Source organism: Juglans regia, chromosome 13, assembly GCF_001411555.2.
Source record: "Juglans regia cultivar Chandler chromosome 13, Walnut 2.0, whole genome shotgun sequence".
NCBI classification, from domain to species: Eukaryota; Viridiplantae; Streptophyta; class Magnoliopsida; order Fagales; family Juglandaceae; genus Juglans; species Juglans regia.
The window spans coordinates 27511056-27583144 of NC_049913.1; the positions used below are offsets into that span (position 1 = coordinate 27511056).

The window sequence follows — 72089 nt, forward strand, 5'->3', positions numbered from 1 at the left end:
GAGGTCACTATTATATCCCCTGACAAGGCCAGAGGTCACTATTATATCCCGTGACAGGGCCACATATCAGAGCAAAACAAAATCAGAATCACCATATCAGAGTCAGAACAGAATCAGAAAGTCATGCCAAAGGTTTTTCAGATGCCACATCATATCAAAACAGAGTACTGATATTCAAATCATTTCACATTTTTCAAAACAGATTCAGAACATCTTCACGTCACATGCGAAATTTATCAAATTTTCATATTCACTCATTTTTCTCAGTTCAATAACAAAATGTCAAAAATAAACTCATGTCTACACCAATCATGATAGAAAATACTTTCTTCTTAAAAAGAATCTCATGAGTAATGTAGAACAAATATCTGAGGTTGTTTTCAGGTTTCTTTTCATAACAAAACATGCACATTTTCCAAAAATGACCTCAGTTCATTTTATTTTATGCAAAGTCTAGCATAGGAATCCCGCTTACCTGGACTTCTTAGCCTATTCAGAAATTCTCCACAACAGTACTGAACAATTGTCACTCGTCACCTATAAAAATTCATGTAACTCCCATAAATTTTCAATCAACCACTTATTTCGATATTTAAACCTAAAATACTAAAAGAACCTATTTTAAATCCACAAAACCTAAAATTCTCATAATTCCTAAAATATCATCATTTTCTAAAACCATCAATATCCACTTATTTCCTCTCACTATTATACTCTAAGTCATTTCTAAATTTCATAATAATATTATACTAAATACAACTATGCCACAAAAATACATCTCTAGTTTAAAAAATTCTCTTAACATAATTATAACAAAACTGATTAAAAGTTAGGTAGTAAAAATTTCATTTAATAAAAATAGACTAATTAGTTTCTCTTAAAAGATCTCTAAATAAAATTTTGCACTTACTATGTACTTCTTAAAATTTATATATCATCACTAATAAGATCTCAAATCTTTCCCTATTTCCTTCATAAATCTCGTATTTTAAAACAAAGCCTACTAATATATATAAACCAAAACATGATAAACCTATAATCAGTCTGATATAAGGGTATTTTAGGGCTTAAACAAAACACATAAGGACCATTTTGGAAAATGACAGGTTCATATATCACAGTTTAAATTCGTATGGAGCCATACTCACCGAGCGATGGAGGGCACGAAGGCGGCGAGCTGGGCGGTTGCTTACGAAGGTGGGGGCGGCAGTAGCACATTGGTTAGAAAGAGAGACCATCTAATGAGAGAGAGAGAGAGAGGAACCTTACATAGAAAAGAGAGAGAGAAGGAGAGAGAGAGAGAGAGAGAGAGAGAGAGAGAGAGAGAGAGAGAGAGAGAGAGAGAGAGAATGAAGCTCATCGTGAGCCTGAGGTGGCGCGCGGCAGACAAAAAGGGCTAGGTGGAGGTCGACAGTGGTGAGCTCGATGGCTTGGCAGTGATGTTGCTTGAGGCTGAGGCAACCGGCTTGGAGGAGTTGCGGGATGTGAAATGCTCTGTTTTTAGTGGTGAAAAACAGAGGTTCACCGTGTGACTACTGGTGACTTGGTGGCTTCCTTACACGGTGGTTACAAGGCTGGATCCGGTGGCTGGCCAGCGGTTGTGAGTTGGTTGTGAAGGAGCTTTATAGTGGGGGTGGTTCACAATGATTTGACCTACGGTTTCTGCAAGGGTGCACTCTCCACGGTTGGGTTGTGGAAAGGAGGAGATGTGTCCGGTTTGTTGTTAATTGGGTGGACGCTGGTGGCAACGGCTAAGGCCATGAAGGAGCTGGTGGCGCACGATAAGGCTTTGAGCCTTGATGATGGTCGTTAACGATGGAGGGAATGGGCGTCGGTTTTACGTGCGTGGAGATGGAGGTTGGCGTCGAACTAGGAGGGGCTGGGTGGTTCTTGTGGTTGGTGGCAGCAATGGCACAGGGTAGTTTTCCAAGTATAAGATGAAAACGTATATCTATATGGGTGATAAGAAAAACCCTAAAGATTGAAAAGAGAAAGACTTGCATGAGTAGTGACGTGCGTGGGGGAAAAAATAAAAAATAAAAAAAAATTAATAATAATTAAAGTTCAACAATAAAATTATTCATTAAAGCAAAGAGTAATTTAAAAGTAAACACTAATTAATATAAAAAAAAGCACATCAAAGTAAATTTCACAACTTAAGAATTATAAAATAAATCCAACGAAAAAATCCAATAAATTTTAAAACAAGAAAAACAATATTTAAATTAATTAAAATATTCCTTCACTAAAACAAATACACAAAAAAAATACGGGGTATTACATCATTTTTTCTTTACGTTTTTTCCCTTTCATTTTTGTATAACGTCTACATTCAATGCCAAATATTTAGAGGTTGTACATCAGTTCTTCCATCACATATCATATTGATAGCAGAAACCTCAACTATGTTGAGCTATGCGCCAACCATGCCATCGGTCATACTAGCGACAACCATATAGTCGACATATTGAGCATAGGTTTCTTACGAGAATGAACCTGTAACCAAGGAAATGTTACAATTTGGAAAAACATAAAACTACTAATTGATAGCACAAAAGTACTATTGAGGGGAGACAAAAATGGCAACCTTGCAACACCACAAAGAGAGTATCCAACATGTAAAGAAGATGCAGGTTAGTAACCAATACCTCCAAAATTTCAATACGATTGATAAGGCCAGGCTTGGGGATATATATTTTCTGATCAAACCGCCCAAGTCTCACAAGTGCTAGATCTAAAATATCTGGTCTATTCATGGAAGCAATGGTGATCACTTCCCTCTTCCTTCAAATGCATCCAAGCAGACATGGAGCTGGAACACTCACATCAATTAACAAATAGAAAAAAGTATAACATCTCTAAAATGAAATATGCTCTAACCTACCTGATTAAGAGTAGAAGACAAGTGTCATGAGAGATGACGAAAGGAAGAAGAATTGATATTGGAGAAACACTACAAAAAAAAAGGGCTTTTGTGACTATTTAATTGCGGTGAAAATGTTATTTGTAATCAAAACAGACTCATTTTGACTGTAAATAGTCATTTTGCTGGAATTAAATGGCCACAAATAAGCAGTTTTCTTGTAGTGAAAGGAGTGCCATCAAGAAAATATAACTGTTATCCGTAAACAGTAAATGAAGAGGAGGATTAAATGTCAACATTCGATACCCAATGATCCAAGAATGTTAGTGCAATTGAATAACTAGACCTATTACAAAGAAAGTGATTCACAAGTAGAGAGTGAATGAAAGAGCTGAAAACAACAACACATACATTTTCCTTTACTTCTTGGTATAGTGTTCTTACACGAGAAGCACTAACCCCAACATATATTTCCACAAACTGAGAGGTAGAAATTTAGAAGAAGTTTATGCCTACCTCTCCAGCCACAAAGAAACACACTATACCTAAAATAAGTCATGCAGAAAGTACACAACGGAAAATCCCTTGTATCAAGAACATACTAATTGATAATTAAAGGGTCCTTCAAAGCAAGGAATGACCAAAGATTATCTACTGAGGAAAATATAGTATTTGTATATATATCTTCTGAAATGTGTGCTTACATCACCAAAGTCCTTTCAAATAGGGATGAGGAAAAAAAAGGTCTTGGTAGAATGCTTTCCTAGGTTTCAGATTCAAAACCTTGGGAGTAAACAAAAAATCTAGGGGCCTCGTCCAATCAATAAAAAGCTAATAATTTATGTAAAATGTATAGTGTGGGAATGTTACATAGGTCTGAGATTTAACTGAGTAGAAGGCAAGTTGGACTTGGTAATAGGCATAGCCCAAGAATGCATTCCCCTGTTACCCATCAATCTTTCTTTTTTTTTTTTTTTAAACAAATGTTCTTTTAATGTGAAGGTTAAAAGGGCTCAGAATTGGACTTACAAAGCATCTATACCTATTTATCTACTTTCAAGTTCTTGGATGAAAGTCACTCTATATCGGCGATCCTCACCACTTGGAGCAAAAAAGGAATGGATATTCATCTGATCAAAATATGTCAAATACACAATTTAATATCATTATGCTCGCTCCTATTCCAGTCTTTAGGTATTTACACCAAAGAAAGAGCAATAAAAAGGTGTAAATGCAGCTATAATGCCTTCTGTGACATCCCGGACTTAGCTAAGTGATCTTCATATTTTTACTAACAGGTTTTGTATAGTTGTTGGGCCATGAAAGGTGATAGAGGATGCTTTGAAATTGTGACACCCCCAACCCCCGCTTGGGATTTGATAGAAATTGAAGTGTCAGGACATGTAATACAAGACTACATATCCATCGTACATGACAGTTAAGATGCAATACACCTAATGATAACTAAGAGTATGCAGTATATCGTAGCGAAAAGTCTACTTAGATCAATAAATAATAGGACATATGTCACAGTACGAAGCACATAAATCCCAAAAAAATAAATTTCATAAGAGTCATCAAAAGAGTTGATTGTTCCAAAAAAGACTCCTAAAACATGAGACTAGTACATCAAAGTTATCAAAACAAGTCATTCCCAAAAGAGGTCGCGTCTTCATCTCTCTCTCTCTCTCTTTTTCAAAAGGGATTGGGTTTCACTCGTTTTTGTAAGGCCCGATCCTTGTCCCGATTGTTGCGCCGTTTAAACTCCTCAATATCCTGGAGTATCTTAGTAATTACTTGGTCAATTGTCTCGAGGTGCTCTAAGATGGAAGGCTCGAACTAGCTTATGACCATATTAGGCACAATTCTCTTTGGAGGAGGTGTTGTCCTCTTTTGCTTTGTCATTGGGGTTTAGTAGACCTGTCACAACTTCTACCCTTCCAAGTAGGGGAATGATAGTGGAAATTACAACATTGAGATTTTGAGAAATCTCAATAAGTAAACAAATAACGTGTAACAGATATCGTAAGCATATGTAAGCAAACTTAACAATGTATGCATGGACATTAGACTTTACTTATGCATTTGACTTTTCAAAAAGAAATCATGTACATCATAACTTTCATAATCCTTTTCTTTTCATAAAACATCTTTTCGTCATTTTTATACTTGTTTATTTAACATACTTGTGAGCTCGATTTCTTGTTCATATATCATAGCATAACTTTGAGCTCGAGGCATTTCTTAAATTTTAACATATAAATGGATACCTTACGGCTCCCCTATGTACCATGCGTTCCCCGCTAGTTATCGCATCAACCATTGGCCACTTTGACCAAGATGACTATGTCTTACTTTTAAACATTCATATTACAGCAATCCGCTTTTCGCCTTCACCCTAAGACACCCACTAGCTTTAGGTACAACCCCGCTCCGATATCCTTTTCTTTTAGGAACCATCCGAGATCCGTCGACTGTACTTCGTCGATCCAGGGGTTATCACTCTATTTTAGGCAATCCTGAGTAGATAGGGGAGTTTCACTAGGACATTTTCTCATCCTAGCCTTTGGGATCGTGACAAAACTTTAGAAGAAATATTTTTCTTTTCAAAAGATTTTCACAATCCCAATGCATGTGACATGACTATGAAACTTAGAACTTCCATGAGACACCTGCAATGTCGAATGCTTCATCATAACCATATAATATACAAACATGCATATCCACGTACATCTTGCGTACGGCTTGAAAATATTAGAACATGTGACCATGTACCTTTATATAAACTCTAAGGTATTTGAATAACAAGCATTCAAAACTTTACATGTAGTGGCCGAAACACATAAACCCTAGCACATTCAAGAATCGGTCTTAACTCATTAAAACCTCAATCAAAAAATGATAATACCACATCCATGGTCATGGCCGATACCTTTAAATTTGGAAACATGCATTACATCAACTTTTCATGAACTTAGAATCTTCTAATATATTAAATAAAATTTTATCAAGGAAACATACATGTGTGACTGAAACATGCTAATGATCATATTTTATAAAAAGACAAATATTTCATGGACTTGATCCTATATAAGATTCGGTCAAGTGGCAAATATCCATGGGCATGTCAAACATCATGCAATCTGAACCTTAAAGGTGGCTTCCCATTTCATTTTCGTAACATGAACTAATACCATAAGCTATTCCAACCATATATTGGATAATCAGACAAAGAAAAGATTATATCACATGGAAGAACATTATTATATCAAGCATCAATATACAACCGAACAACAAACAAGTTCACATGGCAAATACATAAAATATCAAAGTACAAATTAGAAATTTACTTAGAAAAAAGTCTAACGTTCAAAAAAATAAGCAAGCTGAAAAATATAGTAACACGGTCATAAGAATCCATTTTTCTTGTAAACCATCATTCGTGCATTAGTGAGTGTTGTGCTCTCAACATATTTCCAAGAAATAATCCTCCAATGTTTGAACCTCTCTCCCTCAAGTCAGAAGCTTGCATAAAACAAAACCCTAGCTCATAGAAACACTAGAGCCATAGCCTTCATCCTCAAAACATCATGCTTACAATCTTAAGCAATGAAGTTGAGTCCATATTCCTTTTAGAAGAAAACAAAACCCTAATCTAGCCGAGTGCACATAGGTGTGCTTATGTGAGAGATTCCACAAAAACCAACATTATAATCTTCTTAGTTGTGGGTGCATGCGTGTGAGCAAGTGTTCATGCTGTACTTAGCCAAGCCTGAAACTTGCTTTCCCTTGGCCGTGTGTGTAGTGTAAGGAAAAAGAGTGTGCAAGCTTCTTACCTCGCTTGCCCTCAAAAACATGTTTCGGTGAGAAAACGAGCAATGTGAAGAGTGTTTGGAAGGTGAGAAAATGGTGAAAAGTAGAGAGAAAGGTGGTGGCCGAATGCTCTCCAAAGAAATCCTCCGAGTGACTAAAAAAAAGATGTTTTTGGCATCCCCCCTTTTTATAGACACAAAAAGCTTCTAGCACAAGCCAAGCTTATTTGCATGGATGCCAAGTGGCATCTCACCCTACGCCCTCTTCCCTTTCCTCATCATTTGATTGTGTTGGGAACACAATAGGACCTTTTGGACAAGTGGCGCCTCCTTCCTCAAAATCGAAACTTCATTCCACTTTTGCCCCTTCACCTCATGTCTTGGTTCAATGTACCTTGTGGCTAAATGGTCTTTATTCAAGCTAAAATCTTCTTCAATCTCTTACATGTGTGCATGTGTGCCAAGTGGTGTCTGAGGTGTGGGTGTGTGCATGTGGCCGAAATCTCCATCTCTTCCCAAGGAGATTTTTCTCTTTCTTCTACCATTGTCTTGGAGAATGCATGATTGGTCATTGTGGGTGGCAATGCACAATTTCCCTTGCCCTAGCCATCCACCTCAAGTAAGTCTTTCACAAAATCCTTCTAGAAGCTCCATAGGCGTGTGGCTCTCCCTTTCCATGTAGATTTCGCCCCTTCCCAAGATAAGACATCCCTTACCTTTTTGCATGCTTGACACATGACAAAAAGCAAGACAACTTTTCCCTTTTCTTCTATGGTTGCCATGCAAGGCCTCTTGGCCTTCCCTAGACTCCACTTTTCCATAACCTCATCATCTACCTTCTAGAATCTTTCTCTCATAGTGACAAGTGTCAAAAAGCCTCTTCTTACAAGCAAGCCTTCTTGCATGCATGACACATGGCAAGAAGGTGGGTGATCCTCTATGGTAGGCATGCCAGGCCAAACCCTAGACTCTCACCTCTCTTCCCTCAATATAGTCCAGGTTCATCAAGTCGTAGATATAAGCTCCATTGGATGACATGTGGAGTTCAAAAATTTGGGTTTGGCGTGAGCCTAGTTCTATTGGGCTTCAAAACCCTAATTTCCTATAGAGGCCGAAACACTCATGGGCTTAGGCCCTTCTCTTAAGGCCTTAAGTACCTAGTCCAAACCAATTAGATCCAAACAAATTTCTAATTGGGTTACTCCACCTCTCTATGGCCCATTTAACAATATATAATAAAATGCATAAAAAGCCTAGCAAAAATCTTGGTCGTCACAGAGATATTTTTATATTCTTGGACTTTGGTGCATTAGGCATGAAAGCGCACAAGAAAGGCCCACAAGGCCCATGTATTTTGGCCTCAGCATAGGTTTAGGGCTTAGAAACCCTAGAGGACCTTAGGGCACATGCCCAACCCATCACTAAGTGCCACTTGTCAACTGCTTGTGTCCTACACTAGGTGTTATGAACCTTGACGTGATATGGGGAAAAGAGGGTGAGAGACTTTAGGACTTGGTAACCTAAGAGCCCCACATGCCTATCAAGGGACTTCTCACCTACCTTCTGCCACTTGTCACGCATGCAGAAGGCCTTATTTGATGAGAAACACCTTTTTGACACTTATCACTAGTCTTTGTTAAAGGAAAACTTACAGGCTACACAAAATCAAATGAAACACTTTTCTTATAAGAAAAGAGAGCAAAGGGAGTTTACAGTTGGTGACTAGGTGTACCTGCACCTGCAACCCTACAGGCAAGCTTCTTTGGCCACCCGACATAACTTGAAGGTCTCACGCCTCTTCTGTGGTCCCTTTCAAGTTAAGCAAAGGGTCAAATCTGTCGCATATCACCTTGCTCTACCCACTATAGTGAAGATCCATCCCACGTTCCATGTTTCTTGTTTAAAGAAGAAGGTGGGAACTCAAATCCAACCCTTCTCGACACTTCCCCTGTTGATGCACACATAGAGGTCCTTCCATAGCCTGAATCCATCGTCGACCGTCGCATCAAGCGCCAAGGATATCAACCTCTCACGTAAGTCCTAGTGAAATGGAGTTGAATCTGAGAAGACCACAACACCTGGGAAAATCTTTGGAGGCTTAGGCACCTTTACCTACACCTTATGGGCAAGGTGCTTTAAGGGGGGGAGCTTGTTAGGAACCTCATTGACGACAAGAGAAGCAGTGAGGAAGACCTAGGTGAATCAGGGATGAGGATTGAAGGAAGAAGATGGAAGTGAAGGGTCCGAAGTGGAACTGAAGCTAAAGTCCTAAGTGGAGTAACTCGTGATGGCGTTGTCAGAAGGTGCTTGGCACATTGCCACTGCCATGCAAAGCTAGGCCATCCCCAACCATCCCTCACCTCCAATTGTAGTCAAGGCTACGTCTACTATGCCCAAGCACCGCAACTTATAAATAGGCTGGATCTCCTCCCTTTGAAACCCATCTTGAGCCACTCACCCTCTCAATGTCGTCCTCCATCACCAAATCCCACAAGCTCTCCCTCTTTGGTTCTCATTTCTCGTGAGTTAGGAAATTTTTCCCTAAGCTCCGCCATGTGTTGCCGCATTTCGCCACTTTTAGTAGCTCCATAGTGGTCTTCCAACCACCCCCACACCCTCTCCCCTCTACTTGGCCTCTTCGATCCACCCAAATCGAGCCTAGACCTCTCTTTTAGCGTTCTGCATCGCTGCCTACCACCACTATCTCCCATGAGATTCCCTTCCTCCACCCTTTGTTTACGTTGGATCAACCACCCTTTAATTTTTCCCAGTTGTAAATCCCCCTTTTTTTGTCCAAATCCACCCCTGTCACCGTGCACCGCCCCTCTAGGCACCACCACAGTAAGATCCTCCACCTCTCATAAAGTCCTTTAATCTCTTGTCTCAAGTTGGTACTTGACTTCTAACATTTTTTTCCCTACATAGTAAACTAACCACCCACACACACTCCCCATGTTTTCTCAATTTTCCCATTGCTGTGATATGTTTGTATTTTTCGTGCATGTATTTTTGCGTGTTAATCTGTGGCTTTACTTGCTAAGATTGCAAAATCTCACTACGATGTCTCCACCTGCTGTTCCTTTTTGCAGAACCGTAGACTTTGATGGAGAGGCCATATATGAACTTGGAGGATCCTCTTCGCTTGAGGATTGAAGACTTGGGGACCTCCCCCTTAGGTAGCATTGATTTGGTATTTTCCTTTTATTTAGTCAAATGATTGTATAAAATTTATGTAGGTGTTTGGGAGTTTTGGTGACTATGGTTTATTTTGCTGGGTGATGTAATTTTAATTTATGTTACTTTTAGTATTTCAGATTGCCCTTTTTATTTTTTGCTGCGTTTTAACTACACACCTACACTTTGCATGCTTACACAAACATGCTTCCACTTTGCGCATGGGGTGTGTGACCCAAGCAGCCAGGACCCCAGCATTGCAACTCCCACCAAATCCATGTGGGGGTCGAGGGCGCCACTAAAACCATATTAATAATCAGTTCAGAAGCATGCAAAATGAGAACGACAAAGGGGGAAAGAAACACAAATGCTATTCTTGTAAACCCTAAATCTTGTAACACCAAACAAGAAACATGGATGCTATTCTCAAAGAAATGCTTATGTTTTTTTATCGTTACATAAACAATAGCATGTGTGAGGAAGAATAAATGTAAAGACCCATTTTTTAACATCGTATGCCTAGTCCAATTGGGAGAGAAAGAGAACAGGTGGGATCAGAGAGGGAGGATAGAGGGTGGTGCATTAGCGTCACGAAGACCAAATGAAATTGTCATGCATGTGTGGTGCAATGGTGATGTTCAATCAGATTTGTTGCCTGAAATGAGGACAGAGAAATGGCTCAGTTCAAAGCCACCTCACCTCGACGGCCACCCCCAGCCTCCCACCGATCTCTTGCCTCCCCGAATTTGGCGTCACCCCTCTCTCTCACGAATTTCTCTATGTCACTGCCATTAGGGGCGCCGTTCTCTACCACCCACACGTCGGCCATCTCACCAGTTCTTCGACGGAGCCCCCTTCTCCTCCAGGCCTAGCCCAGCAACCTCCCTCTCTCCCTTTCTTTGTTCGCAACCCACGGCCACTAGCTCTCCCCAGAGTCTTCGTGCTCCTCCCGAGCCACCACTCCACGCCAAGCAACCACCACAACTACCCCTGATATTGCCTTCGGTTTTCACATATGGGTTCTTTTCATTCCTGTTATCTTTGCTTGATTTCTTGTTTTAGTTTCGTTTGAAGATTGGGTTTTGTGTTTTGTACCTGTAGTGTAGAAATATTTGTGCGGTCCCTAGTTTGTATATCAGTTGTTGATATCATTCATTTTTCAATTATGGCTTTGAACCTAGATTTAGTGCGTTCTAGTGAACTTGATGTCTAATTCGTACAATGAATACAAATCAAGGAGATACTGCTGTTGAACCTAGACTTCTTTTTTTGTTGTGTGTGATTTGGTTTTGCAGGAGATACTGTTGTTGAGACAAATCAAGGCCTTCACCTGGTATACAATGAATATAATCTTACATGCATTGGTTAAATCTGTTTTTTTTTTTTTTTTTTTTTTACTTTCCATGTTTTGCCTTTGGACACCATAGCCACTGAAATAAAAATTTCATTTTCTTTGCTTTAATATCAACTATGATCAAGGATATTTGAAAATTATCATTTTTTTTTTTTGTTGCTTTATTGATTTGTGCCTATTTATCTCTTTTTGGCAGTGGACAAGCTGAAAAGCTTATTTGCATACATGGGTCCCGGGTTTCTTGTTTCTATTGCATATATTGATCCTAGAAATTGTAAGACTTTAATATCTCATTTCCTTAGGTGCCACCATAAATCACGTGCTTACTAACAAATATATCATTCTATATTTTAAGATCGCCACAGTTGAAACAGATCTTCAGGCAGGAGCACAATTCAAGTATGAGGTGCGTATGACATCATCTAATGCAATTATTTCCCATTGAAGTTCAGTAGAACTTGGTACTTTTTAACATTGTGTGCCAATTATTCTAAGGAGCTCAATCATTTTAGGTTTGCCTCCTTATAGATGCCATCCACCAAAAACAATGGGACTTTTTGTCTATATCTTTTTCTGTGCAATATAAATCAGGACATGGAGTTTTTGATGATACATTTAATTAAATGACTTATGCATGGCATGAAGAATAGTCACTCTTATAGCCTAACGTACTTTTGACTATAAGATCACATCATCTACTCTTTTCTAGGGACCCCCCTCTCTCTCTGCATGTGTATGTGCATGCTTGTTTTTTTAAGTGGGTTGGTTTTCTATTCTTTCATTATCATTTGTTTATCATTCTTATTTTCCTACTCAACTATTTTGGATCACATTAGTTGGTTTCCATAATGTGCATAGTGTTCATATTAGTCTCATGCCATATGTTTTTACCCTAGTGTAACCTATCAATATCAGAATAATTCATGGCACAACACCAACATCAATGCATCTACTTATCCTGAAATTTGGTTGGATAGTATTTTTCGTTAGAGATTGACTTTGTGGCAGCAGGCTTCCAATTTGTCAACCCAAAAGAGGAGTCAGCCTATTGTTTTGCATTTGTTTTGTATTATCTGTCAGCTTGTCTCAGTCTTTGATCATCATAGGAAAAAAAAACCGGTTACTCTATTATTAAAAAAGGAAGCTGAAAAAATGAGTTTCACCTTCCTTTTCTCACATCTTTCTTCTATATCTTGTGTATTTGAGTGGATAATAATAAGGAGGGAAAATATAATCTATAAATAGGATTAAACCCACCTGTTAGAGCTCAAAGTACATCAAGAAATTTGTGATGTCTTCTATTTGTGTTGCAGCAGTTCCCCCTTCATTTTTAACTTATATCTTCACTCTACAAGGCTGGAACTTTGGCTTAGTCTTCATTTGTAAGAAGACTAAGTTCAGTTTAGTTTAAAACTCCATCATTTTGGCTTAGTCTTCATTTGTAAGAAGACTTCTATAATATTGGAAAACCATGATATTATGATTTGATCATACCTATCATTCCCTTCATTAAACTTATGATCATTTGTTTATGATCCATTTTATTTTGTTCCAGGTTGGAAAAAGCATGACACATCTACAGATAGTTACAAATTTGTTTTCTTGTTCTTTTTTAAATTTATATGGACTGACTTTCAATCAGGAAAGCAAAACTAATTTGCATGTTCTTTATTTTATCCCTTTGCATTCTGCATTCTCAGTGTAAGGAAATATATTAGATTTTGATGAATTACATGGATATGGTTGTATGCATGCATTCATTCATATTATATGACATGCTTGCAATGGTAACTTATATGAAGTGTACTTTCCCATGAGGAACCAAGAGAAAGAATTTTTCCCCAAAATCTAACCTAGTAACATTGTTATTGAAAAATTAGTTTATAATTTCTAATTAAAGCTTAGGAATTAGCTCACTTTTATCTAGGAGTTTGTTTACTGATATCAAAGCTGAAGACTAAGGCTGTCATTGTTTATTCTGTTTCAAGATTATTGAAAATGAATTATTTAAGCAAGACTGGAGGTCAAGGAAGAAGGTTCAAATATTTCAGTATGTTTTACTCAAGTGGGCATTTGCACTTCTTATAGGCCTAGGTACTGGACTAGTTGGCTTCTTCAATAATATTGTTGAACCTTGGCCTAAATTTCTACTTGTGCCTAAACCTTGGCCTTTAAATTTCTATTTGTTATAGTTGTACGGATCTTTAGTTTTGTTTTCTTTTGAATTTAAGATTTGGCAGAGTATTATACTACCACATATAATGCACTACTTGTTTGACTATTTTTTAATGTTGTCTGAATGAATATCACTACTGAATGGATTTTGCAACTCATATATTTGGTCCACCGTAGTGTATATAGCCCATTGGCAGACTACAATCTGCTTCTACTTCTTGTGCTCATTCATTATGTATGTATGCATGTATGGTGCAAATGGCTTGAGCTTCACTAAGTTCTTAAACTTTTTTAGGATGAAACAATATGTTGTGCCATCTATCATATTTAGGCTATGAAAGCCATCTTATTTCACATGTGAAGTGATGGGGATCATTGTGCAGTTGTGTGATGTGGATGGAGTTTTTCTGCAGTTCTTTTTTTTGTTTTTTCAATTTGTTTCTTCTTGATGATACTATAAAGAAGTTAATCCACATTGATGATACTATAAAAAGATATCATAAGGATAATCATACTTCGATCGATGGTTTGGAATGCTAGTGATATGTTTCACTAGTATTTTTTTTATTAATTTTGGAACAGATTATTTGCGACGACACTAAACGACACTTTTCGCCGCAAATAATTATTTTTTTATAGGAACTCTGAAATTTCATTAATAAAAAGAGTTTACAGACATTTATCAAGCCAAACAACCTGAGAAATAAAGTCTAGACAACACTCATTCCACATTGAGATACTCTCAATGTTCCAAGCATATCGGGCAAGAATATAAGCAACCCGATTACCTTCTCTATAGACACGTTGAAATTTGCACTCTACAGACACTCTGAACAACTTTCTTACTTCACTCAATAATGGAACTAACATTGCATCAAAAACAAGTTCATTGTTGAGCACTTGGACAGCCATCAAGCAATCTGATTTCACAATCAATCTTTGGATCCCCATACTAGCACACAGCTGTAAGGCCCAAAAAATATCCAGCGATTCAATGACTTCAGCAGTATTCACTTCAAACTCTACCTTTCTTGTTGCCAATATCACCTTACCAACATCATTTCTAAGCACCTCCCTCAACCCTGCCTTATGAAGGTCACCAAAACAGCACCATCCACATTTAGTTTCAACCAACCCTTTGGTGGGGGCTTTCAATCATAATACTCTCGAGCTTTCAGCTTAGGCAAATGTTTCAGATCAATATGAGCTCTTATAACAAAAAGAGCATGATCAATGACCTGTTGGACTACAAAATTTTTCTGCTTATGAACCATTTGGTTTCTTCTCCACCAAAATCCCCAAGCAATAGCAAAGAAAGAGGCTAGATCATCCTCCTGTCCCTGCTTTAATTATGCCAAAGCTACTTGCAATACTGGCAAGTTTACTCCTAGCTGTTGAATGAGAGGAATATCTAAAAACCAACTTGAATGAATGTTAGGGCAGTATAGTAAAGCATGGGTTGTGTCTTTAGTTTGTTGTTTGCAAAAATAGCAGGGTCCTTCGATATTGGCATGCTTTTGAAGTAGATTCTGTTGGGAAGGTAGAACCTCCTTGTATGCCCTCCAAGTAAAAACCTTTATCTTATGAGGAACTCTCATTTTCCACAAGGCCTTCCACAAGAATTGTTGTTGCCTATCATTAGAGCACTCCCTCTACAGCCCTCATGGTTCAATAACTTTTTAGCAACGAAACAAAATATTGTTGGAAATACTTATTTCCAGCTATTTTTAGATCGTTGGAACATATCTCTTCATTCGCGGCGATTTATTAAATATTTGCGACGACTATAATTCATCGCAAATATGTTTTCCCAATGATTTAATAGGCAAAGCCAATGGCCATTTGCGGCGTTTTATTTGGCATTTGTGGCGAACAAAAATCGCCAATTTTTGGTATTCACTGGGTTAAAATAGAAGTGAACAAACAAATGCAACAAATGTGCAACGATTTTTAAATCGCTGGAAATACTCAAATGCGGCAATTTAAACACTTTTTGCGGCAAAATTCAAATGCCAAGAAAAAACCGATTTTCTTGTAGTAAGAAGAGAAGTGGGTTTGGTTTGAGGAATATTCATTAAAAAATAAGATGACCCAGCTACAGTATAAGTCAAATTTGAAGAAATACTGTAGATGAATACTTGGATGGTCTTATTATAGCTAATCCAATGCCAGTAGATTTAACCATTAATTCGTCATATAGGACTAAGCATTGTGCTCTAACACCTTTATTTTATCAAAAAATCTTCACAACTTTCTAACACTCCACACTCCACATTATTTTTTATTTTTATTATTTTTTTCTTTTATCAAATATTTATTATATGAATAATGAATAAAAAATTTGAAATAATTTAAAAAGAATAAACTCAAAAAAAATTTGAAAAAAAATATTAAAAATTTAAAAAAATATAGAGTCTAGAGTGTGGTGGAGGTTGTGTAGCAAAGCTCTTATTTTATTAGGTAAACGTCTATTTTCAGTACAACATGAAGTTCTAGCTAGCTGGTACATATGCTTTATTTAATTAGGAGTACTACCTCATGCTTGCATTGTATAGAATAGGAACATAGCTTTGTTTCATTCGTTGATCAAGAGAAATATTGTGACGTCCATAACAAGATGGAAATCTCACACGAAAAGCTCAATTTTTGTAGAATAATTAGAGGAATCGTAGGCGTCGACCCTTTGGTAGAATAAGTCGAGGAACCCAAAATCTTCTATAACAAAGCTTTTTTGTTTTTGAGTAAATGTCAAAGAGACCCTTTATTCTTGATACCCTGTCTTAAATAGACATACAAGAGATTTTGAAGCTCCCACCCCTCTCTAAAAACTCTTTTCTCCAGCCCCTCTCTAAAAACCTCCTTCGCAGATCCGGCTTGAGGGGTGGGAGCTTCGGCTCCCTTCCCCTCCCTCCCTCCTCCTCCTTCATCCCTTCTCTTCTATGTAGTTTTTGTTTTGTGTTTTTTTGTATTTTCAGGCGAAATAAGAGTGAATCGCCGATCTGGGTCTTCCCGCCGCCATAGGCCAGTACGCGCCCCGCCATGGTAATGCCCTATCGCCGATCTGAAAGACCACCGAATGCGGCACCAAACGGAGCGGCGAGTAGCCCGCACGCGCGGCTCGTAGTTTCGGCGTCGTTTGGCGCGTGGCCTTCACGCACCACCCGGGAGCCCTCTACCAACACCACACGCGGCATTTCTGGAGTCTGTGAGTCCGGAATCTCCAAGGTCGACTGGCGGTTCCCTTCCCAGAGTGGCGCGTGTACTGCACGCGCCACAGCAGCCTCTGTGTTCCGTTTTCTTTTGTTGCAGTGTTTTTCTTTATAGTTTTCTTTGTATAATGTAGTTTCTAGGTTAATAAAAATCTTAAAAAAATTAGTACCTTCAGACTTTGGTCCGAATGGAGTATTAGTCCCCCCTCCGCGTCGACGGATTTGTTGGGGTTTGGTATACCCTACCCTGCTTAGACGGGGTATGAGGCTTTGTAATCTCTGTCGTGGACAGAGGTGGTATTTTCTCTAAAGATCTAGGTCTTTAGAGATTTATTATCTGGACTAGACCATGTCAGTCACGAAAGTGTACTGGGAAGATATTAACGATTGTAATTGATTTGTTTTTCAAATCAACTCTGTAAGTCCTCTCTTAATGAAGGTTAACACCTGTTTATTCAAAAAAAAAAATAGACATACAAGAGATTCAATCAATTCAAATACCGTATATATCTTAGAGAATTCTAAGGCTAGTGAAGATTTATTGGTAAATTCAATTACCAATCTTACTCTAATTGTAATAACAAATAATATGAATTATGAAATTATCCTAAATATTATAAAGCTATCCACATAATATGAAGCAGCTTCAACCTGAGGGAAGTATGAAGCAGTTTTCTTGTTTCCTTATTTGCTTGTTGTCCGATATTAGGTACTATTCATTCGGCAGATCAGACATTAATTAGCCATATGAGTAGAAAGTAGTGGCAAACTGAGCTATCTGAACTCAATAACCTCGAGGAAGGATGACAGTGAGGGTAACGGTGATTGCAAATAGAAGGATCAAGAGCCCGGTGAAGTTGAGTATGTATCCTTTAGTGCTGAGTAGTAGGTTAGAGAAGCCAGACAAGCCTGTCAGAGCCGTTGCCACTGCCAAGAGGAAGATGACCATACCAACAAATATGTGCCATGGGAGGAGTGTTCCTCTTCGTGACATTTCTCCACCAGGGAAGCAATAGGCAAAGAAGGCAAGCACCCACTGATGTACATACAGGAATGTAACATGAGATGAGTCCCAACATCGATAATTAAACTAAGTATTAATGCAACGTACAGGTAATAGCATGTGCAAGTCCCGTGTGAACTATTTGAAAAAGTAAGATCGTTCATGAAAAAAATGAGTTTTTCATGTACGTTGATCTATATATATTTTTTTTCAAATGGCATATATACATGGGGTACTTAACCTAGCAATTAAAACATTTTTTATTGGAAGTTATGCATCTTTAATTTGCTACCATGTTTCGATACTCTTAATAGATAATAAATTTTATGAGTTTATGTGCACTACCGTGATCTATTATTCACAAACTACAATATTTTAAAAGCTCGCGGGCGTTGTTTTTAAGCCAGTTTGGATTGAGAGATATCATCTCACTACTATTCACTATTATTTATAAATTTTAACTCACAAATCTCATTATTATTTACAAACCATCTCAATTCATTTTTAAATCTAAACAGAGCGACGTTTTTCTTCTACATATCATCATAATACTTGGTTCAAATCATACACACATAGATATACATATATGCATGCATGCATGCATGCATATATACATATACATATATATATATATACACACACATATATCTTTTGTCGTGATTCTGAGATACTCTAAATTCAAATGAGTAATTTGACTTCAAGTTAAACTAATAAAAAGCCTTAGAAAACTGATAAAATCTGGAAACCCCGCTGCGAAATATTTAAGCATATATTGGAAGTCATATCTTAGGTAAATGTAGTAGTACCTGCAAACCATAGAGTGATATGGTAATAATACCCAGCCATGAATGCAAGGTTTGCATATCCTTAGCTCCTATCTCATTGTGAAATCTGAAAATAAAAACAATCCCCAAAATTCCAGCCGTAAGAGCTAGCAGATGCAATATCAGGTGAACCCCCTTTTGCGTCCTTCTATCACCAGGGACTATCTTGTATGCCATTATAGCTGATGATGAGTCATATAATATTAATTGATTAGCCTTTCAAACTTACCATTAATATCCAAATTAAATATTATTTCAGAATAATATTGCAACTATAAATTAAAAGGCTCTAGTATGCTATCCTGCTCATCATCTTTTAATTATCCAGAATATATACAAGGCGTTTTCATTACCTTCTCCACCAATTATAATAAGGCCAAGCACCATGAGAAAAGGGTGCACCTGTATATAAGAAGAAGAAGAAGAATTTAAACGAAAAAATCCTCAACAAAAATAATCGTAATTTAGATAAGGGAACGCGTCGACTACATGATCTGCGCGCATGCATATTCAGAAGTACTCACATTGAAAATCTTGGTTTTATCTTCGGATTCGAAAGCAAATCCTCCCTCAAAATGTAGGTAAAGAACAAACACTAGTGTGGTTACGGCAATGGCTAACAATTGTGCGAATATCACAAATGGGGTTGCCGAGAGTTGGTAGCTCCGACTTTTAGGTGCCATTGCACTGATCTTTCTTCAGTGTATGCGGGTGCGTTGAACAGAAAGAATTGGTATATTAAAATGGTGTCTTAGAATGAATAAATATACCCAAATTTTCTGGGTTAAAAGCAGTGCGAAATGAACAAAGAGAGACTTTTGTTTGATTGACAGACTAGCCAACTTTGGATTTGCCGGCCAGACGGTTTGGTCATTTCCTATGATGATGTAGGTACGGGAGGAGCTTTTGGGTTTATTTGAAACACTTTCGAAGTTATGGAATCAGGTCTACACAGAGAGCCGAACAAAATTTTTCAAGGTGCCGAACACGAAATGTCGGTTAGCGAGACAGGAGATCAGAAATTGGCAAAACGTACTGTACGTTAAATGCTTGTTTAAATAGACGTCTTGCGGCGTGGGCAAACTTCAAAGTTCAAACTAAGGTGCCATTGGGCAGGTGAAAATTTCAACACTCACGACTCAAATCTGAAAACTTATTATTATTATTATTATAAAAATGATATTTGCAATCGTGAGTGTGCAAACGTTGTACAGTCATTTTAAAAAAAATGAATAACTATAAGACACATAAAAATAAATTAATTTTTTAATAGTAGATCTTACTCTTTTTCAAAACGACTGTACGGCACTTACGTACTCCACAACTATACATAACATTACTCTTATTATTATATGCATTTGGGGGATCGTAGGACGTATACAAGATCTTATTATATTGTAGGAGGCAACTTCTACAATTGGCATTTTGGTAAATTCATGTGTTGGTGAATTTCTTGAATGATGTATTCATTGTTATTATTTTTTATTTATTTATTTTTTCCATACAGTCGGTAAGATATTTATACTTTTATGTTTTAATATGGACTAATGTGATAACTAAATTCTTAATAATATTGAGATCGGGTTGTTTCAAACTCTCATCCTTATAAAAACTTTGTCTTCGAAATTTGATAGGATCTCAAGCAATCCATGTACTTATCTTTCGAATTCTTTTCATGCATCTATTCTAAATTCTTGAGCAATATTTTCTTGAACCTAATATTTCAAGAGTTTCAGTCCTCCGATATTTGTTTCTTAATCTCGCATATTCTTCTCGTCCTTTATACACATCTGTACTATAAAAGAATTACTTATTTGCGACCAGTTAATTCCAACGAAATGACTATTTGTAACTAAAATTGGTTGTGAATAATCTTTTGATTGCAATAAATTGATCACAAAAATCTATTTTTCTTGTAATAATGTATACGTAGTGGCAACCATCATACACTACAGCATTCAATTAAAGCCTAAGAATATAAACCTCAACAAGGGATTCGATTAAAAGCCTAATTATAATTTCACCCAAATAATCCACGTCATATAGTAACTTAAAACCCTCCACATAAAATAATAACTAGACTCTCCACGTAAAATAATAATCTTAAATAAATAACAACATATATTTTCCAAAGTTTAGGGTTGTTAAGAATTTCTTGTTCCTAAAATCTTTAAATCGGCATTCTACAACGAAGTTCATATCTAATCCATTAACAAGTACCTTGATTAGACGTATAGTGATATCAATCAAACTCAAGAAATCTCATGACACTCTCCTATTGGGTTTGCTTGATCATTAAACCTATAATATGCATATCCAATACACGTACGTACTTAGATCAATCATTTTCTCCCCATAAACCTTAAATCTTCGCACCTCTAAACATATTGACTCCACAAGTTCTTCCCATAGACCTATTGACCCTTCAACTCAGAGTACACATAATTTTCATAAAATTCTAGATATCCACACTGCATAAAATTTCCAAGTGCTGTAGGTGCCATATTTTGAAGGCTAACCATCATATGTTTAATAATCAAGTCTTAGAATAGATCTAAGCATCAAACCTAAGATCACATGGTAAAATACGCATCAAAACATATATCTATCCGAAAACTTCAAATATAAGACCCATTTGAACCTTTCCATGTATAAAAATTCATATTTTTAAAACGTACATCATAAATCTTCAAAATAATATCCTAACATGTAAATCAAAATCCAAGGAACATCATATATAAATATTAAAGTCATTGGAGCATGCTTTCACAACAAAAGACTCAAGTTTAGTCAAAACAAAATATGTTTTTAACTTCCAAGTTTTCAACTTTTTAGATCTAACTAAAACTCTCATAAAAAACTTATAACATGCAACAAATCTTCATCAAACTTATATATCAGTATATTAACTATAATCCATAAAAAAACTCAAACCAAGAATTTACAGCGCAATAATATGTCCCATTTCCCAAATGAATAGTAACCAAGAGTGGCAATGGATTTAATCGAGGCACTTAGAAGTCAAATTTTGTGAAACGAATTGAATTACTAGACTCATATGATTATTTAGGATTTTATGATGTAATAATATTTTTCACAATTTTTTGAGTGAATAGTAACCCGTGATTCAAACAATTTTCAAATCGTTGTGTAGAATGTCTAAATCCACTTAGAATCACTAGGATTACCTTCGGATGGACACTTGGCAAAATCCTAGCCATTCTTTGGAATAGAAATAGGACACTTACATGAGGAGATTGATTTGTGATGGAATGAAAGGCAAATCAAGCTATGTGATCATGTCACCTATGCAAATACTATTCCGACTGACGAAAATACTTTTTGATCAACTAAAAGAGGTTTCAACCCTAGTAAAATCTCAAACCATTGGATTTCAATCAAAACCCTAAACCTATGATGATGGTCAAAACCCTAAACTTGGTTTCAAACCTTATAGTGGTTGGTTTTGATTCAGTGTTTAATCACGTGAATTAATCACTTCCGCATGCTATTAATCACTCAATTTTTCACTCATATACCCTTAATCACTCTCTTACATCTTGGTAATTACATTCGGCCAAGAAAATTTTGATTTGGACTCACCCATAACCGAAAACCCAAATGAAGCCCATTCAAAACCCCAAATTGAAGTCCGTCGGTAAGCCCATTTTTGGCTCACAAAAAAAAACACCATTGAGGAAGTTTTCTCCCTCGCCCAATGTCAAGACAAAAGGTGACATACCACTCAAGTCTAGCCCCCAAGAGTCACTTGATGGGAGTCAAAAAGCCTACCTCCATCACTAGCCATCACTCGTCCAGATGCAATAGAGGAAACAATAGTTGTGCAACCCCATTTGTCACCTCCTTTTGGCTACCAACCTCTCATCCAAGGGTCACTCAGCCACCCCGTTAGGCCCCTCCAATGTATTTCACTCCTCCCTCATTTTTCATTTCACACTTTGCATTTTTTTCTCACTTGTTTAGAGAGAGATCGAAAGAGAGCTTCAGGCATATGTTCTGGCAGTTTTTGCCTTGCATTTTCTAGCCCTTTCTAAGTTGATTCTCATGACATTGTCTTCATGTATTTTGTTCATTTTTTTAGTCTATTTTGTTCATTTTTAGGACTTAATCTAAAGGCTCTTGAGTATGAGTTATGTTTTAATGAAGTTTTTGCAATGTGATGCTAGATTTAATGCTTAGATCAAGTTAAAACTTGAATATGAGGTATATGGTTATATTTATTAAAATTTTATTTCATGAAAATATAGGATCTAATATTTTTGTTTCAAGTCAAAAGCATGGTGTACACGATTTTGGTGTTTTAGTGCAAGCCGATTATGTAGGTTGTACTTTTATTATTTTGGTTATTTGATCAAGTATGCTATCGCTTAGCTTTGAATGATGAACATGTTATGAGTGTGATTATATACTTTTGAAGTTCTTAGAGTTGATTTGGAAATCAATTGACCAAGAACATTAAGAGTTGGTCATATTTGACCTAAACTTGATGTTTTGCCATTTTTGTTAAAGTGATGTTTAGTATTTTTATGAAATGTGAATGTTGATGTCTTAGCACGATTTTATAACATAGGATTTGATTTTTGAATGTTGCAAAAATCGGTTTAAACATGTTAGTTTGATGATTAGTCAAATTGCAACAAAAATCAAGTTTTTGCCCATTATATAAATTGGCCATGATGTAGTTCACATAGTGATGTTTGGTTTTAAGTTTTTTTGATTTGATATTTAGATTTAGGATAAAATTTACATTCCTTATATAAATTTTGGTAATATTTAGAATTAGTATGCAAAATTCTTATTTTAAGGTGAAAATTGTTATTTCCCACAAGTATAGTTGTAAATTTGCAATTTAGACATAAGTCAATAATCTTAGTGTTTCTAAGTGTTTAGTGGGATATCCTAATTCTTACAAAATATCTCATTTCAGTTCACGGTTTTTCACGCTACATTTTACGTTATAGGAAATCACTGTAAGTTAACCTCTAATTTACTCTCGATGTATTTATGTATGTACGATGATAAGACTATTATTATCATATTATTATTACTTATGATTATTATAAATTGTTATAATATGTCACGTCATGCCATTTATAGCAAATACATACTTATCTGTTGCATGTCATGTTATACCACATCATTTGTCACTATGGGTGTAAAATTTAACGCAAAAATTGGACCGGACTAGCCAGGACCGACCCGAACTGGTGGAACCAGTCTGGAACCGGTTTTCGTAATTCTAAAACCGGCCAGTACCAGTCCGATTCTGGTTCTATACTTTTTAGAACCGGTTCACTATATTATATATTTTAAATTAATTTTTTTAATATTATATATAATATTATTTATATTATATAACATTTATATATATAATAATATAAATTATAATTATATATAAGATAATGTTATTACAATTATAATATAAAATTTTAATCTTAAACATGAAAATTTATTTGACCATATGCTTTAAACATAAAACATATATATTAATAACATTTTATGACATAATAAATTATCAACATATTCATTTTAATAAATACATAATATATTGGTAATACTAATATACATTAGTATATTAATTACATTTAGCTTTAATTAATTAGTACATATTAGTATATTAATTACATTTTGCTTTAATTAATTAGTACATATTAGTATACTAATATATATTAGTATATTAATTACATTTTATGCCCTAATAATAATACTATTAAAATAAAAAAATCAAACCGAACCGGACCTGAACCAGTAAAATCAGAGGTATTGGTTTAGTAGGGTAACCAGAACATAATCAGTTTTCAAAAATGCAAAACCAGTGCATACCGGTTTGGTCTTAAATTTAATCCAAAATTGAACCAGACCGGACCCGTTACACCCCTATCTGTCACACATTCATTTATTATATGCCATGCCATGTCACTTGTACAGAGAAAATATATTTTCTAGTCATTCGGAGTCTTTTATTTTTTTGACGACCCCAAGTGCTAGGATGGAGAGTTATCATAGTAGAATTTCATTATCCACGCTGTAGTGTTTAAACTGGTATGGAATTTCCTAGGTTGACAAAGTACCGTCAACGGATTTTGATTGGGACCTAAGTAACTGGTTACTAAAGCAAAGTCACACCTAACTTCAAGGGTGCCAACTACATGTTTATCAATTTTAAATCAATTCAGTGATCATGACGTACTCACAGTTGGCGTAGATGCTTGTAATGTGATACGGCACTGACAGGAGCACACGACTCAATAGAACCTATGTAGAATCTCATGTTCACGTTTAATAAACCATATATATGTTAACAAGTTTTCAAGTTCATCTTATGTCCACATGATCACGTTATTTTTTAAGTCAAGCACATGACATACTATTTGTCAAGTTATGTCATGCATATTCATATTCATGTCACAAATTCACAATGCATCCATGTCATTTTACTGTCATGCATGCATATATATATATATATATATATATACACACACATAGTATTGGTAACTTAGTAGCCTACTTGCTGAAATTATTAACAAATCTTATTTCGTAATCTCAACTATCATTCCCCTTAGAATAGACAATATGTTAGGATATCAAGGACCCACGTCCAGCAGACTGGACTAGATTGATTAGTCCACAACAAGATGGCGACGATGAGAATTAATAACTTTGGTTGTACACTTTTTGGATGTGATCTTAAACATCATAGTCGAGTTACGTGAGCGGCTCAGCAATTTAGTGCAGTAGTTTTATTCCAGTTTGTATTTATGAAGCATTTTCTCCAGTACTCTTATTGTTACAAACCTATTGAACAAGTACTGTAACCTTTTGGATATTTATTATTATGTAAATCTATGAAGCATATTTATGTTTTTGGGATATAGTACGTCTACTACATTGTATTGCTAAAAAAAAAAAGCTATCTAATGTGAATATTTTATATTGTTAGATGCATATTAGGTACACTACATATTTAACTATGATGAACGGGAGTATGTGACTTTGTATTGCATATCATGACGCTTCAAGCTCTGTTAAATTTCAAGCAGCAATGCCACATTCAAGCATGATTTAATCTCTCAAAATGTGTTTTTTAAGCAAAGATTGTTTGTTTGTTTGTATGTATATCCATAAAAATGATTGCAATACTAGTGTATCATAAGCTTAAGCTTTTTCAAGAAGTGAAAGGAAAGAGAAGTTCTTGAAAAGATGTGGCAAGATGTGGCTTCAATCTTTCCTGTATATAGATTTAAAGTGTTGGATTTTTTTTTCCTAGGTTAGAATCTATTTGATTGGTAGCTATAGAGGATTAAATTGACTACTTTCCAAAGCAAACAACCACTACAGAGACAAAGGTAACACACAAGAGCCAAGATCAAAATGCTACATGCCATTAACTACATGGAGTGACCTTTGTTTAGTGACTGAAAGCAAGGACAAAAAGCAAGATAGGAAGAAAAGTTTCTCGACGTGATCTAGAACTGGAATTGGGGAAGGTTTCATTTACTGGCAATGCTTCTGCTTTAGTTCCTCGACGCGACTTACAATTTGTTCGATCTAAGAAATGCAAAATGTGATTCTCCGAATGTGTTTTCTTGTTCCTCTCTCTCTCTCTTAGAAAAATGCTAGATACAGTTATAAAATATGCAAGTGTCACGCAGTCCCATTGAAAAAAGTGGATGAATACGAAACCCACATTAAAAGATTATTTTTTAATGGTGGACCTTATTTTTTTTCAAATAGATTGTGCGACGCTTACATATTATGATTGTATTTAGTATTACCATTTTTTTTAATATAAAATAACCACTTACATGTAGTAGAGTTCATAGAGCCTTCACAACCGTGACTGTATATAGCAGAACTAATACATACATACATACATACATACATACATACATACATATATATATATATATCCCTCTAATGTGAAGACAAGTGTTATGTGTTGTTAATGAAGATATGATGTGTGGTTAACATGCAACGTGACAATCACTTAGGTCTTGTTTCGATTAAAAAATCATCTCAATTTATCTCTTCTAATTATTATAATTTTCTAAACTTTCAAACAAAATATAATAATTAATTTAACATTTTCAAATCTTAAAATAAAATAATATTAAAAAATAATATTCTTATAATTTTTTATTCAATTTTTTTACTGTCATCTCAATTAATTATTTAAACCCCCCTTAACGATAATAAAGTATCTTTAACTTTAGAACCATACCATTAAAAGTTTGTTCCATACCGAACATTTAACGAGAGTACTCAACGCTTGCGTTTGGATGTTGAATTGATTTCAAATAATTTAAGTTGAACTATAAATAATAATATTTTGTAGATCTCATTGAGATATATTTAAATGTAAATAAGTTTAGATCTGTGTTTGAATATATAAAATAGGTTGAGATGGATTTAACTTTTGGATCCTATTACAACCACAAACAAAAGCCATCGATGGTGGCCACCAAACACGCTATTTTTTTTTTTAGCTTTTTTTTCATATATTTTGTTTATATCCTTAATTATTTTTTTTCAAATTCACAATATCATTTAACAATACTTATTTAATCATTAAGTTAAAAAAGAAAAAGAAAAAGAATCGGTAGCCACCGTGATAGCTTTTGTTTGTGGGATAAGCATTATCCTTAACTTTTTATATGAGATTCAAAAAGTAATCAATCCTATCATAATTAGTTTGATATTGATATGGTGGTTTAAGATTTCGTTTAGATAATAAAAATATTTCATCTAATGTTATCTTATTTTATCATTATAATTTTTTCAAATTATTATATAAAATATAATAAAAAATTTAATTTTTAAAATTTTAAAATAATAATAATATTAAAAATTAATATTATATTATTTAATTTTTATTTAAAACCATATCATCTTCTCCCCTCTCGTCTCACCGTCTAAATCCATCTCACCATCTAAATCCACCTAAAACTTGTGGGCGTTACTCCCGCCAAAATGTCCAGCTGTTCCTCGTCATAAGTTTTCTCCCGAAACGACAAGGCTCTTCAACTCAGTCTACCCTGCCTACAAAATATGTAACTTCCTTCAGTATACGGTCGCCTTCACTCGATGACTATGGCAGCTGCCTTCAACGCCTTTAAGTCCTCAAATCTCGTCTCGTGGAAACAAGTACTCTCTCTCTCTCTCTCTCATCGCAAATTTTTGTAATTCTTAGTTTTTTTTCTGATCTCTTTGATCGCAGACGGGCAGGCTCCAGCAAACCCTTGCTGGATGCATAGAGCGGGCCGGTAAGACTCTGCATTCTGGCGAGGTTTCCACGATTAAAATTTGGCCGGACCTTGCAGGCCAAGGGAGGTACTTCGATTTCCGATCCAATTCGATTCTTGCGTCCATCGATTTTGCCGAAGAGTCACCTCTCTGCACCACGCTTTGTAAGAATGGGTTCAGAATTCGAACCATTGAGCACTTACTGTCAGCCTTGGAGGCCACCGGGGTTGACAATTGCAGGATTGAGATACAGAATTCGGACCCTGAAGATGGCAACGTGGAGGTTGGTGCTATAATTTTGTAAAGATTTCCTGAATGGATCCGCTAGGCTCAAACTTAAGCTTGCTTTTCGCTAGCTTATGTTTCGTAAGAATTCCGCTCCGGATAAGGATACATGTCCTTTTATTTTTCTTAAAAAAACCTGCCTCTCTCTTATAGATCTTGTAGGTGTTCGTGCAAGTTTTTAATCATCATACTGTGAATTTATGTGTATAGTGCATTTAGGGACTTATTTGATTTTCCATGCCCTATAACTTTGATTTTGAATATTTTTAACATAAACTTCATTAAACATTTGACCAAACTGTTAAATACTCTTTTCAATCTCAATTCATTAGTTATTTCAGGAGGATATTCTTCCATCTATATTCTACTTTCATCTAAATGGACTGCCTTTTTTTCCATCCAATGAGCAGCCTGATTAGCATTTCGTTTAGCATGTTGAATATGGCATCCTCTTTCATTTAGCTGCCTCTTTACATCTTCTATAATCTGTCCATATGTGCTCCAGCATTCCCCTTCATTTTGAGTCGCCTTCATCACAACCATACAATCACCTTCAAATATAACCCGCTGCATTCCCAAGTCTATACAGAATTCTATGGCTTTCCACAGGGCTAATGCTTCTGCAAGTACTGGATCAGTTATATTACTAATAGGACAGCACATGACTGCTATTACCTCCCCTGCCAATCTCTTATTATTGATCCTGCACCCATATTTTCAAATTTTGATCTGCTGAAGCTGATGGGGAATGATAATGCAAGAATAGTAAAGAAAAATAGAGAAACAATCACACAATACAAGATTTGCATGGTTCGACAATGTGCCTATGTCCACGGAGCTGCAGAGGATTTTTATTCAGCGAGAAGATGAAGTACACAATGAAAAGTACAAGTTTCTCACTCCTCTCAAACTCTCCCACTTTCTATCGCCTCACTCTCTCTCTGCTGTTTTTCGTCAGTCAGTCTAAAGCTCAACATCTCCACTGTTCAAAACAGTGATATTTATATGTGGTGCAGTGAAAAACCTAAGGCTGTGGATTTTCCGCTTATTCGCTTGAGCGAGGTGTCCAGCGCGACTCGAGCGACACCTCACTTGAGCGAACTTTATGTCTGGTGTTCGCTCTAGTGCCAAGTCGAGCGAGACTTGAATGAACTCTAGGGTTGAGTTTTGCTCGAGCCTAATGTCGAGCGCCTGTTGAGCAAACTCTCTAACTGAGTTTCACTCGAGCCCACTATCGAGCACCTGTCGAGCTAGCTCTCGGGTTGAGCTTTGCTCAAGCGATATGTCGAGCGAATAACGAGTGAACTCTTGGGTTGCCTCCACTCGAGTATAAAACTAGGCTCCACACTCAACAGAAGCGTCCCAATTTACTTTAAATGTATCCGAATCCAGTCTTTTCAAAACCTCTTCCTTATTTTGATGTGAGTTTGATCCCCCCCTCAATTTCCTTCAATGCGTTACAATTCCTCTAGCCATTTATGTTGTTCTGAACCAGATCTGTCACATTATGGCAGCAACTAATTCCATGTCAGAATCTTCTAAAGTGTTCATCAACTTCTTCATAAGCTCCATGAAGTTCATTTCCTCACTTGGGGTTCTGACAAAACAGCTCTAGCCCATGCTCTCCACAAGATGTGCCACACAATTTCTGATTCACCCTCCAATTATCACGAACTTAACAGCCAAAAATACTTGGGCTTTTCCATCCATATCCAGGCCTAATGGGTCGAACCTACTCCATTTTGAATCTAGGTCCATAATCTCATATCCCTATCTACTCAATACTAGATCCTCAAACAATATGTACGGACTAATGTCCCAATAAAATAATCTTCCTTCTTGCTGTAACAAAATTGGGCCCGTGGTCCCAACTTGTAAAGCCTATATAATTTGGGTCTGGATGTGAGACTCTTACACTTTCTGATGACATTCAGTGAAACAAGGTTATATCAATGCACCAGATTTTAATTATATTTCTTTGGTGGAAGAAGTCGGTACAAAAAAAAAAAGAACAATAAAGTTTTAGAGGTGATTATTTCAAGAGAAGACGTAAATTATAGACGAATTTGTTATGGAGCGGAAGGCATCTACACAAGAAAATCAGGAGTATAAGTTTATAATCTGAACGCTTTATATTTTTCCCTCTCTTCAGAACTTTTAGTATTTTGATGAGGGGCCAACGACTGATAATGCTTGCATTCAACATAGGAAGACTGATAGTTCCCAGAAATGTCCACAAATGTTTATGCAGGTTCCCATTTTTGATGGCTCAGCAAACGAATGGGTAAAGGCAATTAAAGAGGTTGGGTTAAAGGTGGCGACAGATCACTTTGGCAACAGTCGTGAAAAAATGGCCCCTTATGTGATTGAACCAGTGCATGTGTGGAGGAATGATTCCTTTATAGCTGCATTCCCTTCAGAAAAGGTTCACATAACTTATGGGATCAACTTTTCTGAGGTACGCATTTGCTGGACTGTCAATTTCTGCTTTTCCAGTATAGAATTTGAAAATTAAGAATTTTAGTGCCACTTGGTTGTATTTTCTTTTGCCTTTTCTTGAGATTATAGCATATATGAATCTTATTAAGGCTTATGATTTCTAAACTCTTAACTTGTTATCTTCACTGGACGATACCACAAATTAAAAAAAAAAACATTGTGACAGCTATTAATGATCTGTACATTATCCTGCTTAGCTTACCGGCATGTTCAGTGGGAAAACTTTGTAGATTTATTGGGTTGATCCAAATTTTCAGCATTTAACTTGTATCTCGGCGGTTGAATTGGCATTTTTAAGTTTGGGGTAGGACCAACTGTCAACAAATATCGGTGAAGTGACTTTGTCTGTTATTGAAATGGTTGTCTTTTTAATTCATGTTTATACAACTAGAATGTTGCTACGCAGTGAAAGCTTCATACCGTCATATATCATTGAACCAAAATAAAGGGTCTACTTGAAAGCATGGTTACAGGCTTTCCATTTATATAATTTGGAAATTCTCATAATCTATTATCAAGTAAAATACTTTGTTAATGTAGAAATTTTTCTTCTTGTGATTGAGTAATTGTTGTACTGCCTGTTTACTAGGATGTGTTAGTGATTATTTTATCTTGCTTACTGAAGAATGGTGGGAATGTAATTGGGTTGATTCAGAAGACCTCAAACAGATTTATGAATGTCAGTTTTTAGTATTGAATTGTAGTTTTGCACATTATAGAGATGAGATTGAGTTTTCTTAATTACTAGGAGTATATATTAATTCACATTTAAAAAATATTACAGGTGCATGGCATTGGCTGCCAGTGGTTTTCTTCAACCTCACTGGATGAATATTTCTATAGTGAGCAGATAGCTTCATCAAGAACCTTCTGCATTTATGAGGAGGTTTGAATTTAATTTGGCCCCATTATAGTTATTGTTTTCCGATTACTGTCAAAGTTTGATATTTTTCTTTTGAATTCACAAACAAGTGACTTTGTAATTTAAAAAAATGTAACAAGAACTCTTTTTTTTTTCTTTCCTTTTTTTGATATTGAGTTCCCTCTAATGAAAAAATGTACTGAATTTATATTTAGAGAAGCATGGTGGCATAATAAACACCAATTTTATAATTGTATTTAATAATTATATAAGGGATAATTAACTCCTAGGGTTGGCTTGAGTAAGCCTTGGTCTTGGGGTATGCTCTTCTCTAGTTTAAGATTCGAACCCTTGGGTGTAAACGATGCCGATGATTTACCTAATTCATGTAATGTGGGTGCATTAAATGAGTTTAACGTGGTAAATGACATGTTGCATTTGCACAGTCTTTGGGGTTCCTCTCCATCAAAAAATTATATATAAGTAATAATTATTATATTGGTCTATGGGGGGTTTGATCGAATTACAAATAGTCCTTGCAATACACAATTCTAACAATTGATCTGTAGGGGAAGTTTTGCATCAAATCGATCCCCTCATTCACTTTTTGTTATAAGAAAAAATCTATTCATCATCATTTTTCTCATCATCCTATGATGTGACATTAGATGATAGGTTCACAAATGAAACATAATAAATAGTCTCAAATCATCTAATGCCACATCATGGGATGATGAGAGGATGATGAGAAAAGTATTTACCATGTCACTGATAATCAGGTTTGGACACATGTTAAATATGCAGAGTCACCATGAAAAACTAAAAAGCAGCAACCCTGCTGCATAATACAAAAACAAAGAAAAGTTAAAAAACTGAATTAGCCAAAAATACTAAATTTTAAAAAATCAACTAAAACAAAAAAAAGGTTGACGAAATTAACGAAACAAAAGAGGGAATCCGTGAGAGGAATGTCGCCCTCTCAGGGTGTTTGTGGGGTGGTTTGTGGCTGAGAGGAGGATAGGGTGCCAACCCGTAAGGTGGCTTATGGAAGGTGTTTTAGGGCCTGTTCGGATACTCAGATTATCTCAATATATCTGTGAATAATAGTGAAATAGGTTGAGTTAAGATGTTTTATTGGGTTTTGGGAAATGAGAGAAAAAGAAATTGAATAACAAATATTATACAGTTAAAAAATTGTTTGAATATAATTTTTGTTTTGAAATTTGAAAAAGTAGTATTATTTTTTGTGTTTTGTTTGGGAGTTTGAGAAAGTTGTAATGATTAGGTAATGATTAGACGAAAAAGTTGAAGATTTGAAATTGAAAAGTGTTTTGTGTTTTGTGTTTGAGTAATGTTTGGGAAGGAAATATCTGAGAATATTTTAGAACATTTGTGTTGTCAAACGGGCCCTTAATTATTCTTGTGATTATGTGCCAGTGGCGAATGTGTATTTTTTAGTTTTTCTAAGCAATTTGTTTTAGAATCCATTCTCTCCTCAATTCGTATCTCAAAATGCAGTGAGCTCTCATATATTGTTTCTTCAGCGGTCTATGTTTCTGCATTCCTTTTCACTTGTCTGAGTCAGGATCTCTACAAACTGGATTCAAATATGAAAAGTAACATAATCATGATGCTATTTCTATATCTTGTGTTTGGAAGATTCAAATAAGTAAATTATTATTTTTTGATAAGTAAGATATAAATAAGTAAATTATATTACAATGGTTCAAATTCCATTTTGTTGTTTTAAAAGTTAATTCACATATATTAGCTTCAAATATTCATCATAACAAAGTAGTCAACACATTATCACAAATATGTTATACGAGTGCAGAATATCACATCAACAAAGTGCTGCTGGTCTTGAAAATTTGAAATGTTTGCTGGGATCTAGGCACTTTTGTAAGGGCATGTTTAGACAGGCAAATAATTCTAAAAAAATCTCATAATTTCATTCCTAAACATCACTCAAATATAAAATATTTTTCAATTTCAAATTTTCAACATTTTCATCTAGTCATTACCTAATCATTATTCAAACACAAACTAAAAAAACTTTTACAAACTTCAAAACAAAATACAAAAATCAATACAAATTTTACAAACTCCAAAACAAAAATAATATTAAAAAATAATATTTAAACAATTTTTAACTTTATAATATTTTTATTCAACTTTTTCTCTCTCATTTTCCAAAACCCAATAAAACATCTTCACTCAAACCATTTCACTACTATTCACAAAATTCTGACAAGTGTCCAAACATGCCCTTAGTCATACATTGTTCAATTTATGTTGCTAAGGCTAGAGTTTATCTCGGAAAATCCATGCAGGTGGAGCAAATGCGCAATGCTGGACTCATAAAAGGCGGCTCCCTAGAAAATGCCATTGTCTGTAGGTACATGCTTCATTCATATATGCATGATAGCGGCTTTTTTAACTGGACTGGGCACTACCCAACGTGATTTGTTCTTTAACATCACTATGGTGTCTTGAATAAGTGGTTGCGTGATAAAGCCCCTTCAATTACATTTTGAACAAATTGTGAGGAAGACACTGAGTATTTTGTTTTATCATTCTGAATGGTAGCTGGAAAACTTTCTTTAAACTTTCTCCCTTCAAAGCTCCATCCATAGAAAAATATTCCCATTGTTTTTCCTTGGATTCAGTTTTGTGTGAGTTAAGTGGCAAGTAAATGCCCAAAGTGTTTTTCCCCACCTCAAGTTTGTCAAAAGTACGAGCCTTTAAATTTGGGCATGAGGAATTTAACATAGCTGTGCAAACCTTCAAAATTAGTTGGTTTTCCCTCCAATTTCATTGCATAATCTTTGTTGTCTTCTGCAGTTTCGACAAAGGTTGGTTGAACCCCCCGCTGCGTTTCCCTGACGAACCTTGTCGGCATAAGGTATTAGATCTTATCGGTGACCTCTCCCTTTTTGCACAGTTTGGCAGTCAAGGGCTTCCAATGGCACACATAGTGGCTTACAAGGCATGCATCTTTGCTAAATCTTTTCTTGCCTTTTTTATACTTCCTGTGTACTTGGGTTATGTCTATTGTTTTCTATTAATAAAATTTTACTCTTGCCTAACTCTTACCTATCAAAATAATCATTTATAAACTGTTTTGGCTTTTATAATTTGTTGATTATTGATATGTACTATCATGTTTGAATGTGACGTGCAAAACACTTCAACACAATATTGGGAGTTGTGATAGATTCAATTGTGAAGACAAGGACATGACTAGTACCCTGTTCACATTTTTATATCAGTTTTTATCTTTATTATTGTTTCCCCTAGCTATCTTTAATAGGCAACCTAAAATATTTTGATCGAAACTGCTTGGGTTTACTTTCACAAACCCCTTTTTGACCACGATATCCTGTATTGGACGCTCATGGCAGTACAGACCATCATATTTTCTCCCAAAGTATCAACTCATGCTTTTATGCCTCGTATTGTTGTGTCTGAAACTTTTCTGATATGTAAGAAATTTATTGATATAAGAAAAGTGTAAAACCTAGTGCACAGAGCATCAAGAGAAACACTTAGCTATTAAAAGTAGAGAGATCCTGAAAATTGTGGAAACTAAAGCTAGAAAGAGGAGAATGTGCAGCCATCCAGTATACAAAGTTCTGAAAAACACTGATAAAAAAGAAGACAAAGTCCTTAAAAAGAAAGACCTAAGATGTATCTTTTCACAATCTTTGAAGTAACAGTCATTTCTTTCTCTCCAAATGCACCATAATAAGGATATTTTAATCATTTTCCTCAGTGTTTCGCTTTCTTGGCTACTGAATCACCCCCTCCAACCCTCGAGAGCTCTGCCACACCTCAAGGCATAACTCAAACAAGTTTAAAATGATCGAAGATAGAGTTCCGTAGGACACTAGTCACTTCGCAATGGATTAAGAGATGATTGACCGATTCCCCATTACTCTTAGATGTAACACCAATGTAGCACATACACTTTGCTTTTCTCAAATTATACAAGGTGAGGATCTTCTCTAAAGTGGCTGTTAACACAAAGGAAGCCACTCTCAAAGGGGCTTTACTCTCCCATATATTTTACATAAAATAAGAGGAGCTATTATGGGGTAGTTAAAGCATTGTTGAGCGATCAATCACCCCTCTCTTGAAAAGGTACCTATCGTAGCTTGTCTTCACCACCCTATCCCAACCATGACATACAATTGAACGAAAAACAACAAAAAAGTTCTACCTCACAATCATGTGATGTTTTAGTAAAATATACATTCGGCCGGTGACTCGTGAATGAAAGTATTTTGAGAAGTAATAAGTGTCAAATTGGTCTAAATACCCTTTCCATAGGGTTTGCTTTCATTATATATAAAAGAGATTTACATAGTTGTTGCCAGATTTCCAGTGCCTAAATGCTATACAAGGTAAGTATTTCCAACGTTTTTTTATAGCCTTATTATCTGCTATATACAATCTAGAAATAAAGGAAAACATCCCTAAAATATTATAAATAAAATCCCATAATATCCTAAATTATCTCTGTAACATCCCCCTTAAAATTGATGCTGGTAGATCAAGAAGCATCAATTTGTCAACCAAGAACTGATGCTGGTGCCAAAAAAGAGTTTTAGTGAATATGTTTGCAGTTTGATGTTCGGTAGAAATGTGAGAAAGAATAATCACATGTTTGTCAAAGGATTCACGTATGGAATGGCAATCGACTTCGATATGTTTCGTACGCTCATGGAAGATAGGATTAGCGGTGATCTAAATAGCATTGATATTATCAGCATGAAGAGGAATGGAATGAAGCTGAGGAAAACCAAGTTCACCCAATAACCCACGAAGCCATGTGATCTCAGAGCATGCGGAAGACATAGCACGATACTCAGACTCAGTGGAGGACTTGGAAACTTTGTCTTGCTTCTTACTCTTCCAAGAAATAAGTGCATTACCTAAAAACATGCACTAGCCAATAATTGAGTGACGAGTATCTGCACATCCGGCTCAATCAACATCACTATATCCCACCAACTGTAAAGAATATTCCTTAGGAAAGAACAAGCCGTGTGTAAAGGTGCCATTCAGATATTGGATAATGCAACAGATAGCGGCTAAGTGAAGATGTCGGGGGCCTGCATAAATTGATTGATCTGTTGCACAGCAAAAGAAATGTTAGGACGAGTAATCGTCAAGAAGTTCAAACTCCTAACGAGTTGTCAATACAAGAATGGATCTGATAGAAGCTCGCCTTCCTCCTGACGAAGCTTAAGATTTACCTCCAATGGAGTAAGAACAGAGTTACCCGATTGGAGACCAGCCAATGAAATCACTTTTTGCCTGTATTTGTGCTGGTGTAACAACGTACCAATCGGAGTAATCTGCACCTCAAGGCCAAGAAAGTACTGCAGGGGACCAAGATCTTTCATATGAAAAGAGGCCTTGAGATGCTGTTGTAATTACTTAATTAACTCAATATCAGAGCCAGTAATCACAATGTCATCAACATATACCAAAAGCAATATAACTCCTGCAGAAGTCTTGCGAAGAAAAAGAGAGGAATCAAACTGACTCTGAGTAAAATGAAAAGCAAGCATGGTAGAGCGAAATTTATCAAACCATACAGGTGGAGCCTGTTTCAGTCCATACAAGGATCGGCATAGCCGACAAACCTATGAGGAAGGTGTAGCAAAGATGTCGGGAGGTGGAGACATATAAATTTCTTCCTTCAAATCCCCATGTAGAAAAACATTCTTCACATCTATCTGCCAAAGAGACCACCCCTTCGACGAAGCAAGTGCCAAGATAGTCCGCACAGTTGTCATTTTGGCAATAGGTGCAAATGTCTCTTCATAATCAATACTATACTCCAGCCCGTTCCCAAGAGCCATGAGATGGGCCTTATATCTGTCCAGTAAGCCATCAGATCGAAACTTGAGTGAGTACACCCATTTACAACCAATAGGTTTGACACCAGTGTCTGGAATGGGCATTGAAGAAGGGAGAAGACGTCGATGATACACCACACCTAGTTTAAATCACTCAATAGAAGAAAACACATCATCAAAAGCGGGTAGAAGAGTAATAGGAGGATTAGAAATAACCTGAGACTAAAAGAAATATTGATTTTCGAAGAAAATCACACTCCGGGAGATCTGGAATTTGTTTGCATGAAAATCATAATAAATAAATCCTTTTTGAGTAGGACTATATCCCATAAAGGCACACGTGACAGACTGAGTAGCAAGCTTGTGACGCTCAACAAGTGGCAAATGAACAAAACAAACACACCCAAAAGTATGAAATGATTGATATTCAGGAGATATGCCAAATAATCGAAAATAAGGAGAATCATAATTTAGAGTGGCAGTAGGCAAACGATTGATCAAATAGATAGCAATAGATAAAGCTTATACCCAGAACTTAGAAGGTACAGAAGAATCAATCAACAAAGTACGAACATCTTAGATATGACGATTCTTATGCTCAATGACTCCATTTTGTTGAGGGGTTTAAGGACAAGAACGTTGGGAAATGATTCCCTTTTGCTGAAGAAAAGTCTGAAAAGAATGAGACATGTACTCCCCCTGAGTCGGAGCTTAAAGTTTTTATACAAGTACTGAACTATGTCTCGACAAGCGCAACAAATTTTTGAAAGAACGAAAACATGTCAGCTTTAGAACGGAGAAAATATATCCAAGTGAATCGACTATAATCATTGATAAACATCACAAAATAACGGTACTGATCATGAGAAATGACATGACTCACACCCCAAACATTAGTATGCACAATCTCAAAGCAATTAGAAGCACAACTACCATGCGCAAAAAATAGGTAAAGTTTTACTTTTACCAAGACGGCAAGTAGCACAATCAAAAGATACAAGAGAAGAAGAAAATGAATCTTTATTGCCCAAAAAATCATGTTTCATAAGATGACCTAATTTCTTATGCCAGACTTCATTATTATTGGCAGTAGCCGTACAAGCAAGAGAAACAACATTAGGAATAGAAAACTATAAAGGAAATAAACGTCCCACTTTAGGCCCCTTTGTGATCACTGTCCCTGACACCTGATCCTGTACAAGACAACCACCACGAGAAAAATGAACATCACAGTTATTATCTATCAATTGTCCAACAAAAATCAAATTGGTAGATAAGCCAAGAGAGACAAAAAATCGTGAAATGAAAAGTCCAAATTACCAAAAGCAATAATAGGAAGAGTACTGCCATCAACAATCTGAATATTTTGCATGCCTCTATACTTACGAACACCATGGAGACCTGTCGTATTACCAATCATATGATTAGAAACACCCGAATCAATAGTCCATGAAGTTGAGTTAGTACCAGTACCTTGCAGGCCTAAGGCCGTAAAAGCAGACACAATCATTTGTTGGACCATTGCTGGTGTGAGATCAGAGATTACAGTGGGGGGCGGAGGAGAAGACAAGGACTGAATAGCTGCTTGAAAGGCTTAGGATTGGCAATTCTGAGGCCGCACTCGACAGTCTTTGATGATATGACCCTATTTCTTGCAGTAGTTACAAACTTTCTTAAGACAGTTGCGAGCAATATGACCAAAATCCTTACAACTGAAACACTACAACTTGTTCCTCCCTCTCCCTTGTGCTGCATAGGCTACATTCACAGCCTCAGAAAAGACCTTCTCAGAAGTCATACCCATCTGAGTGGATAACCCCTGTTCTTCACGCAATAAATCTCCCAAACAAATATCCAAAGAAAGAACCCGATTACAGTTCAATGAATCGGCTCGAACATGCTCAAATTCAAGTTGAAGCTTCATCAAAAACTGATCGCGTTGACTCTCAGCATGAACCGCTTGAAGAGTCGCGAGTACCGCCGAAGGAACCTTAGCATGAACAATAGCAGAATACTCACTCCAAAGATTAATAAAACCAGAATAAAATTGTTCAATGGTCAAATTACCTTGATTTTAATTGCTAATTTCCAACTCCAATCAGAATTTCCTATTGCTGTGGTCTTGGTGATAAATATGATGCAGGTAGTCCCACATAGCCTGGGCCATAGCAAAACAGCGAAGATTGGTCACAAGATGGGGCTCAATCGTCCCCAATAGCCAAGAGACTACCTTAGCATCCTTGACCTCCCATTGTGCAAATTCCTTTTCATCAGTGGGAATTTTAGCATAGCTATCAATATGATTTGATAATTCTTTTCCTTTCAAAAACATCTTAAACTGAAATTTTCAAGTAGGAAAATTCTTCTCAGTAGACATGATGAAAGACACGTAAAAAATAGTAGCAAATCCAACCAAAGAAACCAAAATAGATGTTGATGGCCCAATAAAATAGACAACCCACAAGAAACCAAGGCACGGTAAGTAAAACCAACAATTGGCCCAATAAAGCAGCCCAACAAAGGTCAAAAGAGACGGTCCACAAGAAAAAGATATGCGCAGAGATACCTTGCCAGGAAACAAATGGAAACCAAAGTGCTAGAGAGCTTGTCGAAAGCAACAAATCACGACAAAAATGGTCGATGGTTACGCAGCCACCCACAGACAACGCCGATGGCCACAGAAGGTGCCTACAGCCACACACCCACCCACAGACAGTGCCGACAGACACCACAAACACCAAAAAACAGCGAACCCACCACTGAGAACAACCACATATAGCTCCGACGACTCAACCGAGAACAACCAAGAGCAAGAAAATCTTGCACAAACAGAGGAAGAAAAAAAAAATTCCTCCTATCGCACACGAAGGATTTAAACCACAGAGATGAATATTAGAGTAGGGGCTCTAGTACCATGTCAAATTGGTCTGAATACCCTTTCTATAGGATTTGCTTTCATTATATATAGAAGAGATTTACATAGTTGTTGCCAAATTTCCAGCGCCTAAATGCTATACAAGGTAAGTATTTCCAACGTTATTTACAACCTAATTATCTGCTATATACAATCTAGATATAAAGGAAAACATTTCTAAAATATTACAAATCAAATCCCATAATATCCTAAATTATCTCCGTAACAAAAAGAATTTCATTAAAAATCACAAAAGTGAATTACAAATGTATTACAAGAAAGACGCCTATCAAGAAATTAAAACCGATAGAAGAAAATATTGAAGGTGATCTACCATAGAAGTATATTTGGCGCGCACAATTTGTATTACTCCAGGGAGGTTACCTTGAGAGACTGACCTCCACACCATACATCCTGCCGAACTCTTATCTTATAGCCATTTTCCACCCAATATCTCATGAATCAGGAGAACTACCCCCACCATCTTCGAGTATTCTTCCACAAATGAACTCCAAATGTCCAGTTAACCTCATTGGAGCACCACCAACCCCAAGAGCTACCACATATGCTATCCATCACCTACCTCCAAAGACTGCCTGTCTCATCGACATACCACATAGTGATTTTCTCATTAAATCTCAATTGAATAGGGATTAACTTTTGGACCTTAAGACCTCTCCGAGAGGTGGAGAACACACCTTGGATGAGTTGACCAAGTGAGATTAGGCCCTGTTTGTTTCCACAGATGAAATGAAATGAGTTGATATAAACGTTGAAAGTTGAATAAAATATTGTTAGAATATATTTTTTTAATATTATTTTTTTTTTGGATTTGAAAAAATTTAATTGTTTATTTTATTTTGTGTGAGAATTTGAAAAACTTGTAATAATTAGATGAGATGAGAATGGTTATGAAAACAAACCAAGCCTGATTCCACCCCTATGCCAACTCATAGAAAATTTGGCTGTATTTTCTCCAGGTGATTAGTAATGCTAGCTGGAAAGGGAAACAAGACATAAAAGTAGGTGGCAAATTAGATAAGGCAGTCTTAATCAATTATATGTAGCCAACTCCTAGGGGTTGGCTCTAGTGGTATGGGCCTTGTTATTGAGGGGTATGCTCCCCTATGTCTAAGATTCAAACCCTTGAGCGTAAAATATTTTTAGGAGCCATGTTCCATTGGTAGAATGCAAATGATTTACTTGATCCGTGTCATGTGATTGATTTACACGAATCCAGAGTTTAACCAGGTAAAAGACATCGAGGTTTGTGGAGTCTTCAAGATTCCTTGTCATAAAAAAACATTTTAATCTAGCCAAACAGTGTTCGATCCTTTCAGTATTGTCATCCTATATAAATTTAGCCTTAAAAGGATCTGCCAAGGGAAAACCAAGATAAGTTATAGGTAATGAACAAATCCTACAACCTACACTACTTGCCAAGCTTCACCTAAGAATAAATAGAATGCTATATACCATTTATATAATAACCCAAGATTCAAAATTCTATAAACCAAACACTTAGGGCAGGTTTGGGGGGTGGGATGAGACACAAAATTCTCATCTCATCTCATCTCATCATTACACCTTTTTCAAATCCCCATACAAAATATAATAGAAAATTCAATATTTTCAAATCCCAATTCAACTTTTTCAAATTCCAATACAATAATAATACTAAAACATAATATTTTAAACACTAAAACAAAACACAAAATTCTCATCTCACCTCCCAAACCCGCCCTTAACCAATATTAAATGAGGAACTTAGCCAACATTACAAAAAGAAGGATATAAGCATTATGCACATTATAACTATCGCTTTCCGTTTTATCCATTTAAGTGATCAAAGCACATTTATGCCCTATATCAAGGTTGGTGATAACAAGGATCCCAACTCCATTCTGCTGCAGTACGAGTGGAGTCACATTTGAGAGATGGAGAGTGTCAATTAATAATGGTGCACTCAAGTGGGCCATTCTCCATGGACCACACATTGATGGTTCTTCCACCTTTAAGCTCTAGTACCATTGCAAATTGTTCTATGACCCCGATATTTCACAATACATCATCCATTCATGGGGCATTTTTCTTTCATTCATTCACTACCTTCATTCATTTCTCGTAGAGAAATGTTTCATCCACAAAAGAATCTCACAAAAGTAAATTTACAAATTGGCGTGGCTTGATGTGATTGATACGTCAAATTGTAAAGTTCTTTTACTATAAAGTATATATTACGCATCACATCAAGACACGCCAATTTCTAAGTTTGTGAAATTCTTTTGGGAATCTAACACTTCTTTCTCATAACTTTTTGTAACGTGAATATTTATATTACATATAGCAGAAGCATGTAACATAACACATATATTAAAACTTGCAATTCAAAACTATCATATAAGATATAGAAAAAGACGACCCCAAAGAAAAGTTAACAATTAATTGCATATATATGACTTAGAGACATTTTGAGAAAAACATATCATTGAGAATTTGCAAACCACAAAGGCCTGATCATATCTACTTACCTTATCTCCTCATTTGCACAATATCATTTCTGCTTTTGCAACCTGTGGGAAGCATTCATAATTAGTGCTTTATTCTCTTTTCAATCTTGCTCAGGTTTGAATCTCTTCGTATACATGTTTCCGAAATGAATTCAGATCTGGTTTCTGTTTAACCGTTTTGTTTTCAAAGAAAAACACCTCTTATGCATGATGTCATCACACCAATTTGATGAACTGGCTCCCAATGTATTGAGCATTTGACTTGTATTTATGCAACTTAATGTGCTATACCTAGCTTCACTTGTTCCCCAAACTACTCTAATTAACAAGTCCTTGAACAGGCCACTTCGGATTGCTGCCTTAAGTCATTAGAGCTGCTGACCTCTATTACACATTCAGCCTTGTGGCTGAATAATGAGAGGATGTGTTTTGGGCTTCCTATCACACACCTGGAGTAATTTTAGGGCCTTCTTAACATTGGTTTTTGGGTGTACTTCCTAGAGTTTATGGCCACTATAGGGCCTCACGTTAGGTATGAACTTAGGTTATGAGAGTGAACCTTTGAGGTCTCAAGATAGTATCAAGTGTGCGCATACATGGCTGTGCAGTCAGCCTTGTGGTGATGGAGTTTTTACCAACTACAACTCCTTTGTGGTCACAGTGCTTCATAATTCTCTGCAATGGACAACTCTTACCCTTAACCTCGTGTTACAATTATACCACACATAAAATGCATACTCATGAATTCAACAATCTGCATATGGTTTGATCATGCCATCATGTTAATTTTGAAAACGAAAACACCAGGAGAAGTCAGTTTGTTTCATCATAAGACAGCATGCATAAAATTTGACATTTAATAGCAAATCTTAGTTCTATAAACAATCCATCATGCATCGATGTGCCGCACTTATAAGTTCAAACCAAGCCTGAGAAAGCCTATACCTGGCCCCATAAGCAGTGAACTATGAAGAAAATCAAGTGAGAATCTGTCTATTTGAGCTTCTTTGATGGGGTTTCGGTTCCTTGATTTCTCTAGCCTTAAAATTTTGTGTTTTGACATATAAAAGAATGAGGAAATGGGTTTCATGTTTAAAAGATAGGAAATTTCGAGTTCTTGGGTGAACGCTTGTGAAAACTTGCATTAGATTCAGAGTGGAGATTCCACAATGAAGTGCAGCTCCTAGGAACTCTTTGGGCTTGGAGATGTTTTGTTGAGGTGTGAAATTAGTGAAAAACATGCGTTTAAATTTATGATTTGGTTTCCAGAATGGAAACTAAAATGGTTATGTTTGAAATTGAAGAAAACCCTTAAATTATTCTCCAATCAAGTAGCGGCAGCAAGAGGAAAAGGTCTAGCAGACTAGGTTTCAAATTTTGAAGCCTCCAGTATGGACAAGTACAGTAAAGGGGAGTCACTATTTCTTGATCAATTGCGAACTAGATTGTCAGAAACAAAGCTTTCTCACCTCTGGGTTGCTGCCGATTTAGAGAAGGGTTTCCAATGCTTTCTCCTTGAACCCTTGATGAAGAAGTTGAGAAATAATGGCTGATGCCTAGGGGTCAGGCAAGTATAGGAAGGGATATGTTTTATTTTCTGAGCAGCAAGGTTATGGTTATACAGGAGAAAACCAACTCCAGTTGGTTTTAGGAAATTGTGGCAGATAGGGGAACTTAGAAGCTTGCTCTTTCAGATTTTAATTAAGTTGAGCTCCTAGGTATAATGGGAGACACGGTAGACTTTTTCTTTTGGGTTTCTAGAGTATTAGAACTCTGATTTGGAAGCTGTTCAGTTTAGGCAACTTTTCCTATTTCTAATGGAACCCAATGTGGCAAGTTTTCTCTACTTGCCTTCAATAACAAGTATGCACCTAAAGCAAATCAATTAGACATTGAAATAATCCAATATCTGCTAGAATGAGGGAATTGAAGAAAGTTTTCGAAATTATTCACACCAAAAAGGAATCCTAATTTGAAACTGTAGGCACTTGGGTATGACAAGCTTTCTGTATTATTAATTTTGCCAGCAGGGAACAACTTAGATTTTCCCAATTGATCTCCAATCTAGAGACTGCTTCAAAACATTAAAAAAAAGGCTGTGCAAATAGTAAAGTTGCTCAGGTTTTGCCTCATAGAATAGCAGAATGTCGTCCACAAAGAGAAGATCGCAGATGATAACGCCATTGGTATTCCTTGGTCTTATAGAGAAACCTAATAAGAAGCTCTCATTCATTGTAGTTGAGATCATTCTGCTTAAATTTTCCATCACAATGACAAAAGGAAACATCTTTGCCTATTTTCTTGTACTATTACACAATTGAGTAGTGGTTTTCCTTCACTTGGTATCTGCTTTGATGGTTCTTATGTCTGTTAACCAATTACTACATTATGTTTTAGTTGGGAGTATAGTTTATATGTTCTGTCTAGTTGTGCATGACTTGTATGTTTGAGAAATCAAAACAACGAAAAAAAAAAGAATAGAGAGAGAAGATATGGAGAAGATTTTGGTAGTCAGATGGGATAATGTAGGGGGAAACTTCATTTTGCACTCCCAGAGTAACATCTTTTTTTTACATTTGCACCCCAAACTGCTCAATTTACACCCGGAATAATTACATTTTATTAATTCTCATCTTGCACAATTTGGCATTTATAAAATATGCTCACTGAAATTTAATTAAAAAATAAATGTAAATATAATATTACAGAATAGTAATAATAATATATAATAAAAATAGATAAATAAATACAAAAAAAAAAACCCTTGAGCAGGGAGTGACAAAGCCACAAAGTTATATATAATATTTTCTGAATTTGCAATTTGTTTTGGTTACATCAATTATGAAAAATCGTTTTTAGAAAAAATATGACAAAATAAAAAATAAGATTATTTACTTGAAAAGTCCATCCTAGTATGTCAAAAAAATAGTTATCCAATATGTCCAAAAACATGTGATTCCAACTCCTAAAAACACCCTAGCCAATTCATTCTCTAAACTATTAAAACAATCATACCCAAAACACGAGTGCCACCACCAAAGTCAAACCTATAAAAAGATCTCTCAGAGGAGGCCCTTGCTAGAAAAAGAGCGGTTGTAACTAATCTGGAGAATGTGTTATTGATGAAAGAGATTTCATGGCGACAAAAAACCAGACCCTTCGGCTAAAAGAGGGTGATAAATGTATGAAATTCTTCCATAAAGTGGCGAATTCACATTGACACAGTAACACTATTAAGTCACTCCACTCAGGTACCGGAGTGCTTTCATCTTCCAATGATTTGGAAAATCATATTGTGCAGCATTTTGAGACCCTACTCTCGGAACCGGTATGCTTGAGGCCAAAACTTGATGGCTTGTCATTTGAGTATATTGATTCACAAAGTGCTAATGGGTTGGAAAGGGCATTTGAGGAAGATGAGGTGTGTAAGGTTATTAGTAGCATGGCGAAGGACAAGGCACCTGGCCCAGATGGTTTCTCGATGGGTTTCTTCCAGACTTGTTGGGATGTAGTAAAATGTGATATTATGCAGGTTTTTGCAGAATTTCACTCTTTCCATAAATTTGAGAAAAGCCTAAATGTGACGTTCATTGCTCTTATTCCAAAGAAACATGGGGCTAAGGTAGTTGAAGATTTTCACCCCATAAGCCTGGTGAGTGGAGTTTACAAAATTATCTCTAAAGTCCTGGCAAATAGGTTTAGCTCAGTGATGGAACATATTATTTCTAAGTCTCAAAATGCCTTCATTAGGGGGAGACAGATTCTGGATTTGGTGCTTATCACCAATGAGTGCTTGGACCATAGATTGCGGGAAGGCGTCCCAAGTATTCTTTGCAAGCTTGACATGGAAAAGGCTTATAACCATATGAATTGGGATTTCCTTCTTTACTTGCTTGGTAGGTGTGGTTTTGGTGACAAATGGATTTCTTGGATCCTTTGTTGTATATCTACTGTCCGTTTTTCAGTATTAGTTAATGGTACTCCTGATGGGTTCTTTAACAGCTCACGTGGCTTGAGGCAGGGGGATTCCTTGTCTTCCCTTTTGTTTGTCATTATTATGGAGGCATTGGGGCGGTTGGTGAAGGCTGCTGTTGGTGGAGGTTTTTTATCTGGTTTTTTGGTGGGTAATGGCACAAATGGTCCTACTTCACTCTCTCATCTCTTATTTGCAGATAATACCCTCTTATTTTGTGATGCGGATCCTGGTTAGATTCAATCTCTGCGAGCTCTCTTGCTATGCTTTGAAGCAGTGTCGGGACTTAAGGTTAATCTTAATAAATCCGAGATGGTTGCGGTGGGTGCGGTGCCTAATATTAACAACTTGGCACGGTTGTTGGATTGCAAGGTGTCGTCCTTGCCTATGAAATATTTGGGTCTTCCGTTGGGGGCCAGTTTTAAGGCTCGAGCCATTTGGGATGGGGTGGTGGAGAAAGTAGAGAGGAAGCTTGCTGGGTGGAAACGGATGTATCTAGTGAAAGGGGTCGACTTACTTTAATTAAGAGTTCATTAACCAATCTTCCCACTTTTTTCCTTTCATTCTTTCCTTTGCCTGCAAGGGTGGCGACTAGAATTGAGAGATTATTCCTGTCCTTTTTTTTTTTGGGGAATGGGGGAGGAAACCAAATTCCATTTAGTTAACTGGAACAAGGTTTGTTCTCCTATTCCGAATGGAGGCTTGGGGATATGCAATTTGTGAACGTTCAATAAAGCTTTATTGGGCAAATGGCTATGGAGATACCATTTAGAGGGGAACACACTATGGAAGGAGATTATTGTTTCTAGACATGGGAGTGGGTGGGGTGGATGGTGCTCTAAGGAAGTAAGAGGGAGACATGGTGTGGGCTTATAGAAATTTATTAGGAAGGGTTGGCAGGGCTTCGAAAGTCACATACGATTCGTGGTGGGAGATGGTTCCAGAATCAGGTTTTGGCATGATGTTTGGTGTGGAGACTGCACTTTATAAGGGGCATTTCCAGCACTCTATAGTATTGCAGCTAACAGAGAGGCCTCTATTGCAGATATGAGGGTATTCTCCCATAGATCTTATCAGTGAAATATTCTTTTTAATAGAAATATTCATGATTGGGAACTACAGGCTGTATCTGATTTCCTCAGGTTGCTCTATTCTATGGGCTCAAGAGGATAAGTTGCAATGGAGGGCTAATGGTAGTAAAAAATGTACAGTCAGGACCTACTACAAGGTTTTGTCAACCCAAGGCCATGTATCATTTCCATGGAAGAGGATTTGGAAATCGTGGGTGCTTACTAAGGTAGGTTTTTTCGTATGGACTGCCGCACTTGGGAAGATCTTGACTATGGACAATTTGAGAAAGAGGGGAATCATAGTGATGGATTGGTGCTATTTGTGCAAAAAATAGGGAGAATCTGTAGATCACTTACTTTTGCATTGTGAGGTCACGAGGGGGTTATGGAATGAGATCTTTCGAAGAATGGATATTACTTGGGTAATGCCTCCGCGGATGGTGGATTTATTGGCTTGTTGGAAGGAGCTTCAAGGCTGTCCCCAAATGGCGGCAGTGTAGAAGATGATTCCGTTGTGTATCATGTGGTGCACATGGTCCGAGAGGAATGAGAGATGTTTTGAGGATAGGAAACGCACAATGGTGGAGTTTCAGAATTTTTTAATGCGCACCTTAATGTTATGGCTTTCAGCCATTGTACTTGATGGAAACAATGTCCACGACTTTCTTTCCTTAGCTAGAATGTAATTAGGTGTTTTCCTTTTGTATACTTCCTATGTACACGGGCTATGCCTATTTCATTCGTATGAATACAATTTTTATTACTTATCAAAAAAAAAAAGTCAGACCTAGAAAACCCTGCACCAGTGTTCTGCCTTTTTTTGAAAAATCATTGGGTTTTGTTATCCAGTCAAGGTTGGTTACTAGTTACTTAGTTTTCTATAGCAAAGCCTATATTAATATTAATAGCAAACTCCGCTATCACACATTTGTTTTAAAAAGGATTGGCAATGAAACGACTACAGCCGCATCAGTTGCCACCCCTCCCCCTGTGGTGAGGTTCTTGTTTGGTCTATTGTTATTATTATTTTTATTGTTCATCATTTGTAATTTGTTAGACATGTTTTTTTTTTCCTTTTTGTTATTTTTTTTTTTCTGACTTCTTATTTATCATTATTTCATTATTTTTGTTTTATATTTTTTTTTATTCTAACCTTGGATAGTTACGTCTAAAGTTCCTTTAGATTTAGCTGTGTGGGTTGCAAATTGGGGGTGTTTTGGTGGTTTGACATGTAATTTGAGAAAATAGGGATTGAAACTTATATTATTTGACTACAATACGTTATGTTCATTGTTTCTTTTGAACCCTGTGGTTTACAACAACTTCAGGGTTCTCACCTTGAAGTATTTATTTGAGTCAGTACATGTAAGAACTTTGTTCCATGTTGGATGTCGAACCTAGTAAGCATCAGTTCTTTAACAAGCCAACGTTGTAGGCCCTACGGATAGTTGCTTTTATTCCCCCTTTTTCAGTCCCCTGCTTGTAAAGCACCGTTGTTCTCCTTATTTTAAATGCTGGGCTGGAAACTTTCATTAACCCTGCAAATATCTTAGTTTCTTCTAATAACTTGCACTAGCTTGAGTACTATCTATTCCAATTCAATTCTTCCTGTTTCAAGTTTGAATGGTTGGAATATTTGAAAGCTCATGGAAAAGAACTTGTGTGAATTTGTGCTACACTGAAATCTGCTTTGTGCTTATGGCAATACTCAACAGAGACTTCCATCATGTAGTGAATTCTTGTGATGCAGGGTGGCCATGCACTCCACGCTGATTTCGTACGCCGGTTATATGGAAAGATCTAGTATTTGGGAAAACTTTTTCCAAACATGTTTCTAGGTTTTAAAACGTCAGAATACTACGAGAGCATGTCAAAATAACAAGAGCATGTGAAAATACCCAGAGGCTTTTGAAAAAACTGTTGTGCTCTGTGCTGCAATTTTCATTAAAGAAGGCAGTCAGCCAACGCCTTACAAGGAAAGAAGAGATTACAAGATCTCCTAATGTCTGTTGTGTAATTCCCTAAAAATTAGGATCTATACATGGGTAAGAATATTATATAGCTAGGTTAGCGTGTACAACTATTATAAACAGATAAATAATGCTACATGTGACAGCTAGGCCTAAACACAGCCTTAATTGTGTTAAAATCCCTCCTGGTAAGTCAACCATCAACAATTTACCAATAAGAAATTGATGCTTAGTGTTATCAGCATGAAGAGGGGTAGAATGAGTCATAGCTTTGGTGAAGACATCAGCCACCTGGAAATTAATGGAAATGTAAGAAAGAGAGATCACCTGACGGTTCAAGACATATCGGATAAAATGACAATCTACCTCAATGTGCTTGGTGTGTTCATGGAATACAGGATTGGCTGCAATCTGAATAGCATTAGTGTTATCAGTATGAAGAGGGGTGAGTAGAATGAGTCTGAGGAAACCCAAGCTCCTCAAGAAGATCACGTAGCCATACAATTTCAGAACATATAGTAGACATTACGCGATACTCGCCCTCAATAGATGATTTAGAAACATGATCTTGTTTCTTACATTTCCAATAAATTAAGACATCACCTAAAAACATACACCAACTTGTAGTAGACCGACGCATATCCGAACACCTAGCGGGTGACAAATCGTGTTAACAGGTCGTGTTCGTGTCGTGTTAAGGCATGTACATTATATTTAATGGGTCAACACGAACACGATCAGTTAAGGATTTTGTCTCAAAATCTCAAATTCTAAAACGACCGATTAAGATAATGGGTTGACACACAATCCGTTAGTGAATATAAAATAAATTAACATGATACAACACGACATGACCTGTTTCAACCCGTTTACGTTAGTGGGTTGAACAGACCCGTGACCCATTTGATCTGATTGATTTTATATAAATATTTATACAAAAAAAAAACTAACTACAAGTTTAAAATTACAATTTAAACAATAAAAATATCAACATTAAAATTCCAATTATACCAAATATAATAAATATACAAATATGATCCACACACATTGTAATAATATTAAAATTACATTCCAAATATAATAAACCAAACACACATTATAAACATATTAATGTTACTATCCTGAATATGATAAAAACACAGATCTAAACAAATTTAGAACTTGAAGAAGAAAGTGGAGTGTCCTCCTTGTCCTTGTTGTTTTCTAACCCATTATATTTTCAGTTAACTCGTCTAATTTAACCACAACCTTATGCGGAGTAGCATTAGCCATATCCCCTGAAGCATAATAGCAGAAAGAACTATAACATACTTTGATTTAGTTATTTATAATATTGCAGGAAAAAATCGAATGGCTTATAGAGCTAATAATAGATGCTTTAGACATGATCTAAAGTACTTATGCATGCGCTACATGATTTATGTGAGGATATGCGGGATTGAAACATAAGCTCACTCTATCTACACCTCTTGATTACTTGGGGGGAGGGGGTGGTGGTGCCAGATGGTCCAAGGAGTCGAAGACTATATATTGGAATGACTGCAGTATTTTGGTGATGTTTTATCCCAGCCCACATTTTTATGATCTTTCTAATATATATTTTTCCAGTAGACTGAAAACAAGTCGCATCTTTACACTAGAAAAAGTTAAGCCCTACAAAACTTCACTTATTGGGAAAACAAAAGCCATACAAAACTAGGTCTTGAAAAAGGCCAACTCTAACATTACACCATCAGAGCCATTTATCTTCTGTGCGTATTTGAGGAAATATTTTCAGTTTTTTTTTTTTTTAAATCAGTTTTTTCATCTATATCTTAGACTGTGTTATCCTTATAGAAATTTACCTAGAGCAATAAGATTTTAACTGAGTTTAAAAGACTACGGCTTGTGCATGTGGTGTCTCGCTACAGTTAGATTCAAATGTGGCTTTACCTAATAAAAATCAAACTCGTGTGTCCTAGAGCAACTAATTTTCCAGAAACATACTGTTAGATTCAAATCATCAAAAGCATCCATGTGAAAATTCTCCTGATCATTTATAACTTCCATAGAAATTTTAGTGACTACTGTCATATACCTGCCAGGTTACCATGTTAAGCTGTCCATTTGTGATTGGAACCCTGCATAAGAATTAAGACCGATTGATTAGAAAGCAGCTATAAAACATCAGAGTAAATGAACAGTTCTAACTACAAATCTAAAATCATCGCACGTCAGGGTGCAGCCAAACATTGACGATTTGATACGTGCTGGCATGTCATCCGGGCCTGCAGAAGTTACACAACTCAAAATCAACGGGGAGAAGTGAAAAAAAAAAGAGACAGCATTCATGGAATTAGAAATCAGAACCAAAATAACACAAATGAATGCCTACTAACCTTCAATGGTATGCCTCCAAGGTGCAGATCTTCCCTGAAAAAAGAAACCCACAACCACATAAGGTCTCATGGATGAGCATCAATGTTTTGAATACTGTACCAGACGCCATACTGGTCAAGACATTAGAACGAAATATTTCGATACCGGTATCGTTTTGTGTGCCGTTTCGGAATAGTCGATATATGGATAAATTATATATATATAAATATATATATAAATTATATTCCAAAATAATAGTCTATATATGAATGAATTATATATAAATACATATATATAAATTATAAACAGTCTAGTCTGAATTGGGGGTCAAAAAATGAGCTTATAGTTTGAAAAAATGAAAAAAAAAATAAAGGCTAAAATATCGGCCGGTACGGGTCGAAATACAAGCCGGTACTGGTCGGTACAACTGGTATTTGAGCCGATACGAAATATATGTAATACATATACCGGACCAATGGCCGGTACGGCATATTTTGACTGTACCGATCGGTATGGTACAGTATGGTATTTAAAACAATGTGTTGGATGCTTGCATGAAATACTAAACCTCACAAACTGACTGCATTATATATTAGGAGAAGGAATCAAGTTACCTTTGGGCTGCTGCAACAACTAAAACAACACTGAAAACAATGCCTAAGCAATCGAGCCCCGAGCTCACACACCACACTACACTCTTTGAGCCAGGTTTCTTCATGGAAAGCCACATGAAACAGGGATAAGTAAGTGTCAAAGGCAACGGGATGCCTCCTATTAGAGGACCTAAGCTTCCCAAGAATGGAAAAGCCACTGCTACAAAACGAGTGGGTGACGGGTTACTAGGTTGAAGTCGAAGAGGGGGCCGGCGTGAATGGGTTGAGAGTCAAGACTTAGATTTGAGAAGGGCTCGCCACCTACTCACAAACATAGGAAGAGGATTCAGACATCACATTGGGTGGATTCGCACAATGAGAAATCCTCAAACTTCTATTTCACTCACTTCTCTTGAGCGCGCACACACACACACACCTGCACGAAGTTCCTTCGGTTGAGAAGGGCTCGGCTTGGGTGAGTAAAGGTTGTACGACCTTATCATGAGTTTGTACGGATGATGGAAATATTTGGTTCAACCATGATTGATCTTGTCAAGTATGAGTGTCTAGGGTTTTTCTTCTCAAAGATGTCCAAACCACCAATGGCCAAAAATGGGAGTAAAAGAACCTTTGGAAAGTTAGCTAACACTTGGCCACCACTAGGGCTTTTAAGAAGGGCCTTCCTTCTAGATAGAGATCATTGCACTTTCGGCCATAAGAGTTCATGGACACACAAAGTGTACTCTTTACACACACCACACACACTAACGACTATTAGGGTTACAAGGACCAAACCATTACAGGTTTTACCAAGTAAAGGGAGTATCAACACCATTCGGCCTAGGGTTTTCCCCATGGCACAATCCTACAAGGCTCAAGGAAGAGGAAGGGTCAATAAACCCTAAAACCGAATAGGGTTAAACCCTAGAACATGACACACACATGTTTGGTTTGTAGTATTGTTGGTTTTGTTAAGTCTAACGATTGAAAACATATACTTTTAGCTTACTTGATCATCGAAAAGTAATATTTTGAAGCTTTGTAAGTTAGCCTATAACTTACTCTTGGATAATATATTTATGTATTTATGTAAACTTTGCATTTTTAGTTGCTCAAATTGGATTATGGAATTGCTACTTGTTACATGCTATAATTCGTATCTTATATGTTCATGTTATGCTCAAATGTTGCTTGATAAAATTGTTAGTTCTAATGACATGTTTGGAGTTTTAAGAAATCGTATATGCTTTGTTGAGAAATCGTATGTTGTACGCAAGTATATGTTTCAGCATATTCTAATTCTTTCAAGCTATGCACGTTATGTATATGGCATAAGTACATGATATTGTTGCATGAGAGTTACATAGTCATGTGTCACATGTTTTCTGGTTGTGTATCAAAGAAAAAAGAATGGTTTTGTCACATGTTACAGGCATTCCGAGTTGTACATTAAAAGAAAAAAAGGAAAAATGATTTTGCCACGACCCCAAATGCTAGGATAGGGGAATATTCTATTGGAACTCATTTGTCCACTTTAGAGTGCTTAAATTAGAGTGGTAACCCTTGGGTTAACGAAGTATAGCCAACAAATGTCAAATGGGTTCTTTTTAAAGGATTTCTTAGCAAAGTAACACCTAATGCTAGTGGGTGCAACACATGAAAAAATACGGTGAAGGCATTACGATCTGCCATATCATATTGTAAATATGGTGAAGGCAAATTGTGCACTGCCGTATCATATGGATTCTGACGTACTCACATCTAGTCAACATGGCCGGTAATGTGAAGCAGTAACTAGCAGGGAGCCCACAGCGCTAAGGGGAGCCGTGAGGTATCCACTCACATTTTTTATATTGAGAAGATTACAAGAGATTAATAAAAAATGGTACTTTGTTATATAGTTACATTGTTACTTTGATACATGGTTATAAGATCAGTGTTTCGAAAAGAAAGAATACATATGGGATAAAAATGTGTTTTCGATCAAAGTACATGTTCATGCATTCATACTCATGGTTTACCTTGTATATGCTTATGTTATCTCCGTGTATTTTTGGTTAATTTGCTGCCATTTCTTGAAATCTCAATCTGGTAGTTTTCACTACCATTCTCCTGGAATGGTAGAACCTTTAGTAGGGCCGGGAGTAGCTAGTCAAGATGATGATCAAGGCCAAAGATGAGCTCGACCCGGAGAAAAAAAATAGATTTAGTCATAACCTACTTGGAGATAGCAGAGATAAAAATATGTTATAATGATTTCTTTGTTAGTAAAAGGCCTTAAAGACAATACTTGTTATGTTAAAGTGTAACAAGGAGTTTGATACTCCATTACTATGAAGTTTGATTTAAAGCTATGAATGAAGTTAGGATATTAGTTTTATTCTGGTATAACCTTTTATGAAATGACTTATTCTACTAATTATGCTTGGTGCATTGCATGTTAACGGTCATGGACGAGGGGTATGTAACCTTGTGTTGCATGTCTTAACGCTTCAGTCACTGCCAAATCTCAAGCAGGGTCTGGAGGCGTCACATGGTGTAACTCTTCTGCCTACTTTGGGAGGTAACCATGCTTGCTTGTATAAGCTTAACTTGTTCCATCATCTCATGGACTATCTCGAATCCGAGTAAATGAGTCTCTCCTACTTCATCCCAACAAATAGGTGACCTATACTTTTATCTGCAAAGTGCCTCATAAGAGGCCATCTGGATAGTTTCTTGGTAACTATTATTATACGCAAATTCGATAAGTGGGAGGTGCTGCTCCCAAGGTCCCTTAAATTTCAATATTCACGCTCGTAACATGTCTTCCACGGTTTGGATGATTCTTTCAGATTGTCCATTCGTTTGAGGGTAGTAGACACTTCTGAACTTTAGTTTTGTGTCCATCACCCTTTGTAAGCTCCTTAAAAAATGAGGCATAAACTCTGGTCCGATACTATAGTCTTGGGGTTTTCATGTAATCTCACAACTTCCCTTACATACAGCTAGGTGAGCTTGCTCATTGTATCCATAGTGGTGATTGGTAGGAACAAAAAACTCTTGGTCAATCGATCGACCACGACCCAAATCACATCTTTACCCATAGGTGTTTGGGGTAATCCTACCATGAAATCAGTGGCAACATCTTCCCATTTCCATTCAGGAATGGGTAAGGGTTGCAATTTCCCTGCTGGTTGTTGATACTCCATCTTTACCCTTCTACACGTATCACATCTCTCGATAAATTGAGTGATGTCTTTCTTCATCCCTTCCCACCAATATCTCTTCTTGAGATCTCAATGCATCTTCATTATGTCCGAATGCATGGCATATGGAGATGAATGAGCTTCTGCAAAATCCCTAATATAACTTCAGGGTTATATGGGATTGCTTTTTGTCCTTTGAACAACAAGATCCGTATTTTTGTATGTTTGGCCCATTTTACATTTGCTCAAACCAAATGGACTAGACCGGACCGATAGCTAGTGGTCCAGTCCAGTCTTAAGGAATAATCGATCTGGCCTTAGTCCGAAAAAATAGAGGATCGAAATTTCTGGTCCATGACCCCCCGAACCCGACCGGACCGATTACATCCGTAGTAGAGAGATTCCTTATGTTGATCATGTGTGTTGTCTTTGGGAAAGTCGACTAGGTTTAGTGATTCTGCGAGTTGGTTGGATTGATTTTGGTGAATGAGCTCACGCATTGGCCAGGTAGGGAGTTTCAGGTGGAAAGATTTCCCACTACGATTTATATGATGAGATATTGTGAACTTTATGAAACTAGGCTAGAGGATGATTCATTGCCTTGGTAATGATATGCATACATAAGTTTTGCTGAGAGGATGATTCCTCATCATGCTTATATATTTGAATTTTACTCAAAAGGTAATTCCTCGCTATGACCCATGAATACATGTGTTTTTGCCCAGATTGTGATTCCTCTCTATGCATGAATATGTGTTCACTGATTCTCTTACATGTAATTGAGATTGGTGTTGAAGATACTTAAGGACCATCGGTTGTTTGCCAAACTCAGCAAGTGCGAGTTTTGCTGGGATGAAATAAGGTTTCTCAGTCATGTGATATCCAAGAAGGGATTCATAATGGACCTGAGTAAGATTGAGGCAATAGTAGGACGGCAACAATCTACCTATGTGCTGGGGGTGAGGAGTTTCGTAGGATTGGTTGGATATTGTAAGAGGTTTGTATAGGGATTCTCTAGGCTGTCGAGTCCACTCACGATGCTAATTTGGACTAATGTTAAGTTCTTCTACAAGTGTGAATGGAGCTAAAGAAAAGGTTGAATCCCCTGTTCTAACCTTACCCGTGCCTTATAAGTCATTTGTAGTATTTAGTGACGTGTTGAAGTATGGCCTAGGTTGCGTTTTGATGCAGGAAGGTAGGGTAGTAGCCTATGTGTCCTAATAACTGAAGGACCACAAGAGGAACTACACAACTCACGACATGGAGATGGCGACAATAGTGTTTTCTTTGAAGATATGGCGACACTACCTGTATGGTGAAGAATGCAATGTATATATTGATCACAAGAGTCTGAAGCATCTCGTCACCTAGAAGAACGTTAACATGAGACAACGAAGGTGGTTGGAGGTTATTAGCGACTACCGATGTGAAATTAAGTACCACTCGAGAAGGGTCAACATAGTCGTCGATGCCCTGAGTCGCAAATCAAAGACAGGAGACACAAGATAATTCTCGGAGGTGGACTCACACTTATAAGGGATGAGACACCTGATGATAAAGGACCAACCACTGGGAGAGGTTCTCACTGCCTACAGCAGATTGGGGTATGAAGCTGAAAGGCCAACAATAAAAGGATCCAGAATTGCTAAGGATTGGATAGAGAGTCTGTAGAGGTGAAGGACCTATGCATTTCAGCTTGGGTGAGGGTTGGACCATGTTGTTCAAAGGGAGGAAAGTGGTTCCGACTAATTCAGAGATTTTAGAGCAGATACTAGTCAAATCACACTTTCATGACCTCTTTCAAGCCCAAAGCCTTCTCTTGCATTTTCACACTTTTATTTGAAGGCCATATACACCATATCATTAACTTCCTCAAGCTCATATTGTGCCCCACGCCCGTAAGGTATCTCTTTGGGCCCAAATTAAGTTTTGAACTTGGGTTAAGACCATTGATCAACTTACACATGATTAGTAATCTTTAAACCATGTTTTGAGCTTAATTTTCCTTCTTAATCCTTTTATCATTTTTCAATCTGAACTTTATTATTTTTATTATTGTTTCTCATCATTCTTAGACTAAATTAGAAGATTATTCTTGATTCAACATGTCATTAGAAGTAAAAATCGGCCCCTTGATACATCACTTGTTGCATTATAGCAATTCAGTCCCTAGTCCATGCCAATTTCATTCTTTCCTCAAGGGTATTTTTGTCTTTTAACACATTACATTATCCCTCTTAGTTTAGTTTTAGTGTTGGACATTTTTACCCAAAGGAGACTAAGCCAAAGAAGCCAACTAATTCCATTGGAGGCCTAGTTGAAGCCAAACCAAATGGCTTGTGTTTTGGTTGTACTTATGCACATGGTTGAGCCACCACCACATGCCACCTCCCTTCTCCTCCAATCCCCAAGAGCCCCTCCAGTCATCATGGTGAACCTTGACTCAAAGCCACCCCAAATAGAGCCAAAACCGATTGGCTTTTGTGCAAGACATCACTCTGCAACCACCCCCATTTCACCCTCTTCTTTGAGCTGCACATACATCATCACATGGCAGCCAACCCTCCACCTTCTACCACTTGAAAAAGCCTTCAAGGAGTGTCCTAATACCTACACAAGTCAGCCATGGAGATAAAACAAAGGTGATGCAAGAAAAAAATGAAAATAGGTCCAGATTTTCATTCTACTACCCGATGGCACCATGGCATGTCCTCATGCCTCACTTTTGTTTTCTTTTTTATTTTATTTTTCACCCCATGGTAGCTCCAGCGCTGCAAGGTAGAGAAAGTCATAAGGGATAGGGCATTATTCACATTTGCACAAAGATGACACAACCTAAAAGTAGGCACTCATCACCACCACCGCCCACTCCACCAATCACAAGGCTTCCCTCCAGCCAAGGCTAGCATCCCCCTCCCCTCCTGAGCACTATAAAAACCCCCTCCATTGTCTCATTTCCTCCACACCTCTTCTCCAAGCATCTCTTGAGAACTTGAGAGCTTTTTCTCCCTTAGTGAACCATAGAGAGAAAATCGAGTGTTCTTGGAAAGTCTTTTAGAGTTCTTGTGTTGGGAGCTTTAGAGGGCCACGAAAATTGTAAGTTTTCTTGCAATTTTTTGTGGGTTTTTATAGTTTTGAAGTGATTTTGGGATGAGTTTAGAAAATGTTACCATGCTTAAATCAAAATCGAGTTCATTAAGGTGGGATTCATGGGTTTAAATTGTTTTAAGTGGGAATTTTAGCTATGGCATGTCGTAGCATATTTTAATATGATATATTAATATCTTAGAATGATTATTGAAGGTTTAATTTTGAGATTAGAAGCATGCCATGATAAGTTTTAATTATATCTTGTGTTGATCATCACAGCATGCCCAGTTTGATTAATTTATGCTTAACTTATGGATTTTTTATAAATGAGCATTTAGAAAACCTTGTGATTGGGATAAGAATGGAAAAGCATGATTTAATTTCAGTTTTTAAAACTTTTCTTGGTGAAAAAGTTTAATAGAGATTAAGGCTTTTAGCCATGATTAAGTGTTGGGATGAACTTATTCACCTAAGATTATGCTTTTAAAATACCATTAAGGATTATAATAATTATTTGTAATTAAATAAAATTGAATATGCATGCATTCATAGGGATCGATAGTTAGAATTACACTTGGGCATCAACTAGAGTGCATGCCATGGGTTGAGAGTATTTCGACTAGTTTCACTTTTATTTTTGGAATTCTAAGGGCATAGATGGTTTTAGAATATGAAAAATATGTGGTCTATGAATTTTTGTTAAAGTTGGGGCTTATTTGCAAATAGTAAAAAATTATGGTCTTAGTGGCAATTTTGAAAAGTTTAGGGATATTTTTATATATACCCATTTTTTAAACTTTTTTATTATGAATATCTTCCGTAGTAGTCCAAATCCTAACTTAGTACAACTTCGATTATAGCCGCTACGTTTTTTCCGAACTCAGGCAGTTTGTAAGTAGGTCACTAACTTACACCTTACTAAGTTATTTATGGTTTATTGATAAATGTCACATTCATGTTATAATTTTCATTTTGAGCATGAAACATCATATTATATGACATATTGAATACATGACTACTTGCCTACATGACATGTGACATTTTTACAAATTTTTAGCATATTGCATATAAATGTTATATTCACATGAAAGCTTGCTACATATCCACATGTCATGAACTACATTTTTCAAGCATAGCATGAAAATAATTTTTGTCATGACCCCAAATGGGGAATTATCCTAGTGGAACTCCTCTGTCCACTCTGGAGTGAGTAAAAATGGAGTGGTAAACCCTAGGTTGACGAATAACAGTTAACGGGCTTCGAATGGGTTCTTTTTAAAGAATGCCAGAATGAAGTTAAATGTTATGACACCTAAAGCTGATGGGTGTACAAGTTATGATGTTATGATGATGTTATATTATGTTATCAATGCATTAAGAACAAGTCTTGCAGATAACGTAGTTTCAATGTGAGTTGTACTACGGTCGCTAGCAAGTACTCACAGTGCATATGGAGAATTTTGACGATACCATATGTTATGATGTTAATATTATGATTAAATGGGAATTGCTAATGAAACATTATAATGAAATATATATGTTTTTGACAATTGAAGTGAAAAATGTTCTTTGTAAGAAAATGTATATCTCGATTTTTTTGAAAATGTTGAGGAATCTAGATGGGAGACGTACACTGATTTTTCTGCATTGCAAGCATTTCAAATTTATCATTCATCATGCATAGTTTATCTTTGTGCACGTTGGTTGTGTATCTTATAGAGATTTCAAATAAATCCCACCCCTTGTGGACCCACTATCATTCCACTCGAAATTATAGAAGTTGTGTCAGGACCCAACGAGGATGGACTAGATGGACCAGTGGATTTTATTGATTAAAGAGGATCCAGATCTCGACAAAAGATTGGACCTCATTTTGATATTTATAATTCTAACCCTTCGTGCATTAGAACACATGAAGTAGTTGATTTAGCCATGGAGACTTCTTATCAAGAACAATTGTATTAAGTTATGCTACCTTATGATTTGAATTTATGATGGTTATATGTGACATTAGGATGTTCTTAGCTATTTTGGCATAAATTTTATTTAGTCACCCTTATTCCGCTGCAGTTAATGCATGCTGCTATATGCATTTATAGGATGCATTGCATATTAACTGTCACGAACGAGAGTATGTAATCTTGTGCTACATGTCCTGACGCTCTAAGTCTATGTTCCATCCCAAACAGAGGTTGGAGCGTCACACATACAATAATAGCTACTAGGGGACTATCTAAATGGCCCCTTATGCGGCATTGTATAGAAGGAAGTGTAGATCATCGATATGTTGGGATGATATAGTAGGAAGTGTAGATCACCGATACTAGGAAGTGTAGATCACCGATATCCAGGAGATGACTGAACAAGTCAAACTCATACGCGCAAGGATGGCCACAACTCAGAGTAGACAGAAGAGCTAGGCCAACAAAAGGAGGGAGTTGACCTTTGAGGACAGTGACTGGTTGTACCTCAAGGTATCACATATGAAGGGTATTAAGAGGTTTGGGCTAAAAGGTAAGCTTAGCCCAAGATATATTGGATTGTATTTACAAAATAGGAAGAGTTGGCCAAGTAGCATATCAAGTGGCTTTACCTACGAAGTATGAGGGAATACACAATGTGTTTCATGTTTCTTTGTTAAGGAAAAGTTTTTGAAACCAACAACCTCGGGTAATTGAACCAAATTTGGCTCCATTACAATCGAATCTCACTGACAAGGAGAATCTAGTACGAATCATTGATTGGAACGAGCAAATATTGTAATATAAAGTTATGCCTTTAGTAAAGGTGCAGTGGGAAGACGTGGGAAATGAAGAGTTCACTTTGGAAAAGTGAGCGGGTCGTGCGGGAGTAATTTTCTAATTTATTCAACCGTAATGATAAGCTGTAACACATGATGCAAGGCTAATTTGCACAATTTCTAGGAGATGGCATGTCTATAAATAAGCCTTTAACCCATTCTCTTCAAACACATCGTTAAGAACTTGCAGAAATATAGATATGGTGAGAGAGAAGAGAAATGCCCATTAGGTAGCAATGCCACCCGAAATAATGCATCCATTCCTAGAGGAATGACACGAGAGAGAAAGATTAGAGGTGGAGCGAAGGAAGTTAGAGGAGGAGCATCGCCGAGATGAAGAAAGTGCTAGGAAGACTGGAGCTCTGATAATGGAGATGTTGCAACACGATGACACCATAGTGGCTCAATGAGGGGAGAAAAGAACTATGCCGAAAAAAGACAAGCAAGATGAAGACAAGGGTAAGGATTCCCCAACGTCCTATAGAACTGAACTTAACATGGAAACTGGAATTCGAGAGAATGCAAGCGGCTGGCTACCCAGAAGGAGTAGGTGAAGGAGACATAAGGAGTCATCTCATGTCCCCTCGCAGATGTTGAAGGTCGGTTTGCAAAACCAATTGAGGAAAAGTCCCATCTAGAGTGGACAAATGGGATCCATGGAAGGACAAATGGGAGGAACCGCCTGGCGCTAAAGAGGACAGACAATTCTTGGAGTTGACATGAGATGACTCCTCATGGGTAAGATTAATAAGGTTAAGTTTCAATTTTGAGGTAGCAATGTTTATATACATATTCTAGTTAATATTTTCTTTAAATCTAAATATGAAGAGTATGAATCAAGAGAGTGAATGTGCTACCAATATCTATTTTAGAAATAAGTTGAGTGATGTTTCGAGTGTGATGGTTGCTTTATGTCCAACTAGGTCTAAATGCATGTTAGTGATTCAGGGTTGTAGTTTTGGTCTATTATTCTGATGAGGCATGTAAATACCAATGTTTTGAGGTTAAAACTAAGATTTGCATAGAAGTCTCTTGATGTTTGTTAAGTTTCATAAGTTTTGAGATCGGTCTGTAAATATTAAAAGTTTAAGAGTCTTTTTGTGATTTCTGATAGTTAAAAGGTTAGATTGTAATTTTAAGATTTTGATGTTTCTTTATGTGATATTTGAAATAGTCCTAACATTAAATATTACTTTTTACAGCATGACAACTTTATTTTTAGGCAAAACAAGGTTAACCTCTAACTTACCCTTAAATAATATAATTATGCTTATGTGTAAATGCTTCATGCTCATTGTGTTTGTTCTAATCATTTCAAGTTACTCACATGCCATGCTTATTGTACATGTTTTGATTATTTCAAGTCATTCACATGTCATGCCATGATTAAAATGTCATGCAGCATATCAACTTTAATTTTCGACAAAAGAAAAGTTAGTAAGTTAGCTTAATTCCTCATCCTAACCTGTGGAGTCGTGAAAAAATTTTATTTTCATGCTATACTTAAAAAATGTATTTTATGACATATGCATATGTAGTAAACTTCATAAAAAATGACACTTATATGCAATATGCTAAAATGGTGAAAATTTCACATATCATGTAAGTAAGTAATCAAATGCTCAATGATGTATCATATAATGTTTCATGCTCAAAATGACATTTACAATATGAATGTGGCATTTATACAAGAATAATAAATAAATTATCTAAGAGTAAGTTAGAAGCTAACTTACAAACTTCTCGAGTACTTAGGAATTTTGTGTGGTTATAATAAGAGTTATTCTAAGTTAGGAATTGCATAACTAAAGAAGATGTTCATAATCAACAGTGTTCATCAATCAATATTTACAAAACTGCCCCGATACTTTGCAAAATTGCCACTAAGGCCTTAAATTTTCATTATTTATATTTTGGCCCCAAGATTCACCAAATTTCATTTTGTGATTTCAAAACTCTAGCTTTTTTGCATGCATGTGTGATCCAATAACATAAATCCATAAAACTGATCTTGGAATATGTTTACAACTTAGAATATTACCACACGAGTTCATCCCAACACTTGGGCATTGAATAACACCAAATCATTCAAAAACCTTCAAATCGTGTGTATGCATGATATTTCTAAATTCGCTTTGTCAATGCAAGTTTTAAAATCTAAAGAAATCATGAATTTCACTTTCTAACATGATGATAATTGTTTCCTAATGGTTCATAAGGCCATCCTTGGGAAAATAAAGCATGATATGACAAGATCATTCTCATACAAGTGCAAACCAGATACTTAGATGATCAATACAAGATATGGATTTATAAACCTATCATGACATGCTAATTTCCTCAAATTTAAACCTTCAATAAATCTCCTAAGACATTAGTAAAACATATAAAATCATATCAAGACATGTCATGGATAAAATTGCATCCCAAAACAATTTATTCAATCAAAACTCCAAATTTGAACCGTTATGCAACACCTTGAACAAATCCTTTTATAAATCAGTCCAATCTTCATTCTCATGCTATAAATGAAGGCTTAACATGTTAATCTAACACCAAGAAGAGATAAGGCAAGATTTCTTACAAAATTCGTGGCCCTTGAGCTCTCAAAACTCAACTCACTCCAAGACCTTACTCAAGCTACTTGGTTTGCACCCTTTCTCACACTTTGAATGTTTTGCTCTCAAGAATACCAATGGAAAGGTAGAAAGAGTTGTGTGAAAAATTTAGTGATGAGGGGAGGTATTTATAGGACTCAATGGAGGGGGAGAGGTAATGGTTTTGGCTCCAAGCAAGTGAATGTGATTGGTGTGTGTGGGAGGTGGTGTGTTGATTGCATTTCAGCTTGTTGTCATGCTTGGTCAACTGAATAATGACTTGAATCTTCATGATTGACCTTGTAAAGGAGGTATAAGAAGCCCATAGGTGCAATGGGCTGCATGGGTGCAAAAAAATAAAACAAAAAAAAAAATCAAATGAGAACTATTAAAGGAGGCCAACGGTTTTGAATCAAAATTGTCCAGATTTTGATTCCCTTCTTATTTCTTCCTCTTGATCTGCTTTGAGGGCATTATGATCATCATTTGAAGGCTCTTTCAGGTGATGAAAATAGGCATTAATGGCTACCAAGTGATCATGCTTAGGCAAGAAAAAAAAAAAGGGGCGAAATGGGTGATGGTTCAGCCAAGTGGTTTCAAGTGTGCCTATCTTTGTGTCAATCGGTTGGGCTGCCTTGTAGAGGTAATTGGTCAACCAAGCACTTGAGTGCTTTGAAGCACTTCCAAGGGACAAGAAGACAAGGGTGGTGGCGTGGGGAGGTGACCCAAATAGGTGCAGAAATTTCTTGAATAACAAGGGCACTCAGTTTAGGCGAAATTTCAATTCTTAGGTGAAATAGTGGTGATTTTGGCTTGACTTGTGGAATTGTTTTTGCCCAAATCTTAGGTCTTATTTTAGGGGACATCATGAGGGTTGAGAGGTGCAGAAAACCCTTTGAAAAATTGTGGAAGGGGTGTGGATTTGGGGCTAGTTTGTTGAAGGGTCACTTGGTTTGCTTGAAAGGAGCCGATTGGTGGTTTTTGGTGGCAATGGCATGTCTTTGATTCAAGTGACATGGGTTGGATTAATTCTAACCTTCAAGAATTGTCTAAGAGTGATTCAAAAAAATTATAAAATCCAAGAATTTCAAATCATAAATGTGAAGAAAAATAGTTTAAAGAAAACTATACAAAAATAATGATGTGGGTTACTATTCATGTATGAGATGATTAGTGTTTCTTAACTCAAGTTAAAAGCTTAACCATGATTGGGAAGGAACCCTAGGGGAGTGTGGTTCATCTTGGATTTAAGGGAAACTCATGATATGGTGTATGTGGACTCCAATTGGAAGAATGAAATAAAAGACAAGGCTTTGGGCTTCAAGGGTTGGACTTTTGTTGGGCCAAATGTGCAAACCTTAGTTGTGGGCTTTTGAGGGGGTTATTATATGGACCTTATGTTTAGATTTGTGAGGCCTATCCATGGACTCAAAGGCCTACTAGGTTGGGACCTAATCTTAGGTATTTCTTCAATTGGGCTAATAGCTTTAAACCTTACTAAGTTGGGCCTAATATCTTGAGTCTAATAAGTTAGACCCATAGTCTTGTGTCTAATAAGTGAGGCCTAAAATCTTATATCTTCTAAGTTGGTCCTAAGGCTTTCACTCTTACTAAGTTAGGTCCAATGATTTTATGTCCTTTATATTGGGCCTATTTTCTAGTGTCCTCTAAGAAATGCTTAAAACTTTATCTTTCAAGTTGGGCCTAAGGCTTTTTAACATATTATCCTTAGCTCATCACATCCTTAGTATATTAGGGCCCTAAGGTCTTATGTCCATCAAGTAGGGCTTAAAGTCTTATTTCCATCAAGTATCGCCTAAAGTCTTAGTGTCTTTCTTAAGCCTTTATACTCAAAAATTTTGAGCCCTTAATAAACCACTCTTTGGGCCTTCTCGAATTCCATCAAATATTAAACCTAAATTACTTAGCCTGCAATCCTCCAATATGTCACATGTCATTCCCTGATAGTCCTCTTGGCTGCTTATCCTCAAAATTAATAAAACACTAAAAATTCTCTAAAAGAATATTACTAAACCAATCAAGCTCCAAAAATTTCATTTTCCTCAAAATCAATATTGCACTAGAATCTGCTAGAAATTTTACTAAACCCAAAGCATATGGCCCTTTCGCCAACTCAAATATCCAAAATTGTTCTCATTCTCCAATAGCCCGACTTCTAATTAACTAGGATTAAGGCCACTAAGGTCAAGGCCTAAGGAGTTTTTTAGGCAGGCTGTTACATTTCATATATGTTTTGATGCTATAAAATTCTCTGAGTTTCAAAAAATGAATTTGGATGGAAGAAAACTACAGTTTCATGAAATGCATGTTCATATCCATGAATACATGCTCATGTTTACCTTAATCATATTTATGTTATTTTTGTGTATATTTGTGGTATAACTGATTGAGATTTGAAGGAATTTCACTGTGGTAGTTCTACTACCATTCACACCCTAAAATGGTAGAAATTGTGACGGGACAATAAGTAATTGGACAGGATGGAGAAGTGCAAACCAACTTGGTTGAAGATAGTTGAAGACGAACTCACTTTTAATGATAGAATTGAACTAATCATTTTCAACTTAGAACTTGTTTTGCTGCTGATGGCGGACATTAGGGAAATGATCGACTGATGTTTCTTCTTTTCCTTGTAATCTTTGAAGTATGATACATTGATATCGGTGTTGTATTAGTTTTGGATGACAAGTTAAGTTTAAACCCAAATGATATGATTGTGTTTTGGTAGACAGGTTAAATTGGGATAAGTAGTTTCCTTTTGTTGTCAATAATTGCTTAGTTACTTTCAACTGCGATTTACTCATATTGTTAGAAACTTGGTAGGTGCATTGTATGTTAATTATCATGAATAGGGGTATATAACTCAGTGTTGCATGTCCTGACACTTTAATCACCACCAAATCCCAAGTGGAAGTTGGGGTCATCACATAACCAAGAGACACTTAGATCAAGCATATTTGCAAAATACTATGGACCATTAATCTAATAGAAATTAAAGGAATGACATGGATTAAACTGGTTTTTTTTTTAAAGATATGTAAGTCTTCTATTGATCTTCTAGGAACCCTAGACCTTCATGAATATTTAGAGGAACTTAGAAACATAATTGACCTGAATGGTTAGTACCATTGTCTTAGTTAGAATTTTTAAAAATTATGGGTGCAATAAAAATTTTGTGATCACATGGTGCCGAATGGACCAATTAGCAATGACACGTGGCACATAGAAGTGCCAAGTCACCAACCGGGAGCCACATAGTTTTCTTCGCCCAAGCCACATGTCAAGGAACCTCAATCCACTTAGCACAAAAGTTGGAAAGAGAGGAGAGGGAGCGGCGATACACACAACCAGAAATGGCTAGTAAATTGTAGTAATGATTTCTTGAAGAAAATAGTTGATAGTTTGGCGATCTTGGTTAGTTAAAGTTTCACTTTAGCATATGCTGTAAGTTGATGATTATTTGAGGTTCTTAACTTTAAAATGTCGAGTTTGTGAATTGAATGTTGAATCTAGTTTCTATTTGAGGCTTGTAACATGTTAATGTTGTTAGTTGTGTGATTAATACATGGAATTTGAGTAAATGGAAGTTGTTATGCAACAAAAATGTTAAAAGCATGTCTCGGTTTAAGCTTTGAAATTATGTGTGGTATTTTGACACGTATAACTCTCAGTTATGTGAATACATTGTCTTGGAACCTCTAAGGGATTAAAAAAAATGCAATAACAGTTGAATTTCATCTTCTATTCAATGCCAATGTTTACTTGAAATTATTCTTTAATTATTTGGTAACAATCTCCACAAGCTTTATTTATAGTTCACAAAAGTCAATAGGACCCCTCAAGTTCATGGTCCAAACAAAATAAATAAAAAGTTTTCACAATATGAAATCTCTAGCATTTCTATACTATAGATGGAGCTTACAAATTCCATATCAACAGTAATACTTAAAAACATCTACTCATAAGTAAATTCCACATACAACATGAATTACATCTCCAAATACCCATGATTAAACAGCTCATATTTATCCTAGTGGCATCAGCATTCGAAACAAAAATATTTGGTAAAGGTATGTTAGAAATCTTTGGACTACCTTAAGGATTCTAGTATCAAATGCACATTAATGGCAAAGCATAAAGTATAAGTTCTCCTATTGATCTCTTGTGCATAAGGATGTGTTGGATGTTTTGTTTCCTTAAATCTAACTATGTCTAGCATGAGTGAGTGTTTAAATGTTAGTTTACCTCTATTTTAGGATATGGAAATGTAAAAGTTTCGGAAATGTGCATATTAAGAATAGTATTTAACCTTAAATGAGGTAAGTCAGCCTTAAGAGTTTGTGAGTTTCGGAGTTAGCATGATTCTCTTATTATATGTATGAAGAATTGTATAATAAGTGCATAAATGAGTTTAGAATAAGAAAAGAATGGAGTTTGTGAAAAATGGTTAAATTTGGAGCCGAATTGTAAATATTAGAAAATATAGGGTTTTTTGTGTAAATAGTGAAAGTTGGGGGACTAAACAGAAAATATTTTTTCTGTTATGATGTTTAGTTAATTTGTGCCCTCTTTGAAATTTTTTTTAAAATTCCAACCTTAGATAATGTTACACAGAAACGTGAACTAGTAGCGAATCCACCGCAATTTTAAGTTAACCTTTAACTTACTCATGAGTAATGTGACTTATGATTTGGTAATAAATGTTGTCATATAAAGAGATATCTCATTGATTATATTCATGAAATGTTACATTTAGAGGCATGTGAACATTTGTCATTATTCATGAAGTATTGCTACATTACGAAGCCGAAGTTTATGCATAGAAAACCTTTTTGAAACACATGTCATGACCCCAAATTGGGATGAGGATTATCCTAGTAAAACTTATGTCCACTCTAGAGTACTTAAATATGGAGTAGAATCCCCTAAATTGATGAAAAATAATCAACAACCTCATTCGAGGTAAAGGAGTTCTATTTTTTGTTTATATTTATAGTTGTTATTTGTAATTTCAAGACAATGTTAATATGCGGATAACTTTGGGTAGAAATTACTTAAGGACAAGGTGATATGTTATGTTTTATCAAGTGACTTTGGGTTAAATTTCTTGTGAAGATAATGAATTATGTATTTTTTTTAAGGCCCCGTTTATATTCAGAGTTGATCTCAACTCATCTCATCTCATCTAATCATTACAATTTTTTTAAATTCTCACATAGAATATAATAAACAATTCAATTTTTTCAAATCTCAAAATAATAATAATATTAAAAAATAATATTCTAACAATATTTTATTCAACTTTCAACTTTCATCTTAACTCATCCTAACTCGACTTACTATCCAAATCTCACCTACGTGTGTGATCTTGGACAGCGTACACCCCCAGCCCACTATCCAAATCGCACCATGGGCTCCCTTCTAGTTACCTTGTCACTTCCTGGCCCACTTGACCGATGGTGACTACGTCAAAGCACTTATCATTACGTGGCATTTTGCATTTCGCCTTCACCACATCCATCTTATGGCACCCACTAGCATTAAGTGCTACCTCACTCAGAAGTCCTTTGAAAATAACCCATTAGAGATCCGTCGACTGTGTTTCATTGACCCAAGGGTTAACACTTCCAACTTTATGCACTCTAGAGTGAACAAATGAGATCCACTAGGACATTCCCCCTCCTAGCATTTTGGGTCGTGACAAAACATGTAATGAACTTTTCTTTTTGAAAACAATGCACAATCCGAAATGCATGCGACATGAACTTGGGACTCCTTCCTTTCATATGCAACTTGAACATGTGGATGTTGTGCCTATGTAATCATAACATTTTATCAAACAACACACCAAAACTTTTCCCGTTATGGCATGAAGATCTTAAAACATGCAGTTCAATTATCACGAAACATGGGAATAACAATCGATGCTAAACATGGCAAGAAACACTTTCTTCATCATGCAAGTATACATGGTCAAAACATCACATACATGTAAGCATGGCAAACATCACTTAAAATCAAATACAAGACATACCATATCATAGATTCTTTTCTATGCAATTGATATAAAAACATTGCAAAGATCACATAGTATCAATAATAATGCAAAGTTCACACCTCATATACAAACATGATCCAAGGGTAGATTAAGAGTCAACTTACAAATATCCGAAGCAAATAAAAGTTTCACAATCAAGCAAGCTAAAAAATATAATTTGAACTATTAGACGTAGCAACAATACAAGCACTAATTCGAGTAGGTGTAGGTGTGCGTGTCGTGTCTGGGGTTTATTCTCTCATGGTTTGTGAAACCTATTTCATGGCTAGAATGGCTCTTTGTGAACTCGGCCTATAAGAGGTTGTTGACCTAGGCCGAATGTTATTCATGTTTCCTAACAAGGCTTGGTCATGACATGTGAGGGCTGGCATAGCTGTGTGTGTTCTTCACTCTTATGGCTGAAACCTTATAAAGAATGGAACCCTATCTTGGCTTCAAATGGTGGCCATGGGTCATTTTTCCCTTCGAAGCTTTACCACATGTTCATGCTAGTGGTAATTTGGTTTTTCCTCTTTGAGGAAAGTCCTAGCTCCTTCATGGTTTTAAAATAATCAAGTGAAATCCTCCAATCCCCTTCAAGCCTCGGGATGGAGTGTGTGTCCTTTCACCCAAACCAAATCATTTCTTTCCCAAGAGAATTCTCGTGAATGTGTGTATTTCAATGAAAAGCAACGTGTAGAGATGTACTGGTCGTTATCGTGCGGGTCTTCTTTCGACATGGGTTCATTGCTCCTCTTTTCCTTCCTGTGGTTGGATGGGTGGATATTATAGAGTGTAAATGGGATTTAGATGGAGAGAAATGGTGAGAAAATGGATAGGTGAACTTCTATCCAGGGTGGGCAGAATGTCCCCTTGGCGTGTGCCTCCATTGGGCGCTGGCCCTTGAGCAACCGTTTATATAGACCACCGAGTTCCCACCTTCCCATGACATAGAGAATCTCAAGAGTTGGATGCATGTATGCCATTTGTCACTAATCCCTAAGCTTCCACTGAAACCCTTTCCCTTCTCCTTCTGGATTGTTCTTCCTTTGTAAAGTCCAAGTGACTTATGTAGCTTGAGTGACAAGTGGCTTGCCTTCTTTTTTAAGAAATCTAGATTCCCTAAGTGCCCTTAGGCGTGTGACACAAAGTGGTCTAGGTTCATTGAAACTTTTGGGGCATGTTGATCTTTTGACAAAACCCTAATCCTAGACTTTGGCTTCCTAGGCGTGTACATGTTTGGTAAGTGGCAAGTGGCATGTAGGGATGTGTGTGTTTGTGCCCCTTAGCCGTCCACCTCTTGCTCTTCTCTCATATGGATTCTTCTAGAACCTCAATGGGTGAGTGTGTGAGTTCCTCATGTGCCCTTTCCTTCCCCATGCGTCCTTTCCTTTCCCAATCATCACCTCTTTCTAGAAAGCCCCAAAATCTAGTGCATGCATGACACTTGGCTAAGTGAGGGTTGGTCTCCCCTAGGTAAGCGTGAAGCCCCTTTGGCTGAAACCCTAAGGCCTCTTGGGAAATTATGCAAGTGACTCTTGACATCTACCATGCGCCTCCACCCCTTCTTCCACTTTTGAGTCTAGGTTCAATGCATCTAAGGGATGAGTTCGCATGTGTGCCAAATGGCAAGTGAGTGGGTGAGTGGGGTGTGTGCCCTAGGTGTGTCGAACCCTCCATGTCCTTCTCTTCCTTTAGCTTCTTCTAAAAGCCCTCATGCATGGTTGCCAAGTGGCAATGAGGTACTTACCAAGAAAGCTTCTTCCTTAGGTTT

General features: G+C 36.5%; 2 protein-coding genes and 1 long non-coding RNA gene across 3 annotated transcripts; 1 reads left to right on the forward strand and 2 right to left on the reverse strand.

The window, feature by feature from the left end:
- Positions 1-17371: 17371 nt before the first annotated feature.
- On the reverse strand, positions 17372-19097 carry LOC109003958 (probable ascorbate-specific transmembrane electron transporter 1). The gene is made up of 4 exons (XM_018982303.1): positions 18939-19097; positions 18768-18816; positions 18397-18596; positions 17372-17623 (listed from the first exon to the last, which is right to left on the reverse strand). Exons 1-4 carry the CDS (start codon positions 19095-19097, stop codon positions 17372-17374), a joined length of 660 nt encoding a protein of 219 aa, XP_018837848.1.
- An 8263-nt stretch (positions 19098-27360) lies between these two features.
- On the forward strand, positions 27361-49986 carry LOC109003990 (probable UDP-3-O-acyl-N-acetylglucosamine deacetylase 1, mitochondrial). Its single transcript, XM_018982339.2, has 7 exons — positions 27361-27579; positions 27653-27961; positions 30215-30421; positions 31247-31348; positions 33658-33722; positions 34169-34313; positions 49412-49986. The coding sequence occupies exons 1-7, from the start codon at positions 27520-27522 to the stop codon at positions 49463-49465; spliced, it is 942 nt and encodes a 313-aa protein (XP_018837884.1). The 5' UTR covers positions 27361-27519; the 3' UTR covers positions 49466-49986.
- Positions 49987-50895: 909 nt separating this feature from the next.
- On the reverse strand, positions 50896-52045 carry LOC109003991. Its single transcript, XR_001998213.2, has 4 exons — positions 52010-52045; positions 51844-51898; positions 51709-51751; positions 50896-50908 (listed from the first exon to the last, which is right to left on the reverse strand). It is a non-coding gene; the product is annotated as an uncharacterized LOC109003991 (long non-coding RNA).
- Between the last annotated feature and the right edge of the window lie 20044 nt (positions 52046-72089).

Bases quoted from the DNA above. Each gene is read 5' to 3' on its own strand.
- LOC109003958 (XM_018982303.1), bottom strand. From the start codon at position 19,097: ATGGCACCTAAAAGTCGGAGCTACCAACTCTCGGCAACCCCATTTGTG. The intron at 18,817-18,938 runs GTGAGTACTTCT...TCTTATATACAG, and splicing joins ATAAAACCAAGATTTTCAAT to GTGCACCCTTTTCTCATGGT. The intron at 17,624-18,396 runs GTACTACTACAT...TATGTACATCAG, and splicing joins TATCACTCTATGGTTTGCAG to TGGGTGCTTGCCTTCTTTGC.
- LOC109003990 (XM_018982339.2), top strand. From the start codon at position 27,520: ATGACTATGGCAGCTGCCTTCAACGCCTTTAAGTCCTCAAATCTCGTC. The intron at 30,422-31,246 runs GTACGCATTTGC...AAAATATTACAG, and splicing joins ATGGGATCAACTTTTCTGAG to GTGCATGGCATTGGCTGCCA. The intron at 31,349-33,657 runs GTTTGAATTTAA...AAATCCATGCAG, and splicing joins CCTTCTGCATTTATGAGGAG to GTGGAGCAAATGCGCAATGC.